A 72089-nucleotide genomic window follows, 5' to 3' on the forward strand; every position below is an offset into this window, starting at 1 on the left:
CTTTCTTTCTTTCTTTCTTTCTTTCTTTCTTTCTTTCTTTCTTTCTCTTTATGAAAAAAGAAAGCTTCATTGTTGCAGAACATTACTATTGTTATGGCTACCTGAGTCAGAATCCATTTGAGAGTAACTGCTGGCTGTGAGTCCAAGCAAAATAAAATACCTTGACCCTTTGTCTGGGAGTTCAGTTGGAAATGTTTTAATTTGCTGAAAAAAAGATGTATAATTATAAATACCAAACTAAGCACAAGTCATTTCTTCTTTGGATCCTACCAGAAGGAAATCTACTGAAGTAAACCAAAAATATTTTGGAAAAAAAAAATCAACATGTTTCTTCTAAAATGAGAGCTGAGAGATAAAAAATAAATGTTCTTTAGATTAAATCTTTAAGCTTTAGCCTTATTTTTTTATTATTATTTTATATCCACTTTATGAAGACCCTGTAGGAGTCTAAAGCCTGAATCAGCTTTTATGAAACAGAATGTATCAAACTGAGATGCTCTCAGTGGGCAGATCATTTGAAGCTGGTGCTGCCAGAGGAGACACTGGTCTTTTTAGAAACGTTTGCATTTTAGAAAACTCTGTTTTCCCACCTGACCACCAATAAATTGTGAAGTCTTCAAAACTTACATCTGACAGAGGAAAAGAAAAAGCCGTTGTGTATTTTTGAGGTCTTTCTTTTGTGTGTGGGGAGGGGAGAATGAAGAGTGTGTATGGGGGAAAAAACACTATTTGTAAAGAAAGATTTCCTGTTCTCAACCTAAATGTATAACAAACTCTCAAGAAGAATGATGCCCTATTATGGACAAATGAAGGAATTTGCCCTATGGGTTAATTTGCAAAACATATTGGTTTAAATGGATTATGCTCTGCCCAGTGCCATAGTTTAAATAACTATTTTAACAACAACAAAATAGGAGAAAATCAACAAGCACGGGCTACGAAGTCCCTGGACTGTGTTTTGTCACTTCAGGTGTGCATAAGGCAGTGGGCTGAAGCCATTAGTAGCAAACACCTTCCCGTTCATTGTTCAATGAGTGCTAACACTGTTCTAATGTGACTTAAATGTGTCGAATGCTCATCATGACCTTTGAGGCCAGTGTTTCTAATATCCCCACTTTACTGTTCAGAGAACAGAGGCACACAGAAGTTGAGGAAACAGCCCAAGTTTGCAATTAGCAAGTGGTAGAGTGTGAATTCAGAGTCCCTATCTTCTGAATTTGAGCACACCCTGAAAACCCCTCTGTGCTGTTTCTGCAACATCTACTGATGTGTTTATTCTTCTTACTGGGGCTTGCTCCTTTAAAACCTCTTAATATCCAAAAGAAAAAAAAATCCAGGAACCTTTTAAACCTCAAATTGAAATTTATTCCAGAATTTCTGCCAGTTATACTGTTTGGTACACCCATAGTTGTATAACTAAAAGGGCTCAATATCAACATCCAAAAGTTGAGTTTTTTACTTCTCAGCTATAGCATAAGAATGGTTAACCTGTCCCTTTTTTTGCAACTTTGGATATGAGAGGGCATTTGCATGTTGTTTAGTATCTACAGTATCATTCATTATGGTACGTGTAATTCATTTAGTACCACCATGTTAACTTTGCTTTGAGCTCTTGCTTGGTAGTGTGATCAAAACAGTATCAAGATGGCGGGGAGGGGGAGGAAGCAAAAGAATGCCAGGCTCCTTAAACCTCACCCCCTGGTTGGCAGAAATGTGCTTTATTCACTCCTATGTCGATAAGAGTGCCTAAAACTATAACGGTTTTCTGTCTAACTTTTAAAAATAATTAGTCCAGGGAGGATACTTAGCTACATGGTCGAATGTTGGCTGTGTTTTACAGCAGAGCATTTTACAGTTAAAGTATTATGATTGCATTAGTGTAGTTTGTGTCAAGTGACCTTGCTATTTTACATCTTGAGTAATACTAGTCGTTTGTGCCTCTTACAGATGAGCTAAATGCCATGCCCTAGAGTGTAGGAAATTGTTTGCTGTTTAAGAACACTTCTATTTGGAATGTATGTTCTCTCTCCATTTCCTTTGCTACTTTTTTTCCCCTACCCCTGAAACTTTCTTTAACATCCTATTGCCAGCCCCAACCCAACTTGTCAAAAAGGCTTTAAAGAGCAAATCTAACCACGAGAGGTCTACATCTGCCACTCAATAACAATATGATCTTGGGCAAGTTCCTTAACCTCTTGAAGCCTCAGTTTTCCTTTCTGTACAGTATGGATAATGATGTATTTCCTCAATTGTAAATTGTATTTTATGTTTTCCCTGACATTTTAACATTAGTGAAAGCGTAATCCATCTTACAACTACTGGATATTTATTGTAAACATACTTTTTTTTTGCTTCATACATCTATTTTATCATTACAACAAATTAAATTGACAAGTGTCATTAAAAAAATAAGTAATTTAAGGAGGTAGAGATGAAGTGGTGAGAGCTATTATTTTAGATAAGGTAATCTGGAAATGTCTCACTAAGCAGGTGACATTTCAGGAGAGCCCTGAAGAAAAGAGGAAAGAAATAAGAGATCTGGGGAAAGATCTCTGTCTAGACTAGAATTTTTCAACCGCACTGCTATTGATGATGGGGATGGAAAATCCTTGTTGTAAGGGACTATTCCAGGCATTTTAAGACGTTTGACAGTAATCCTGGCCTCTCCCCACTAATGCCAATAGCATCTCCCTTGTTGTGACAGCCAAAAATATCTGCAAATATTGCCAAAGTGGCAAAAATACCCCCAGTTGAAAAGCACAGGTCTAAATAGAGGAAAGAGTAAACAAAAGCCCTTGGGGGCGATAATGAGCTTGGTTTGTTCAAGAAAAGAGGCAAAGGAGGGGAGAGTAAGAACACGAAGTGGAAAGAAAATAGATGTAGGTAGAGCCACACTGGTGCCTAAAGTTTTTGTGGGCCACAATGTAGAGGTTGGATTTTATTCTGATTCAAGGGAGAATGTTGGTTTTGAGCAGAGACTATGATTTCATTTAATTTCCCCTCCATCTGTTCCTTCATCATTCTCCCTTCCTTCTTCCCTTCTCACTCGTTTCTGTCAATCTCTCTGGCCATCATCATCAAACTAATCACTCAGCTGTTCCCTAAATTAATCATTCAGTATGCCAAAATTCCAAAGGGATAAACTTGCATAATAAAAAACCAGGAAGACAAGAAAATAACTTAGATTTCTGGAGCTGTATGATGACAGATACTTCATGAAGGTGATAGGGAGTGCAAGATGGCCCAGAGAAAGGTCTGGATGGGGATGGATGGATATGGTGGTGAGACTATTCTCTGGGAAAAGGGAAAGTTTTGAGCAATGTTCTGTTGTTGTTGTTGTTGTTGTTGTTGTTGTTGTTGTTGTTTATGAGGGGGAGATTGAGGGAAAGAGTGAGTACTGGTTCTTTGTGATATGCACTATAAGCCTTTGAGGTGCCCTTTTAAGAAAACATACAGTAATGAATTATATCATTTCCTGTTTTGTATTTAGATTTTGTTTCTTTTTTTGTTTACAAAGAAGCAGACAGATATTGAGGCAGTTTACCTATACTGGGGAACTTTATCTATCTCATCCATTACTTTTCTTGATATCAACAGCACTGCAAAGAGAACCTTGTGGCTTTTAGCAAGTGAGATATGATGCTACACTTTAGTTATAACAAAAAATACATTTTACTTTGTAATATAATGACTCCAGCCTATTTTTTATGTTTGAATATATCATTTAACTTCCAATTAAATTATTTTTACCTTTATATCAAACTTTTCAATTGGAAACTATTGGTTCTAAATTTGGCTACACAATGGAATAGCCTGAAAACTTGAATAAATCATCAGTGGCTGGAGTTCTGACCTCAGAGAATTTAATGTAATTGGTGTGTGCTGTGGCCTGACCATCATATTTTTTAAGCTCTTCACATTACTGTAATGTACCACCTAGATTAAGAATCCCTGGATTAATCATTGTAAGACAGGGTCTAGAATATTATAATATTATGCTGACATCTTGTTTCTGTTTTTCCACATCTTCTTCATTAAATGAGAAAATCATACAAAAACACATCATAAATCATAAGAAAACACACAAGTGTTAATTTTTCTTCCTTATCTAATACTTTCAATAATGCACTGAACACAAAAATGCTTTTAGTTTTGGTAACATTTTTAAATGAGTCTACCTTTAATGACTACGCCACACCACCAAGCGAAATTTTATCTATACGTGGGAAAAATTTATTTCACATGGAAAATTTCATTCAGAGGGGCAAGGTAATGTTGACATACTATAAGCCTTTAAGTAGTTTCCACACTAGAACACTGCAGAATAAGGTGCTTACTGGTGTTGGCTGTTACAGTAATGACACTGGAACGTGCCATTTTATTAGAACGATTATTGTAATATGGCTATTAATAACTCTTAAAACCTGAAGTTTATAATAATATGATGAATAACATTAAAGTGATTTAGAATGGCTGGTTATTTGGAACTCTATATGGATTTCACAGGAGTAGTACCAAATTCACTAATGCAGCCAGCTAGCATTGGGATTCACAACAGCAACTGCATGTAAACTAGCCATTTGTTTCCTGGCCCATATGAGTTAGGTGTAATTCATACTAGAGTAATGACTTTCTTCACTTTATATGCTTTTCCAAGTCTCTGTTCTTGCTAAAGGACAAAATATTTCTAGAAAGCTATCCAATATATATTAGCAAATATGAAAAAAGAGCAGTGGTTGAACACATATGATATCCCACTTTAATGAATATCTAGAGAGAGATGTTGCTACATAAAATAACAGTGATTACATCTGGATTTGTGGGATTATGGTGAAATCAAGTTTATTACTTTTACTTGATTATGTAATTTTTATAAACAAGATATAATGCAACTATAAAAATAAATATAAAATCCAAATATCATAAGCTCACAGATAATGTGTTATTTTTCAAGCATAATGTACCATTCTATTCTGACAAAATGTAAAACTCAAACATAGAAAACAAAACAAAAAACCAAAAAAACTAATTCACACATTCTTAATTTAATGTTTGAAGGACGTGTTCAGCTATTGGTGCTTCAGTTACAAGTGTTGGGTGAGATATTTTAAAATTAAAAATTAAAAATTAAAAAAAAAGTCAGAGAATAAGGGGAAAGAGTCCTGTAGAAGTATCTATTTTTTAAAAATAGATTCCTAATATGTCAGTGTTAAAGGAACTGTATTGCTTGGAATTACATATATTTACCTTTCACCCCAAGGAAATAACTACATCATTAACCTGTAATGCCATTTAACACATCACGTTTCTTTCCACTTGGTTTTTAGAAATATATTTTAATGTAACTTCATGTCATTTTTAGCCTTCACTATTTCTTTAATGTATCCTCAAAAAATGTAAGATTACAGCCATGAAAGGTTTTAAAAAAATGACCCATGCTTTCGAGCTCTCCAGTTTGGTCATAATTTTGGCAACAAAAGGAAATAAAAAATGCCCATCTATAATAACATTATTATTAACATCATAGAATCTCTATTCCAGTTCTTCTCTTGGTCATGAATCTAGTTAATAACTTATTTGTATTTCTATCATTACCTTTCCTCATCACTTCTACTAATTTTGATATATATTCATTCTAAATCTCTGCTTCATATATTCATTCACTTTTTGTTCATCTTTATTGAGTACTTGTTCATATTAATATCCTACATTTTGTTTCTGTATAGCATTTGTTTCTATCATATAAGTGATATTTATCATGTATTGGAATAATTTTCAATATGGACCATATATATAAATATCATATAAGTGATATTTATCATGTATTAGAATAATTTTCAATATGGACCATATATAAAAGAATCATCTTGATTTTTTAAAAATGTTTTTATTTTCTTTTTGAGAGACAGACACACTGCAAGTAGCAGGTGGGAGGGGCAGAGAGAGAAGGAGACACAGAATCTGAAGCAGGCTCCAGGCTCTGAGCTGTCAGCACAGAGCCCAATGCGGGGCTTGAACCCATGAATTGCGAGATCATGACCTGAAGTCAGACACAACTGACTGAGCCACCCGGGCACCCCAAGAATCACTTTGATTTTGATACCAGTGGTCAGAGGAACACACTTTAAGCGACATTTACATATTTCCTTATAAAGCTAATTATAATTTTATGAGAAATTTTCTTGGCTCAACCAAACTGTCATTTTTATTATGACAAGAATTGTATCTTAGAAATCTTAGCTTCTTTTTAGTGCCTTTTCAACATCATTCACCCACTGTAGGTGTTCAATAAATATTTGATTCACTGGTAAATTATCCACTTTGTAAAGACATATCAAGAGAATAAAGTTTCTTATTATCCATCAAGAGAATGTGAGTGGGAGAGGCCTCCCCTGGAGAAAAGCGTTATGAGTCTTGTGAGAAAACAGGAAGAACACAGGCCCTGGGAGGTAGACCACAATCCAGTTATAAGGTACTAGACAGCACCCAAATCTGTAGTGCCTTAATGTGTGCACCAGATACTACCACCTGACCTGACTCAGTTCAGGAGTCTGAGCTTGAGGATAGTCTCAAGTTCCTTCCTATTCCTGGATATCAGACTCTACAGATTCCTTTTGGTAATAGGAATGCATCAGACTCCTTATGTGCAATTGGCAATTGTGCTTAATCTTTATCCTGCCCGTATGTAGTAGCGGAATATCTTCTCCCTGAAATAGGCAGTGTACCAAAAAAGCAGTCTAATAAATCTGTAGGCAAGATGCCATTGAACTAAAGATAAAGAATTCTTTAATGATCTTAATCAAGAAAGCTTATCTGTGATGCTCACTGAACTTTAATGTAAAACCCATAATTGAAAGCTGAGGATATGATGAGTGGGGAATGTTCCCATCCTGATTAAGCTTGAAGCCCATATGGCCAGTATGACAGTTTGCTAGATTTCATTTTGAACTTGTACCTCAATAGATAATTTGACCTGGTCTAGGACAAGGCCGAAAAAAAAAATGGCATAGAAATATACTCTAGATATTTGTGATACTTTATAGCAAGTGTTGATTATTTTATTATAAATTATATGAATTAATTTAAGGTGCATTGTATGCACCTGCACTGGGAATAATGTATATGTAGGATCTCTTTGAAAAACAAAGCCTTCTTGGATGTCAAATGTGTTATGTACTTAACACAACTGTGGCTCAATGAGATTAAGTATATTTTGCAAATTCCTGTAGCTTTCTGTGGAAGGGCTTGAAATCAACCCCTGGTTCCAATGATTATCTATTTACCCATGACTTAATGGCTCCATGGCTTTTTTCTCTGAATTTGTTGAGTCATTATAGTAAAATAAATAATTTCTCTTGTTTAATGTTGTATAAATTGAAATGAAGCAACTATTTTATTTGATATATAATGTTAATTCATTACAGATTTGTAGCACTTTGTTCACAATTAATTTTTTATTTTCTGTCTTATTTGATTATCATAACAATATGGAATATGTGGAGTTAGAGATTTTATTTGAAAATATAAGAAAATTCAGGCTTTGAGAACCCATGGCATTGGCTTACAGTCCTAGAGCTAGTAAGTAGTGTAAGTAGTAGGGCATTATTGCCCTAGGTTTCTATTATGTAACAAATTACCATAAATGTAATAGCTTAAAACAGCATCTATTTATTAGCTTACAATTCTGGATCTCACAAGTCTGGGTACAAAGCAACTGGGTTTAGAGTCTGAGAAGGCTAAATCAAGGTGTTAGTGGGGCTGCATTCCTCTCTGTAGGCTCTGGAGAGGAACATGCTTTGAAGTGCCCTTGACCAAATTCAGTTACTTGTGCTTGCAGAACTCAGGTCCCATTCCCTTGCTGGTTGTCATCCTATAACCTCTTCCAGCTCTTAGAAACCACCGGCATTTCTTGCCATCTGACCCTCTCTGTCTTCAAGCCAGCAACTGAGAACATTTCTCATTAAATCCTCCTTGCACTTCTAATCTCTCCCTCTATCTCTAGACCCAAGTTTTAAGGGGTTATGTGACTAGGTCGGGCTGTCTTGGATAATTTTCTGGTCTTAAAATCAACTGTGCTCTGTGATATAATTTAATTATGGGAGTAAAATAGATCATACTCACTGTCCCTGGGATTATTTATGGGGTTGGGGATGAGAGAGGGCCATTTTAGAATTCCATCTGTAATAAATACTAACACCCAGGGATCTTGTCCGTAAAACAAGCATTACAGCTGTCATTTACTAACCTCATGATAGATTTACACTTCTATAGGCTATTACCATTAGGCTTGGTCATGTCACTAATTTTGACCAAGGAACCATAACATGAAGTAACTTATTGCTACTTGATAAAAGAAGCTTTGAAAGCCCCCGTGCATTTTCTGTATTTCTTTTCCTCCTATCACAAGGCCAGTATAACCCAGCTAACGAGCTGCTTTTTCAGCATGGGTCTGGCAATAAACAGGACTCATGGCGAAGAACCATAGCAGATGTGCAGCATATATCATGGGCAAGAAATCGACCATCCTGGTTGTAGGCAACTGAAAATTCGGAGGTTTTTGCCACTTCAGCATAACCTTGCTTAAAAATAACTGATACAAAAATTGGAATCAAAAAGATTGTTATAAATAACAAAGAAAGATATAAATAAAATAAAATTTGGTATGGGCTTTACAGCCAGATGGTAGGTGGCAATGAAACTCGGTAAATATTAGAAGGTGGAAAAATAGTGACTGAGGTTATCTAATTGTAAAACCAAAAGAAAATTGAATGATATGGATAAATCATGTACATATTTTTGAGCCTCACTTTTTACATCTATAGCACCGGATACTACCTCTATTCTAACTTCACAGTTATGACTTTTTAAATTTTTATTATTTTTTACTGTTTATTTTTAAGAGAGAGCACAAGCAGGGGAGGGACAGAGAGAGAGGGAGATAGAGAATCTGAAGCAGGCTCCAGGCTCTGAACTGTCAGCACAAAGTCCTATGCGGGGCTCGAACTCACAAACCTTGAGGTCGTGACCTGAGCCGAAGTCAGACGCTTAACTGACTGAGGCACCCAGCCCCCCCCAGAGTTATGACCTTTTTTAAATGTGCAAAATAGAGCTCTGCTTTTTTTAGTTCCTGAGGTATGTTTCTCTGATTACAAGCAGGAAAACAAAACAAACAAACAAACAAAAAAAAAAAAACACAAAAAACCCAAAACAAACAAAATAAAAACATTCTATTTCCCCAAACCGTTGTCACTTTATGAACAGTAATAATAATAATACCTTATGATTCTTAGGCTCTCATTATATAATAGAAACTTTGCTAAACAATTGAGCATGTCTTCTCATATTGGATCTTCACAACTATTTTGCAAAGAAATAGATAAAGGAAAAGAAACGTGAATCGCTTCTTCATGCCCACAGATCTAGTCTGGAATTTAGCCCATAAGCTTTTACTCCCAAGTCCAATGCATAATTCAGATTTTTAATTGACATTTTCCCATACTCCTCTCTCTAATGTGGTAGATTTGGAAATAAAGATTTCTCAAAGACAGCTTAAAAACTAAAAATGAAATAATTCTAATTTTTCAAATAAGATTCTTGATTTAGAGGCATAAATGTGCTTTTTTGGGATAGGGTAACCCGTAAGATCATAGGCTTTCTGAAAACAAACAAATGTCTCCATTCTTTGCATCACTTTTTGTTAAAATCTGAGGAATCCTGGGGCGCCTGCGTAGCTCAGTCGGTTAAGTGTCTGAATTCAGCTCAGGTCATGATCTCACAGTCTGTGGGTTCGAGCCCCGCGTCGGGCTCTGTGCTGACAGCTCAGGGCCTGGAGCCTGCTTCGGATTCTCTGTCTCCCTCTCTCTCTGCCCCTCCCCTGCTCATGCTCTGTCTCTCTCTGTCTCAAAATAAATAAAAAGCATTAAAGGAAATTTTAAAAAAAATCTGAGGAATCCCTTGACATTCATTTCTAAAACTGCCTCCTGCTAAATTCTAAATCTCTTTCTCTTTCCTTTGAGTTCCCACAGCACTTGGAACTCTATTGGCACCTTGGGTCAATAGAACAGAGTAAGGACTTTGGAGTCAGACTATGGCCAGTCCCTCAAGATATTGAACTGTTTAGAGCCTCAGTTACTTGATCTGTGAAATGGAGGTAATATCATGTATCTTCCAGAATCATTCTGACAGTCAAATAATACATCTAAAGCTTCTGGTGCAATTTCTGAAATTTCCTATTCAGCAACATTAGTAAAAGTTTGTCAACAGTAGTAGTAGTATGATAATGATCAAAATCAGAAGGGTTTTGAGAAAACAGACACTGAATGTAATCACTAGTTAAGAAATCAACTCCCCACTCCTGTTACAGACAGTAACTGTGACTTTTCTCTTCTGCTACTATGACACAGCTCTACTTAGTAGGTTACCCTGAATAAACACTGATGTCATTTTGCCCTCAAGTAGCAAAGACTCCCAAAGTAGAGTTTGGGAAGTCAGAGGAAAGAGATCGAAAGGAGGTTTACAATTCACAATTCAGAATCTTGTTTTTCCTCGGAATAACTTTAATTATAATCTCTTCTGGCTTCTGCTCAACAGAGAAATTGGAGAGAAAAAGAGGAATGGGCATATTATTTAGTGAATCCCATTTGCCACTGCATTCATAGATCACCATATGTTCATCATATATGTAAAGCCTATTTTAAGCTCATTTTTGCACATGTGCCCCCAAATTATTTCCACCTTATATATCTTTATGACGACCCCAGAAATTTAGTTTTTAACAAACCCTTTTGAGAGTAGAGCTTGTAACCTTTTACTATTCTAAGTCTAGTTTGCTTATTTTGTTTTATTTTTTTACATTTCTTATTAATGGCTTTTGAAATATTATTTTCAAGCAACCTGGACTGGTTTTCCATGATTACTATTTTTATATGTCATGGTGAACACATATATAAGAATCTGCAAATAATTAACAGTTTGAAAAAAATGCAGGTAACATTCAAGAGAAATTCGAAACATTAACTGGCACTGTGACCTAAGAGTTGGCTATTTTTCAACACTATGAAATGTGGGTAAGAAAGAGCCTTTATGTGAAATCTCATCTGTCACAAAACCAAACTTAAATTTGAATTTTCCTTCATTTTCATTCATTTCAAGAACATACATATACCTCTCAAACTAATTTATCTCATGTCTTCTTCAAATATGGAGAAAAGAAAAAAAACAAAACAAAACAAACTGTGTGCTGTAGTTAGAATACATTGTTTATATTCTAGACATCTGTCACATAGATTCATCTGCGTCTTGAGCTCCAAACAATAGTTACATTGTTTTAAATCCTACTTTATTTTTAAAATATGGATTTGTCCTTTCCAGGAATTCTGGAATCATTAAGGCGTTTAACAGTCCAGTATTTAAATTATCTCCATGAAAATTGACTCAAATTCTATTTAAGAGGAAAGAGAAAATCAACAATTTTTTTTAATTATTGCTAAAATTATTAAATTTTCCCCTAATAATATATGCAGGTTTAATTTAAATCTCATAAACATGAAGGTCACTAAGTCAGGCACCCCAAATGGAAGCCCAGATCATGTTCATTTCAGTAGGTCACAAAATCTCATTTTGGTAGACACGCATCATCTGTGATAATGCCTTGATTAAAGTGACCCTAAAGGGGCAAATGTGCATTTGGGCTTTGGAAATGAGCTCATCATTACTTCTGAAGAAGTGAAGCAATCAAGAGTTTTATCACTTCTTCTCCCTCCCACGGATCTTTAGAGAGAACATTGTGGATAGTGGATATTTATATTAAAACAGAAAAGACAGAAAATAAAGACCACCAAAAGAAAGAAATACATTCTAGCTAACTTTTACTGTATCTAAATAGAAAGCCATGAAGCTTAATGCTGTAAGACAGTATTAGTATTTCAGTATTTCAAAACACATATGTATAATTACGTCATTTAACCCTGCGAGAAGGAAGAAGTCAGGTAAAAGTATGGAGAAACCAAAACACAAACAAGATTTACTTATATCCGATCACACAAGTTTCTCGGTTTCTAAGGATGACACAAGACCCTGTCAGTTCCAAATGATTTGTGCAGGATGTTAGGATCATGGGTTTCCTGTATTTGCTAACACCGTCCAGTGGCCTAATAAGTACCAGTGGACTAGGAGGCATTCACACACCTTTTGACAGTAACTGTTGGAACTACTAAGAGACACAGAATATGAACGCCCACGTTTGCAAATTCTGCTTCACTGCAATGTTCATTTAATCAGGGCAATGACTATACACTTCAGCAATGCCTGGCAGACACTGTTCACACCCAAGAAATACTTGCCAGTGCTTCAAGAAAAGCTCTTCTTTTCCACGATGCATGTACAGTCTAAAATCCCATGACCTCTGGCAGTATACACTATCCTTGATACCTGAGTTTCTTCATCCAGTAGATTTGAATGTAGCTCTGTGACTTTCCAAGACCACATGCAGAATATTACACGTTAAATCATAAAATGGAACTAAGATTAATTATGAATGAGAGTCGGTGAAGGACAATACCACAAGAAGCTGCAAACTGAGTGACATTTTAAACAGACTCCTTGATTCTAATGCTTTATGTAGAAAAGGTGGAAAGATATACTACTTCTAAGCCCTTAACACAGCAATGCTTAAATAAGCAGCTTTGAAAGACTAACAATAGATTTTAGCTCTACCCCAGCAACAGCATAACAATGTCACACACACAAAAAGCTGAAGACCCCGTTGAAACATTTGCATCTTAGATATCTTCTAAGAAGCAATGTGAGCACAAAAGATGCCACTGTTGCTCCAACACACGAGCCTTTGATGTTCCCTCATCTTTACATCATAGAAGGAGCTCAAAGGGTTAATTAAAATTTAATGATATCGGCAGTACTTTGAAAAAGTTATGAACTTGGGCGAGATCAATCACTTTCTTGGACTGCCTGACTTCAAAGCCGACATTATGCAAAAGGAGAGAGGGGAAAACTGCTCCCATTCTGAACTGAATTCATAAGCAAGGATTTTCTCATTAGTGGTCTGTACATGGAGGAGATTCCAAGTTCAAACTAAAAAGAGGTAAGATGCCAAAAAGTGGTTAATCTGAATGTTAAGCCTTTGATGCTGATCGCGTTTATGTTTGAATGAACACGTTACCCGAAGCATCAGAACTGAAAGACCCCAAATCAGGAAATTTAGGATTAGGGGGGATAAACAGCTTTTTCTTTTCTTTATTGCTGCTTTTGGAATCACAGTTCGTTTGGCTCAGTTTAGCAAAAGAAGAAAACAAAGAAAACCAACCTAATTAACTTGTTTATTCATTCTCAGTGACATTCTATAAAATGACATTTTCAATGACTAATTTAACTTCTGTCAAAATGTAAACTTTCAGCTGTCTCTTAGGTCTTTTCTTTACCTGTGTCATCCTTGCCGAAGTCCCCTAACCGTACCTCCACTCTCCCTCTGAAGTCCATTTATTTACAAGTATAAAGGGTGATGTTTTTTCAACCAAAGGAAGGTAATTTTTTTTCCCCTCAGACACAGGGTTACACTTCATTTGGGGTTATACAGTGATGTGGGTACGGTCATTTTAGAATAAGTTATAAAAATAGTAGAAATGCCTGTTTTGAAACAATTATGAATTCTCACTGAAAGCCAGGAAAAGTTCCCAGCCTGGCCCTGAAAAGACCAAATGCAATCAAATGCTGCTATCTGGTAACATCTTGTCTTAAACACGTGGGTACTGAACGTTTGTGGTGAAATAGGAAGGGGAAATTAGCAGCAGCATATAGATTTGGACGTGAGATTTAGATTGGATGCCCATTTATAAAAGATTGTGAGAACATGAAAAATTGTTGTAAATATTCTCATCTGCCACAATGTTAATAGAGAAATTGAATCATAGTGCTTAATTTGGGAAAAGTTGAAAATATGCTGGATTGCCTCCAATACATCTTTCCCTCCAAATAGCTCTTTCAAGATAGAAGAATAGGATTTCCATAAGATCCTAAACTTAAATGGTCTGCCAGATTTTGTTGGAGAATCACAACCTCATTATGAATTTGTTTGAAAGAAGGTCTGGGTACACGCTTGCTTGTATATTCTCAGGTAATTATCTTGCTTTTATAAATGTATTTAATCCATTTGTAAACTGCAGAATCTCCCCTGGATTCTTACAGATCCAATAATTAAAAACAGCCTATTGGCGCCATTTTTTACCTGATTGAGTAAAACAGAAATTAACAACATCATTCGGGATTTCGACTCCCTTTTTATTCAAAATGTCAGTCCAAAGCAAGGAAGGAATAGCCTATGGTGACTCAACAGGTAGAGGTGGGGTGACCTATTCAAAGGCACAGAGGGGTCCTGAAGGTAATAAGCATGAACAGAAGGTCAGGCAGAGGACAGTTACAAGTATGAGAAGAGCTGCGAGGTCAGCTCAAGTCTTCCACATTCTATCCATTTTAACCCACCATCGTCACCTAATGAAACAGCTGGTAGCGTGATTCAGCCAGAAGTCACTTGTTCAAAACTTCTGAACTACATTAAATTTTTGTGAATTAAACATAATGATTGTGGGAGATGCCAACGTGGATGCTCTCCAAATTTTCAGAAACTTAATAAAACACTCCCTTTTCTCATATAATGTGCATGCATGCCTATTCTCTGGTTTATTGGGAAGCAATAGCAAGTTTTCTTTTAAATATCCCTTCTTCATAATCTCAAAAAAAAATTAACTTAGCACCATACATTTTCGTTTCCTGTTTTTTTTTGTCGTTCCTTTTTTTCTATTTTATTTTTTAAATAACAAAATGAAATAAATCACTGCATCCTTTCCTCTTGTCCCTTTTTTTCACACATTGAAGAAAGCATGCTTGAATGATATTTACCTTATTCTTTCATTTCTTTCTGAACATTTTTTAACCTCTTACATAATATACAGGTAAATGATAGAGTAGGCAGAAGGTACTATGAAAAATAACACAGGGTAAAGAGAAGTCTGACATTTTCAGAGGTGGGTATACAGTTACAGTTTTTAATTGGATGAACATGGTAGAACACACTGAGAAGGTGATATTTAAGTCAAGACCTGAAAACAGTGAAGAAGTGGATAAGGATTCAAGGAGAATAGTATCCCAGATGAAAAGAGCCATGCAAAGCCCTGAGGGAGACAATGGCTGTCATAAACAAAATGAAGGAGCTGGTGTGGTATGGGAGTCAAGGAGAGGTTCTCTACATCATGACTATGGATCAAGTCCTATTTCAATGCACCTATAGCAGAGCTATTTGATAGAGTTCTATTAGCTTCCTTTATTCTTTCCCTGTCTTCTCAACCATCGAGTGTTCTCCCATTTCTTTACCTTAACCCTATTCTCTCTTTCTTATATTTTCTTCTAACACGAACCTCAACTACAGTATCAGGATTAGGTATTTTTTCTAAGTCTCTTTTTATTATTTTTGCTTCTATAAAGAAAAGTATCAACATGGAACAATGTCTAAAAACAAACAAATAAATTTAGTAGGACATTTTGCTGATGATATAGAAGATAACCAACAGCCTTCTCATCTTAACACACACTTTTGCAATCCTTGTGGTGCTGATAAATATTTATTACACATACATTGCCAAGCCATACTTGAACTCTCAGTTTGGGGTTCATTTCATAATCCTTCCTGTCGGTACTGCTTTTGTACTCAAAATTATGAAGTTGTCAAATGAGTGTGGCACCAAATTTCACTGGGGGACAGGGAAGAGGAGAGACTTTTTTATTTAATTATTCCTAAAACTTTTGGCTCATTTATATATTATAATTTCTTTCTTGGAATCACCTGCCTCCATCTTGACTGGGAGGGAAATAGACTGTAACAGTTTGACAAGTAGAGTACTTGAAAAATGATTTTACTTTACACTCAGAATAAATTAGCTGGGTGCTTTTGAAGCTACTTTGGTAATACCACTTCATACCACACATTTCATGAGAAAAAAAGACAATATATGTCAGTATTGACCAGTTATGATATTCTTCTAGTTCCACAGTATGGCATTTCTCCAGTTTGCATACAAGTCTTTCTCTGTAATTAAGAAAATACTATTTTGATTCTACTTTAAGTTTTTGACATGAAGAAGAAAACTGTACTAAGCTCATTTCACTGGGACTAATCAAAACAAGGCACTGGAGACTGGTATTTTCCATTTTACACAATTAATACTTAAAAACTATTTTTGGAACTTGGGGCTCAGTTTTCATTTCTGGCCTATACTGTCAAGGATATCCAAGAAGGTGACCAGATTTAATAATACTGATGCAGATAAAGTAAGGAATAAATTTGGAGCTTGTAAATACCGATGGCCATAAAGAGTTTCCTGTAGATGATCATCAGTGGGGAAGTCCTATGATTGAAGCTTATAGCTTAGAAAACCAAACTGAGATGATGGGTATGTAATCAGAAAAAGGAAGGAGATCAATCAAGGGAGACAGATAAGATTAGGTGCAAAAGTCATAGAAAGCAGGAGAAATAAAGGCTTTAAATTTACCAGGCTCAATGAGCAAAGAAAAATTGGGGAGGAGGGGATAAAATAGAGCAAGGGAGACAGTAAAGAAGGAAGAAGAAAGAATTTAAAGTTATGGTAAAAAAAGGCAATGGAAAGCCAGCCTAAGTCACTTTACCTAGTCACCCAAGATATATAAAAGGGTACGTTTGTTACAGCACACTTACATTAAAACAAGTAGGTAGTGTGGCATAAAAGCATACTCTGAATTCCAGTGACCTGGATTGAAGCCCTGTTTACATTTGGCAATAACTAATTTTCTTGGATTCATCCCTAACTCTGAAATCCTGTTTTCTTATCTGTAAAATATAATACAAGATCTTTAACCCACTGAGTTATTATCAGAATTAATGAAATTATGTCCATAAAATATTTATTATAGTATCCAGAATAATGCAATATAAATAAATAATATAAAATATCACTTACTATACTTATTTCAAGCTTAAAAAGTGTTTAATAAAGTTTATGCCACTTAACCCAATTCACTTTTTTCTGTAAACTACCGTATTTCATATTTAACTTCACATGATATCATTTAAGTATCAACTCCATAATTAGCAAGCTTGTTTCTCCATGTCACCCCTAAGCATAATTAACTGTAGGTAAACTCTGAGGAAAATTTGGTCATTTCACTGAAATTAATGTCTCATTTCCAAATTTTGCTACCACTTTCATTCCAATGTAACCAACGTTCTTAAACTAAGGATATAATATGGCAAAATCAATTCACACAATGCTACACCTTTATGAGGTATTTCCCCAGAGAAGACCCTATTAAATGAATGTCAGATTTATAGCCACCAGAATTTGTGTAGTATGGGATATGGAAAAGCTGGAGTTTCCTTTACTCATTGGGATCCTTTCTACATCACTAAGTTAGAGCTATAAGACATTTACCTAGTTAGCAACTTCTCTCTTCTCTGGTCTCCTCTCACCAGTTCAGGTACCACCATCCCTCAGAGGGAACTCCTATAACTTGACCCTATCAAGTCTCCGCATCTTTTAGACTCTCCTTCCTAGCATTCCTGACAGACAATTTTTTTCTAAATAGGTATGGACAACACAACTGGTCTGAAGAAAACCTGCTATTATCATTGCAATAAACATTAATTTTCTAGAATGGGCTATAGGGCTTTACCTACAACCTCAGTTTCCTTCATTCTCTGTACATTCTCTCCTCATACCCTAATCACACTGTCTTTCTTACAGTCTAACAAAGGCACCTAGCCTTTTCCTGCCCCTGAACTTAACCACAGGCTTCTATTCTCCATCTTCTTGTCCAATGGGGCTTAGGCTACTTTTCCACCCATATTCTGCCACTTTTTCAAGGTAACCCTTGCTCATTCTTCAGATCTCAATGCAGTGCCATCTCAGTAGATCTTTCCTCATCATTCCACTTCTGTTCTGTTTCTATTAATTCAAATGCCCTCCTTATCACTTTCCCAGAACTTTGTATCTTCTTTTCATAGCAGTAAAATATCAAATATATCCTGTCATAAATAATCTATAATCTTCCTCAGGACTTTTCTATAAATATCCTATGTAAATGATACCTGCCATTTTACACACACACACACACACACACACACACACACACACACCCTTTGTTATTGTTATTTAATATCTGTCTCCCTACTAGAATTTAAAACTGGGACTTTGTGTTATCTTACCATTATATCCATAGCACCTACTGCAGAGATGAGTAGCATAAATGTTTTACGTACCAATGAATTAACGTAAGTTCCTGGAAGCATATTTGGCTCATTGACTTATGTGACTTTCTGCCAACCAGGAGAAGTAGATATTGTGTTGCTATGTTCCTATTCACAATTGATGAAATCAGCTCCATGAGATTAAACATGTTGCCATAATCACACACCTAGTAGATAACCGATAAGATGAAAACTTAGCTTGAATTTAAAAATGCAAGGCTTTATTCTCAAGTTGTTTCAACCTCAGTTTCTTGACTTTTGATCCCACAAGTGCCCAAGTGAACTTACTTCCTATTACTTGCTGGACCTGGTCTCGTTGTTTTGTCAGCTATATTTCATTAACCTTAGACACCATTTAATTCATTTTTGAGTGAAAGAAAATAGGACTCCTACATTCTTGTACAATTATCCACTAATGAACTATACATTATGTGTTTCTCTCTTACCCTACCTACAAATGTTATGAGTGTTGATACTGTCAAAACCCAAACATAATGTCAGATAGAGATGCCAGCATCCTTAGATTCCATCTTTGTTGGCATTATTTATCTCCAGTTGATATTAGTGCTACGTGACAGATTCGTTTCAATAAATATATCTTCTCTCTGCTCAAATGAATGTAGTAATAAGATGTTTTGTTCATACAAATTGTACACGTGAAGGTAGTTTGAAATAACACCAGGGGAAGGGAGAGAAGGGAATTAAATGCTTTCGTTTGCTTGTTGTTTTTCCTTCGATATATATGCATCCATGTGTCTTTCCACTGGCAACTAAAATAGCCCAGATAATTGACTGTCTGAAATGTGGGAACTGTAATATGTTGTTTCTTGAACCCTTTCCTCTTCACCAACAGCATCATGTACCTCCCATAGGCATAGCAAAGCCTGGGCACTACATCCTCTTTTACCTATGTGAGGGAAAACACCGCTTCCTATATGCATAACTGAGGCAAAAACGGCTTATTTTTAGATATCAAAATGACTTTAAACGCTGATCCTTTGATGTCCTTAAGGGATACTACCAAGAAATGCCGAATATTAAGAACAAGGCATGAATATGTATGTCCAGATTATATATAAATGATATATAATCACTTGTTAACCTTTATATTCCTTTTAGAATAGGTGTTAAATGAATAAGGCTGGGAGGAATAAGCTGTCTTTTGCCCTTTCCCTTCCCCAACAGTTATATAGTTCAACATTCCCCACACCATTTTAAAAATATGGTTTTAATATTATTTTCAGAATGGGTTTTACAGTTTAGTATTAGCCCACATAATATCAAAACACATTCTACGTGCATGTTTTCATTGTGAGTGTTTAATTATTGTTGTTAGATCAGAAGTCACAGAAAGGAATAAAATCCTACTCTGCCATGTTTATCACATTTGACACTTGAGGAATAGGGGTGGACGCAAGACCATCTTAATCCATTTTCAAAGTATAGAAAATAGCATCCACAGATATTTCTATATGGTCAGAATATTTGAGAGCCAAATCACGAAGGATGTAATTATTCTGGCTTAAGGGAAGGGGACAGAGCCCTGCCCCCTCAGGAACTTGGTTTCTGTGGGACCACTGAGAAAAATCTTGGGAGCTCAGCTAGAAATTTAACAATCCCTTCCAACCTCCCTGGGTTAAACTGAAAAAACAAAGGTCCAATGTATCATTATGACTTGCCAAAGGGAATGAGGCCCTACTAGTGAAACTAAACTATAGAAGGCAGTTTGTTCTTTCACTGTCTCCTCAGGGCTCCAGGACACTGACCTCCCACTCATCAAATAGGTTAACTTATTTTCTTAAATACTCATAGATTTGAGTTTGCGACACCCACCTTGATACAAGTATTTTGATGCTGCTTTTAAGAGGACATAAAGTGTTGGGGTGCTCAGTCTGTTGAACATCCAACTTCAGATCAGGTCATGATCTTGCTGTTCAAGAGTTTGGCCCTATTTTGGGATCGCTTCTATCAGCATGAAGCTGGCTTTGGATCCTCTGTCCCCTCCTTCTCTCTGCCCCTCCCCCAGTCACACTCTCCCTTTCAAAAATGAGTAAACATAAAAAAAAGAAGACATAAAATGTCAAAAAAAAAAATGAAAACATACATTAAAAGATCACTGGGACATTAACTGAATAACTATTTATTTCTGTTATATGTTCCACGTTGTATTAGAAACACAGGACTAAATCATGATCCAAAAAAAACAAACAAACAAACAAACAACAACAGTATCTCTGCCCTTACAGAACTTAAAAGAGTCTAGGGAAGGACACTAGTATTAAGTAAACATCAAAATAAATGCAAAATGGCAACTGCCATAAGAATGAGAGTTGAGTGGCACATGGCAGTAGAAATACCTAAGCAGGGTCTTCTCTCGAGCACCAGGGAGAGTGTTAGGGATATTGTGGACTGAAGTAAATAGTTTATGAAAACAAATTTTGTTGACGTGATGCAAAACAATCGAAAAACAGTTAATTGCCTTGTTTCATTTAAAAATGATTTCATAGTTTTACATAAGTCTAAATTGAGGCTTTTGCTTCAGCTTTATGGCAAAATACACCATAAGCATAATAGCTCAATATTCATAATGGTATGCTCTTACAAAATAAAGAACCATCTATTTCCAAGATCTCACCAAAGATAGCTATACAAATACTGTATTTCCATGAACATTCTATATTCTAATGTATGATGTATGACCTATCCCAGGCATGCAAATGCTTTCTTTTTATTAGCAGTAAACTCTTTTTATTATATTGAAGAAGAATATCTTCAATAAAATCTAAACAAAAAGAATAAAACTAGTTTCTTTTGAATAAATGGCCTTGGGATAAAATTCTTTCTGCAACAGGTAATATATATGTCCAATGTTATCATTTCAGTTGCTGATAATTACACCTCACTAACAAATCATAGAAATAAACAATACATATATTTCTTCCTGACAGAGAGAAAGAGACAGGGTATGCGAAAAAGACTGAACATGTGTATTAGGAAGCCCGGATACATTGGCAGGAAAGGTACTCCATCATGGAAATGATTCTATTGCTTGAAATAATAAAGTGGATATTTCAATAAATAAAGATATGCTTTTTAAGAAATCAAAATAAGATGAACTATTTGACTTAAACTACTTTATTTTTTGAAGAGTGAAATGTGACACAATGGTTCTGTGTATTAATCATTATTAAGCAATATGGTATTTGGAAGTGGCTGTACTTGGTAAACTCCTCTAAGATTCTTAAGAGGATGAAGAAAGTCAACACAGCAGTTGATGGGTAATTGGTGTGAAACATGTCAAAATATCTATAGATTCCGTATTTTAATTTAAAAGTATATTTTAACCTTCAAATTTGTACAAAATACAAAAATCCTTGATTTCTTATATATACTGTTAACAGACTTTCTCTTCTTCCTAATTTCACCCTAGAGAAGAATTCTAACTTCTATACACAACGAGGAAGTATCCTTTGAACTGAGAAGGGACTAAAAATATGTTGCCAGTTACCTTCAAATTTCAGCTTATATAGACTGTCTCTATAAGAAATAGAATATGCACCTTATTAGAAATGCTTAAAACTTCGGGTAGAGGAGAAGGCAAACGTTAGAAAACCTTGTTTTAAAGTAAATGAGAAGTAAGCCTTAAATCGAAACTCTTCATAATCTTTCCTTTTACTGGAAGGTCTTTGGTATTGGCATTAGTCAGGCTTCGCTTAAATATGTCTTTATACTTGTCTACTCTGTTCCCACTGCACACATTATTTGTTCTTTAAGGTAATCACTTTTCATTGTTGTCTCAAATATCATTTTCTTTTAAATAATAAAGAAAAAAGACAAATTTCAAGTCAGGATATTTAAACGATGACCCTACTGTGTTCAGAGTCTGATTGCCCTGCTTATACGTATGAAGCCATATTCAAGGCTCTAGTTGGTCTGTGTTGATGTCACTTCCTGGGAGTAAGTTATCTATACAGAACTCTCCATAGTTCTCTAAGAAACTACCAATATTAATGCATCTTCCTCTGTGTCTCACATTACTGGGAAAAGATGTTTGCATTGCAGAGATCCTCACTGTGGAATAATATAAAACACTGCACGCCTATCGAGATACAAAGACACAGTGGCCAAGAGACTCACAGTTGGTCATCTGAATTCTATTTTCATTTTTTGATTCTGGCTATAAAAAAGTCAAAATAAGAAGAGCATTGCCTACTGCATCTATACGCCCTACCTGTTCATAGGCTAAGCTGTCTAGAAGTTTAAACTGTCTTTGCTACCCTGTTTCTTATTTCTATCAGTCCTATCTACCAGGAAAGGTAGATCTCATCCAGAGAGTTTCTCTACCTGGTTTGCAAACACTGGGGAGGCAGTATGTAGTATGGAGTGTGTTTATGATTTTTTTTTTTTTTTGCATTAAATAAAACTGATTCAACTACTTCATTGCTTTGGGTATTAGCAGGGGCTAAATGATAGGTTGCTGCAATGAGATTAAAAAATTCAGTGTTCCCAGTGAGATAATGGTTTATTTATATTTCATGGAGGAGACTCATGCTCCACAAAGTCATTTAGGGCTACAGTCATGTGCAATAGCTTTGACATGATCCTCCATACACAGCTTCCCTAGTTCCTTCAGACCTCAGTCTTTCCAGTAAGCAAGAAAGAAGGTGGAAAGTGAGGACATGACCCTTTAAATAAATAAAGAAAGAAAATAAACAAATAAATAAATAAATAAATAAATATTTATACTTATAGTTAATTATTAATATTCAAATTATTTTTATTTTTCATAATAATATTCAGTTATTAAATGATTTACAAAATACATCCTGAATTCATAGTTTTGTCAGCAGTGATCAGGCCCTGGTCATAGAAAAAGGTTTGGGCTTCGTTAATACAAGCAAGATTAAGCTGGTTCCCGAATGAGAGTGCAATGTTACTGACACTGTTGAGGATGGTGATTGCCTCTGTGATGGGGGTTCTCATCTCCTCTGGCTTTCTATGGTCACCTGAGGTATGATTCCTGTCTTACATCAGGTTTCCAGAGAAAGTCTCAGCGGCAGAGACAGGAGCCGGAAGAGCCCCAGGAACTGCCCATGGGATATACCCCTACTGGGGAGTGAAGGTAGTAAGATTAGATGGAAAGCTGAACACAGGAGCTGTAGCAAATTCCACAGGAAACCTTTGATCTGGTGTGGTTTTTAACAGTTAATTTAAAATGAGACAAAAGGAATAGGCTTTTGTAATTCATTTACACCAATCAGCTACTGGATACAGGATTCTTCCTGAAGGGAAGTATGCCTGGGTGAGTAAACTCCTTTTTGCCCACGGCAAATTTGGGAGAGGGAATCATTGTACTAAGGACTCTACATTCACTAATTCTCACTATCCTCACAAAAACACCTTACAAGAAATTAATATTATCACATCTGAAATCTCTGTATGATGGGCTCAGCTAGGGTTGGCTACACACACACACACACACACACACACACACACACACACATTTAAAAGGTGAAAATGGATAGGAAGCCATTTTGACACTCCAGAGTTCTGTGTGGGGTAGTAGCTTTTTAGCCCATGTACTTTGTCACTGATCAGCTGGCAAATCCAGCTGAGGCGGGTCAGTATCCACAGATGCGCAGCTAGTCCACGTCCTGCCAATCTCTTTCAGCTTCTCTGAATCCTCAGTCAGGTGTGTGCAGTGATATGCTGACAGGCACCAATTTATCCAGCAAGTCAACCACATCATCAAGGCTGGGGCTGGTGTGAGATCAACGTGGGTATCAACTGACCGTGTATATTCCAGTTTGCTCACATGGGTCCCAGTTCGTCCTCATTCTCCCCTATTTCATCTCAATTTTCAATCCTGATTGCCTGTCCAGCTGATTTCAGATCCCAAACTGGAGGTAATATTCTTATACAGACTACTCTCATAACTATAAGATCTAATTCCTATTAATTAGTTATTCTCTGAGATGTCTGCTTCACTAATCAAACTGCCACTTTAAATGACATGGATTTGGCAGAACAAACTGTGGCCCTGAGAAGTTAAGGAACATGCCCGTGCTCACTTCATAAATTTGCAAATAGCAAATAAATAAAGGTGCTAACAGCATCCTGAGGATGCTATTTGCAACTCTTACAGGATTGTCATAAGGATAGAATCATATCTGTATTTAATAAAGTGCTAAACCAGTGTTTGGCACATAGTTGGCTTTATCGAAGAATTTTCTATTTATTACTATTTCTACTGAAATCCAAAGGTTATGCTGTTAACCACCACATAAACTGCCTCCCATAGACAAAGGATACAAAACAAATGTCTCACTTTATTTCTACTCAAGCATTCTCGAAGGAATCAAAATACAACTTCTAGGATTCTTTAGAGATAATAGACAATATATATAAGCAAATTATATGAATGCTTTAGAGACTTGGAAGAAGACTGGAAGGGGACATAAATTGAACTCAAAATGGACATACGGTAGTGAAAACATGCTTTTCTAAGTTAATCAACTAATATCAGTTGATCACTTCAACTGAGAGATAGGACTTTTTAGAGGTGAAGAAAAGCTCAGGACACAGACAAGTTTATGGCTTTTGTAAACATTTTCTCTCATTCACAAATATCAGGATATTTCTGATTGTACCCAGAGCTTCATTTGGAGATAATATCAAGAATGTATTTTATTTTTTAACATGTTGATTGACATGCAACACATATAAAGTGTAAAAAGCACACTAATCTTAAATGTATATAGTCAATGAATATGTACATATTTAGTTTCTCACTTTGATCAAGATATTGACCACATTAAGCACACATTTACCATTCTAGTATATGTAGCTTTACTTTCTAATCTTTTATCTTTTACAAGTTGAAAAATTGTACTGGGAGTAGAAAAGAGCTCCTTTTCCTGAGTGCCATCATTGTTTTCTATATTATCGTCATCATCTTCATAGTAGCTACCATTTATGGACTACCTACCACATATCAGGCTGTGCTCTATTTACCCTTGTCATTTCATTTCATTGTAACTACAGTCTTATGCCAAAGGTATTGTTACCCCTTTACATAGATTAGGAATTTGAGGCTAAGAAAGATTAAATTGCCTAAAGCTAAAAATATCTAAATATCTGTTAAGTGTTGGAGCCAGAAAAAATACACATTTTATCTGGCTCCAAAATCTCTGGTTATAACTATTAAGCTACATTGATTAAAAAAAAAAAAAGAAAAAAAAAAAGAAAAAAGGTGAAGTAAAATGAGAGAAGTTAGAAATAGGAGGAGTTTGGGAATTGAAGGAAGAGGTAGCATGTCTAGAAGAGAAGGCGTGAAGGTCTTTACAGGGAAGCATTAGAAGAGAGAAAACACAGAGTATTCTCAATCCTTAGACAATCCAACATGAAGTAGCTACAAAGCATTTAAGAAAAGCCAATAGCATATCTTGGGGGACTGTTTCATTTTGGGGACCATGAAGCAATCAGGGATGTGGGAAAGTACATATAGATACCGTTTGGAAAAATTCCTTTTAAACTAGTATTATTTGCCAGTAAAGCAAACTTTCAAGTTTCAAGTATCTTGTGGAAACTTGAAGGAAGATAAATTTTAGAAGAAGCAGAGATTTACATGGACATATTTCTCATCATTTATATTTAAAATATAATAGAATTGATACTTTGTTTAATGTATTACATAATTTTATTTTCATTAAATGGAAATAAGGGATTTTTGAATCCCATTTTTCTTGATTTTTTTTTAACTCTTCAGTGATGAATGATAGCCTCTTCTCACAGGGTTTTTTGGATCTCTACTCCATGTGTTTGAAAAAAATATATATAGTATGTCATTTCTCAAAGTATATTTATAAGAAATATGGACAGCTTTGTAGTAGAGGCTAAAGTCTGGGATTGTGATGCCTCCTGCTTTGGTTTTCTTCTTCAATATTACTTTGGCTATTCGGGGTCTTTTCTGTTTCCATACAAATTTTAGGATTGTTTGTTCTAGCTTTGAGAAGAATGCTGGTGCAATTTTGATTGGGATTGCATTGAATGTGTAGACTGCTTTGGGTAGTACTGACATTTTAACAACATTTATTCTTCCAATCCATGAGCATGGAATGTTTTTCCATTTCTTTGTATCTTCTTCAATTTCCTTCATAAGCTTTCTATAGTTTTCAGCATACAGATCTTTTACATTTTTGGTTAGGTTTATTCCTAGGTATTTTATGATTCTAGGTGCAATTGTGAATGGGATCAGTTTCTTTGTCTTTCTGTTGCCTCATTATTGGTGTATAAAAATGCTACAAAGCTGTAATCATCCAGACAGTATGGTATTGGCACAAAAAAACAGACACATAGACCAATGGAATAGAATAGAGACTCCAGAATTGGACCCACAAAAGTATGGCCAACTAATCTTTGACAAAGCAGGAAAGAATATCCAATGGAAAAAAGACAGTCTCTTTAACAAATGGTGCTGGGAGAACTGGACAGTAACATGCAGAAGAATGAAACTAGACCACTTTCTCACACCATTCACAAAAAGAAACTCAAAATGGATGAAGTACCTGAATGTGACACAGGAAACCATCAAAACCCTAGAGGAGAAAGCAGGAAAAGACCTCTCTGACCTCAACTGTAGCAATCTCCTACTTGACACATCCCCAAAGGCAAGGGAATTAGAAGCAAAAATGAACCACTGGGACCTCATCAAGATAAAAACTTCTGCACTGCAAAGGAAACAATTAACAAAACTAAAAGGCGCCCGCGAAATGGGAAAAGATATCTGCAAATGACATATCGGACAAAGGGCTAGTATCCAAAAATCTGTAAAGAGTTCACCAAACTCCACACCAGAAAAACAAATAACCCAGTGAAGAAATGGGTGGAAAACATGAATAGACACTTCTCTAAAGAAGACATCCGGATGGCCAACAGGCACATGAAAAGATGCTCAACGTCACTCCTCATCAGGGAAATACAAATCAAAACCACACTCAGATACCACCTCACACCAGTCAGAGTGGCTAATGTGAACATCAGGAGACTATAGATGCTGGTGAGGATGTGGAGAAATGGGAACCCTCTTGCACTGTTGGTGGGAATGCAAACTGGTACAGCTTCTCAGGAAAACAGTGTGGAGGATCCTCGAAAAATTAAAAATAGATCTACCCTATGACCCAGCAATAGCACTGCTAGGAATTTACCCAAGGGATACAGGAGTGCTGATGCATAGGGGCACTTGTACCCCAATGTTTATCGCAGCACTTTCAACAATAGGCAAATTATGGCAAGAGCATAAATGTCCATCAACTGATAAATGGATAAAGAAGATGTGGTTTATATATACAATGGAATACTAGTTGGCAATGAGAAAGAATGAAATCTGGCCATTTTTAGCAATGTGGATGGAACTGGAGACTGTTAGGCTAAGTGAAATAAGTCAGGCAGAGAAAGACAGATACCATATGTTTACACTCATATGTGGATCCTGAGAAACTCAACAGAAGACCGGGAGCGGGGGGAGGCGAAGGGGGGAAAAAAGTTTACAGAGAGGGAAGGAAGCAAACCATAAGAGACTCTTAAATACTGAGAACAAACTGAAGGTTGATGGGGGGTAGGGGAGAGGGGAAAGTGGGTGATGGGCATTGAGGAGGACACCTGTTGGGATGAGCACTGGGTGTTGTACGGAAACCAATTTGACAATAAATTATATTTAAAAAAATAATAAAAATATGATGTGATTATAAAAAAAAAGGAATATGGACAAAGTAAAAATGGCCTTTTTTGACCCATGGTATTATTAAAGCATAGATATTTTAACTTATATATCTTATAAATTGATGGCTTACATATTTTATAAACATGTATTTGTATACTCTGTTCCTTCTGTTTGGAAAATTCTTTCTTCAAATAAGTTCTTGGCCACGTAATTTCTGCTAACTCCATCATATTTGAATATAAATTCAATCTACCGTTCTGTAATTATGATTTTGTATAATTTTTATAATTTAAAATTATTGTGCACTTAATTAATAACCGTTTGATGGTTCTCAAATTATCTACCTGATGTTCTTATGAAAAACTGTGAGTCCCACTCTATAATGTTCAGCAACCCATAGGGATGAAAAATGGAAACTGACTTCACAGCAGAATGTAAGAGGTATTTACTTAAAATAGACACGATGAGCAACATTATAGAAATGTAGGTATTCAAATTTTCCTCCAATCTATCACCAATGGAGATCCAGATGCATATCATGCCTGATAAATATCATTAGACTGACATTGGTATTTGGCTGTCATTGCACAGGGGTAAAGTTTGGTGGCAGAAATCAGATGTTGGGTGTAGGAACATATTATGTCAGTTGTTGACAGTCTGAATCAAAGGGCAGTAAGAAAGTGACAAACAGAAATGAGCATAGAAGAAAACTGAAATGAGAATTGCTATGAAACTAAATTGATTTGGGGCCCTTGTAATTAAGAATAGACATTTTATTGGCAAAGCCTCTTACGTTAACTTCTTTTGAGCTTTTTAAACTCTTCTTGAGAGAATAGACATAAACACATCTGTGTGTGAATGTATGTCACCACGTGCAAGGGCTGGGGGAGACTCTGAGAAATGAGAAAAGTAAGTTTTCTAAATGAGCACAGCTAATATCCTTTACCCTGCAACATCATGTAATTTTCCACTTGAGTTTATATACACATTTATTTCGAAGGTGAAAAACATTCCTAAATGATTACTTTTTCTCATAATTACACATGGATGATCTTCCTAAAATTTACCAGAAAAGGGTGAAATGGACAAGCAATTCTTGGCACCAATATTAACTGTTTAGAAATCCTGTACTAACCAATACCTAGCAACAGACTGCATACAAAAAATATTACTCTTTACTGAAATATGAAAAAGCAGGTGGATGGTTTCTAGAAAGGAAAGATGATCTTTCTAGGAGTATATAAAGGAGATCAAGGAAGGAATTTAAACTTGTTAGTAAATATAATTAATATCTAATGCTATAACTATTTAATAATATTTATTTTGTGGTAGGTAACTTCTGATATGGTCTGCAATAATCTTATTTCCTGGTACTCAGGTCTTGGGAAATCCCTTTTCTTGCCTGTGACCTGGGTCTATCGACTTGTTTCTAATGAATAGACTATGACAAAGTAATGGGATAAGACTTCCTGGATTAGATTACAAAAAGTATGACTCTTGTTTCCCTTTCTTCCCCATCCCCATCTGGGCCTCTTTTCACGTGCTTGCTTTGAAGAGGAAGAAACTGCTGAAGGCCCTGTGGCAAGGAAATGAGTATGGCATCTAGAAGAAATATGACCCCCAGCTCAAATATGACTGAGACACTGTACCCTGTCAACAAACTTGTGAAGGAGATGTGAATATTCTTCCTCATCTTGAGACTTCAGATGAGAATGTACCTTTGGCTGATACCTTAACTGCTGCCTTGTGATAGACCCTAGAGCAGAGGATTCATCTCTGCCAGACCCACAAATACTCAGGTAGTAAATGTCTGTTGTTTTAGGCCACTAAGTTTTATGCAGCAATAGATACAGGTTTCGATGAGAAATAATTTTTAAGCAATGCTCCCAGAAAACTTGCTAACAGTCTCAGTAAAAAGTTCACCCACCTCTGTTTTCTGATTTACATACTAAAAATTAACAAATCAGAGCTGGGGAGAGGACTAAGTATTTTTTCTGTGCTACCAGGGAGAACAATCTAAAACAATCATCTGATTTGTTATGTTTTTACAAAACATAAAACCTATCTTTCCCTAACTAGACTCTCTCCATAATTTCATTTAGTCATACAGCTTTAAATACCATCTATATGCAAACAACTTCCAAATTTTTATTTTCAACTAGACTTAATTCCAAAGGTCAAAATATATATCTTACTACTGACTTGACATTCCACTTGAATGCCTGATAGCACATCTCAATCACTAATCCCAAACTGAATTGGCCTCATCCCCACTCTTAACATGCTACACTTATAGTCTTCATAGTTTAATTACTGGCAATTCCTTTCTTCCAGTTGCTCAGAGCCAAAATCTTAGTCATTCTTGACACCTCTCTTTAATATACTACCTCCAGTTCACCAGGAAATCCTAGATGTATCATCAAAATATATTTGGAATCCACCAGTTTCACTACACATTTCCAAGCTACCATAATCTTCCACCTAATTGGCAACAGGCTCTTCATTGGTTTGACTGCGTATGCTACCTCCCATCCCCTGTCAGCTCTCAATAAAGTCAATAGGGTAATCTTTTAATACCACTCAGATCATCACCCTCCCCTACTCAAACCATGCAGTCACTCCTCTTTTCATTCAGAGCAAGAGATAAATTGCCTTCAATGGCCTATAAGGTCTATATGATCTTGATCCTGTTATCCCTTTGATATCATGTACTGATTTTCTCTCTTCTGTATTTACTCTTCTCCACAAGACTAACTTCCTCACTCTTCCATTAATATATTAGTCATGTCAGTTGCTCAGTACAATTCCTTCAAGTCTTTACTCAGACGTCATCTTCCCAATGAGACCTACTCTACCCACCCTCTTTGGAAATATAACCTCCTAGCACTTTCTGACATCCTCATGCTATTTTTTTCTTTATTCTGAAGGATTTGTCACCACCTAACATACTACATATTTTATTTATGTATTTTGTTTCTTGCTTATTGTCTGGACTTCTTTATTATAAGCCATAAGTACAGTGATCTTTATTTAGATCAATGATGCATGTTTTATTCACTTTTTAAAATAGTGTCTCATATGTGAAAACAAACAAAAAACAACCCTCAGTAAACATTACTTGAGTGAATGAATGGATGAGTGAATGAATCCCAAAGTAATGTATCCTTAACATGACTCACTGACCTCTAAACTCTCTCTCTCTCAGGGTCAATTCTCTAATGACTTTTCTTCCTTGTCTGGGACTTTTACACCTGCTGCTCTCTCTGCCTTTCACACTCTTTGTTCATCCCTATATTTCTGTAAAATAAGTCTTCTCATTTAACCACGCCTTGAGAGAGCACAGACACTGAACTCCTTTAGTTTTTCCTACTATCCTTTCAAGGGTCATGCCCCCCACCAAAGCTAGGCTTGATGCCCACCTGTAAATTCTTGAAAATTTTTCATTTACCCTTACTACTTATTCAGTTCTGACTGTTCCAGGGACTCTGTAAATGTTATATGTGTTTATTTTATTCAGTCATCATAAAATTTATGTTGAACATATGTGGAGGAAATGTCTAGTGCTTCTTCAGATCATCTTGTACCTTTTTCACAGTTTATGTACACCCCTTTTCACCACTTCAAATGTTGAATTGCCTTCAACAACCTTCACCTGTGACTTTTCTATTGCAGTCAGCCTTCAAGCTATTGGAACCACTTTGCGTTCAGGGCATAGAGTTAGAACTTCTTGGGAACCTCTTTCCTTTGGGCAAGCTGTTAGTCAATGACTGTGGCCTAGAGGATTAGAAGGACCTAACTCCCTTTATTCAGATAGAGACAACTCTTAGGTTTAATATGTATCCCAGATTTCCCTGAAGGGGGTGGCTTTCAGGCTGAAAGAACCCTCTGCTGGACTTTGTTTGAAATTTCATTCTGAAATTTCATTCACTCTTCTGTGTACCACTCATGGCTAGCATTCTACCAAGTATGGAGTAAACACCCAACAAATATGTGTTGAATTAATATGTTTTAATTGTACTAGCAGGCTTTTACTCTAGAAATTGGCTTTTCTGGTTTAAAATATTTTAATAAAGCATTAGTAATAATCAAGAGTAAAAAACACCAAGGATGACTTTAAGAATTAATATCCTTGACCAATTTCAAACATTTCATAGAATTGACCTATAAAAGAAACCATTCCTTAAAATGCAAGGCATGAAACAGTTTATTTTGTGAATAAAGAATAAAATCTCCCTACTATAAAATCCTCCTTATTTTTCCCTTCAGAGTTTTTCAGTGAAATTGAACAATCTCTTTAAGAAGTGAAATCATATAGGAAAAAAAATCGTTCTGAGACAATTTCTCTTTAGTGTCTTCTGTGTGATAACGTGGTAATCATAAAGCTAAGTGCATTACAGATACTGTCTCATTAAATCCCGATAAATATCCTCCTTATAGAAGTACTACTTACAGCTTCATTTTGCAGATAGGAAAGCAAAAGTACAAGGGGAGGAAATAATCTGGCCAAGTCACACAAATAATTGTGTAGGCAAAGCTAGAAGTAAAATGGAGTACTAAGATAGAAGTAAACTGTAAGCAGCACTTCAAGGCTGCTCCTCCCATTCTCCATTCATAGTTGATAATCTGTTTTCAATCACTTGTCTGGTTCTCCCTTTCTCTCTCTCTTTCCCTCTCCCATTCTTTTTCTCTTTCTTAATACCTCCTTCTGTCAAAGTATCAGAGACCAGCAAAGCACACAGAATAAAATTAAAGTAACTATTTCCCCCCTAAGAGAAAATCACTTTTATGTATGGCATTAAAAAAGAATACAATTACTTAAGACTTAATATGCTTAAGCACAGTTAATGTAGTTAAGTGATTTATGATTTTTAATTTTTTTAATGTTTATTTGTTTTTGAGAGAGAGAGAGAAAGAGAGAGAGAGAGAGAGTAAGTGGGGGGGGGGGGGGCAGAGAGAGAGAGACAGAATCCGAAGCAGGGTCCAGGATCCTAGCTGTCAGCACAAAGCCTGATACGGGGCTTGAATTCAGGAGCCGTGAGATCATGACCTGAGCCAAAGTCAAAAGCTCAACCAACTGAGCCACCCAGGTGTCCCAAATGATCTATTATCTTTATGGCAGGGAAAGGTTTTATTTGATGTGTACCACTTATGTGGTTAATATCAGTGATATATGCACAATATTCAACTCTTTTGTATAATTACTTTAAATCATGCAATCAACTCTAAGAATAATGTTCATAACAGACACTGCCTCATTTTAAGAGAATCTTATTTTACTTTCATTTAATGCAAACTTTCAAAATTCAAACTTTCTGTAGTCCACAAAATCACTACAAGGAATTGAGGAATGTTCTTTATATAGATATGACTTTTCAATAAATACACAAAATGTTTTAATTTCAAATGAAATATATCCATCTTAAAGACAGGTTGATCATCTATGATTCCTGTTTGAAAACAGTTCTAATAGGGTAAGTAATAAATGCTTTGGCTAAAAACCTTTCAAAGTAATGCTATTGTCCTAGACAACAATTATGTCTGTTATCAGGTGCAATTTATTCCTAAATAGTTCATTTAATGGAAATTGCTTTAATATTTGCCCAAGGAAAATGTTAAAATATTAATAAACAAGTAACCTAGTCTTTGACAGTGAATCACTTGTTTGAACTTCCAGTTCAATAACTTACAAAAAAACTCCTAAGATTTAATATAAATAAGGAAATGGAAGTAGATATGTCATGAAAGAAGAAATACCTAGACACATATTTTTCCAGTCAGCAGTGGTAAGTGGAGAAAGTTTTATTACATTTACATGTAACAAAAGTAAAGGTAATGCCTGTGAAAATTAAACAGAAAAAGTTGTCAAAAATGAGAATGTCTTCAGTTTAAAATGTTCAACAGGCTTCAAGTTGTAGTCTTCTGTATTAATCATGGATTTAAAATTAGTTCTTTTTAATCAAAAAGGATGTGAAGCATGTTTTAGAACATTTCATTACAGAAATTATATATATCATTATCTGAGAGGAACATATGTAAAACATTCAACTCCTCTGCATAACTTCTATAGATTTAGGCATTACTGAAGAGAGCATTAACAGTCTGTTAAACGTGCACAAGCGTAAAACACAAGTCCCCTTCATTTTGGCCCTTGTAATTACATAATTGATGATATGTTTCGCATAATTTATTCAACACAGTAAGTGAAATAACTTAAACAACCTGCTGATTGAAATGTAACTATTACACCTACATCTGTAATTTATCAGTTCTGAGCAATTTAGCTAACCTTCTTCTCTGTGTTTAAATAGTAGTATGTATGTTTGAGCACTTCCCACAATGCTGTATTTCCAAATAAAAGGCTGCAATTCTTTGAAAATAAACATAAACTATTTCTGACAAGAGAAGCAAAAGGAAGATTGTAAGTCTCAAGAGTTGTTATCCTTAGATACTTAAGTAACAATTGCTTTGCTCTGATTCATTTTTACTATTGTTTAATATCTAGACCTCATTTGGCATTTATTTGCACATTTTTTTGTGTGCTTTAACACCAAGATGTTAATTTGTTACAGTGATTTACTTCTTTATATATGTAATCTCTAGCATCCATACCCTTCTTATAATTTTCTTCTAGTGCCTGATTCCAGTACACACCATCTTCCTGAAACTTTTGCAAGGGTTTGATCATTATTATTCTTGTCATAACATCCTACAACTTATGACTGACATTCAAACTGCTAATCAAGTAATTGTAACCTTATTGTTCCACTGCTGGGGATTTTTCTTAGTTTTCTGCTGCTTATGCATAATTTACAGTCTCTAGCAGTGCATTCATGGTTCTTAATCTGACCTAATCTTACCCACCTAATTGATTATTTTAATGTTTTATATACATGCAGTGATTTGACAATATGATTTGTATAAGATTTAACATTAATGCTGCAATAAGTGAATACCTGAATAATTACCTGAATAAGTTGTGTTGTATTACACTTTTGAACCTGTGACAAAAATAGGCATTCTATATATACGTAAGTCTATTATTTATAGGTTGTGAGCTTTAAGCACTCTATTTTAGATGCTTAATATCAATCAAGACAAATTTTCTCAACAAAAATTTTAAGGAAGCAATATATGCCTAAATTATAGACACCATATATAATGTATAGTAAAAATGTGTACATGTATTAGCATGAGTAAAAATGGAATATAGTAAACACAAAATAAATGTTAGGCTTTGTGGTGAAGAAGATGATAATGAAGGTCAGAATGATGTGGATAGAAGTCAAAAAATAATGATAAAGAAATAATGTCAGAATAAGATTTAGCATAATGTCAGTGTTTGCAAACACACACAAACACGAACATATTATTTTGTAAAGTAAAACGTGAGTACAGATATAATTCTAGAACTATATAAACGAATATTTTAATAGTTAATCTCAGTGAAGGTGGCGGTGTACCTCTATGTATATGTGTGTGTGGTTTCACTTATGTGGATATATATCTTAGTAGGACTTTGTTTTAATAGAGATTAATATTGGGGCACCTGGGCGGCTCAGTTGGTTGAGCATCCTACTGCAGCTCAGGTCATGATCTCGCAGTTCGTGGGTTTGAGCCCCAGGTTGGCTCTGGGCTGACAGCTCGGAGCCTGGAGCTCACATTCCATGTCTCCCTCTCTCTCTCTCCCTCTCTGCCACTCACTCTCTCTCTCTCTCTCAAAAAAAAAAATAAATAAATAAAATAAATAAACATTAATTTAAAAAATAGAGATTAATGCTTTTATAGATTTTACAAAGCATATTATCCTTAAAATTAAGAGGTATAAACTTCCAGTCATAAAATAAATAAGTCATGGAGATAAAAAGTACAGCAAAAGGAATATAGTCAAGAATATTGTAATAATGTATGCTGACAGGTGACTACACTTATTGCAGTGAGCATTGAATAATGTACAGAAATTTTAAATCACTATGTTGTACACCTGAAACTAATACAACATCGTATGCCAGCTATACTTCAGTAACTATGAAAAATATGTCAATGCTTTACAAAAAATAATAAAGGCACAGTGGAGAGTTATAAGTAACATTTATGGTGATATTCCTTCCACAGATAACAAATATATACTGGACATTACATGAAACCTAACTCAAGGTACTGGAGAGTGAACAAAAGCAGACACATACTAATGGGGTATTGACACTAGGAAGAAATAAATGGCCTTATTTTAGCTTCACCTATTTTGCGGTTTGTACTCTGAGGATAGGTTCCAGTTTTGGCCATGTGGAGTGTTTCGTGTGGGGATGGAAATGCTTAAAGAAATGGAGGAGAGAATTGGGGGAAACCACACTAGTTGGAAAGTGAAAGAGGAAAACCAAGAGGGACAGTGTCACCATTCAAAAACCCATATAACGTGGAAAATTTCTGCCCAAACCACTGACTGAGCAATTAACCTGATATGCATGAGGCACAATCAAAGAAGTATAGTGCAGACTGAAGGACTGAAGAAATTTCAGTTGGTGTCTGCCTTGGTGGAGATAGTCTTTGAAGTTTGAGCTCAGCCAAGCTAATTGCATATTTTTAACATGTGTAGTTTTCAGATAAACAAAATTCAGAATCTTTACAATTCATTATGCAGTGTCCAGCATATAATCCAAAAATTAAAGAGCACCCAAAGAAATGTGCGATAAATCATCAGGAGAGGAGACCATCCCCCAAATGATATGTGAGAAATAATAAACAAAATTTTAAGGTAGGTTTTTTTTTTCAATTATGCTGAATGAAAATATGTTTGAAATGGATGACAGGGTAGAAACACCCAATCAAGAATTAGAAATGAAATAAAGAAGAAAATAGAATTTTGTAACTAAAACATGAAATATCTATCTTTTGATATAATAGATCAGATTAATATCAGATTCATGTTGAAAGAAGAATTTGTAAACTTGTTATTGATGAACATAAATAAATGATTCAATCTTTATTAAAAACACAACGAGACAGAAAAATATAAACAGCTTCATGAACTGCTGAACAATATTAAAATGTCTAACATTTGGAGTCCCAGAGAGGGGAGAGAAAACGTAGCATATAATTTATTGAAGAAGTATGGCTGAAAATTCCTCCAATGTAGATAAGTATAGAAATAGATATATATCTCCATAGATAGAGATATAAATTTACAAATTCAAAAAGTTCAGGCAACCTCAAAGAGAAAAAATACAAAAGTATTCATATTTAGGCCCACCAAAGTCAAATTAGTGAAATTAAAACAAAGAAAAAATCCTGAAATCAACTTGAAAAAAAATGAAAAATTACATAAATGAATGAATCAAATTGGCTACGAACTCATTAGAGGCTTTGAAGACAGAAGACAATGAAATAACATCTATATAATATTGGAAGGAAAAAAAATGTCAACCCAAAATTGCATATGGAGCAATAGTAATATATGAAAAAAATTAAAACAAAGCCATATTCCATTAAAATAAACTAATATAGTTTGTGCCCCAAAGACTTTCTCTGCAACAAAGCTATAGAAACTTTTTCAGACTGAAGAGGTGTATCACATGACATTTTAGAATGTAGGTAAAAAAGAGAATCAGAAATGATGGATATAGGTAAATTTTTTAAAACACTATGTCTTCATCTAAAGTTTCTATAAATTACATAAAATTATTTAAAATAACAAATTTAATATTATATTAGTTTTATAATGTCTATTGATATGATGCATATATAATTCTACATATTAGAAACAGAATAAATATTCCTACATATTTGAAACTTTTCTACATTTTATATATACTGATACATTATTAATGTTAAGTAAACTACAAAGTGTGAAGGAAATATACCGTAATCTTTAGAGAAACTAAAAATTGAATGCAACGACAAATGGACATATCAATATAAAATTCAAAAGAAAAATGTTTAGTTAATAAAAAAATAATGCAGGTAAAGGTAAACAGAGAAACAAGGATAAAGGAGAATCAAAAAATGTAAAATAAATTTTAAAATATAAAAAGTAAGAGTACAAAACAAATTAAGATTTTTTTTAAGATGTAAAATAGAAATATAAAAATCTCACCTATATAAAAATAACATATACTAATGGAAAAAGCCAAGGTCTAAGAACATGCTGTATGCCAAAGGGAAAATTGATATATATATAATTAGATATATTGAACCTTACTAGATGGGGAAAAATATATATGAAATACAGATGGTAGGCATAAGAAAGTTATAGGCCTATATAAATATTGCTATTATTTGAAGCAAACTAGTATGACCCAAGATATATATATGGACATTATAAAATGACAAATAGTCAATTATTCAGGAAGATATAACAATTTAAATTTTTATTTGACTAATAACAGACCTTCATAATATATAAAGCAAAAATTGACAAAATTAAAGAAATAGATCATTTCACAGGTTTTTACAATCCTTTCTCAAAAATTAAAAGAACAATTAAAGAAGAAGGCAGAAGATATCTAGAAGATTTGAATAATGCTATCAAACTACTAGACCTAATAAACATTGATAGAATACTTCTTACATAAATAGCAGAACACACATCCTTTTCAACTGCAACAGAAACATCAATGAAGACAGATCATATTTGGGGTGATAAAATATACTCAATAAATTTAATAGGATTGAAATCATACAATGTATGTTCTCTGTCAATAGTAAAATTCAATTAGAAATAAATAATAAGATGTCTTAGAAAATAAAACCCAAATATGTGGAAATTAAAGAACATATTTTTAAATAAGCTACTGATCAAATAATAAATCACATGGGTTAATGAGAAAATAAATCTTATTGATTATAAAAAATATATCCAATTATATGTGATGCAGCTAAAGCAGTATTTGGAGGGAAATTTATAGCATTAAGATGCTAATGTTGGAAACTAAAAGAAAGTCTAAAATCAAAATCTAAGGTTAGCTCTTGATAACATTGAAATACAAGAATAATCTAAGGCCAAAGTATGTAAAAGAGAGTAAAAAGAACACAAATCAATAAATTAAATACAGCAAGCAAATGAGAAAATTTTTACATTCGAAAGTTGGTTCACTGAAAAGACTAATGGATTTGACTAACACCTAGCAAGAATGAGAAAGTGAGAGAACACAAATTACCAGCGGTGAAAATGAAAGCGGAGCATCGTTAGAGATTGCCGACATTAAAAGGATAATAAGCAGTTTTATGCCAAGAAGTTTGGCAATTTACATAAAACATACACCTTAAAAAAACACACAACTTACTAAAACAAACAAGATATAGCAGAGAATTCTGAATGCCCTCTACCTATTAAATAAATTTAATTTTTAAAAAAAATTCCTACAAAGAAAAATCCAAGTCCAGATAATTTTAGTGTTGAATTTAACCAAATATTTAATAAAAAAAATAATTACATGTTTTATAAAAACGCTTTTGAAAACTAGAACAGGAAACATTTTTTATTCATTTTTCAAGTATATCCTAATCCAATTATCAAAACTTGATACCAATTTCTTTTAAATGAAAGAATTTAGAGACTGTCTTATAAACAAAACATCATCATATCAAATCTAGCAATATAGAATAAGTATGACACATCATTTCCAGCTGTCATTCATCCAAGGAGCGCAAAGTTAATTTAACATTTAAAAAGTCATCAGTGTAATTAACCATGTTAATAAAACAATTGAAAAAATCTGTAGATTCATTTCAATACATGCAGGGAGTTAGAAATATTCAACTGAATTCATGATTTAAAAACAAGATGCAAACTAGAAAAATAAACTCCCACAGCCTTAAGAAGAGCACCTTCATAAATCCTCTAGATTACATATTTAATGGTTAAATGTTGAATACTTTCATCCTAAGATTTAAACAAACTAGCATACCCGGTCTCATATTCTCCATTCAACTTTGTACTGGAATATCTAGCTATTATAACAATGAAAATAAGCAAACAGTATAAAGATGTAAATTTCTCTCAATACACACATAAAATGATTGTTTACATAAAAAATCTTAAGGAATCTATAACACACCTCCTAGAATAAGTGAATTTAGCAAAATCACAGTATGTTGGTTTAATATAATGATTAAAATATTTTTATATATGAACGGCATACTATTAGAAAATAAAATTCAAAAGATATTCTATTTACATTAGCATCAAGAAACAAATGAATAGGGGTAAGTTTCAAATATATATGCAAGACTGTGATAGTGAAAATTCAAAAACATCCAAGAGAGAAATTTTAAGACTTAATGAAGAGGTATACCATGCTTATAAGGAGAGTTAATAATGTTTGGATGTCAATTATCCCTAAATAATTCTATAGATTCAATTTCAATCATAACCACAATAAGCTATTTTGCAGCAATTACTATTCTGACAAGTTAGCTATTTTGACAAATTACTTATAAAATTCACATGACATTCAAAGTAGCTAGAATGTCTGAAGCAATATTAAAAGTTAAGTAGAAGTAAAAGGAATTGAACTACCTGCCTGTAAAACTTATTACAAGACATTAACAATTAAACAATTAAGAAATGATAAATAGGTCAGTGGAACAGTATAGAGCCCCTACATGTATGTTCTTATCTGATTTTTGATACTGAGGACAGAACAATCCAATCAAGAAAAGCTACAATGTAATGTTAGTGCTCAAAAATAATGAAATCTTGCCATTTACAACAGTATGGATGGAACTAGAGTGTATTATGGTCAGCGAAATAAGTCACTCAGAGAAAGAAATACCATATAATCACACTCATATGTGGAATTTAAGAAATAAAATAAATGAGGGAAGAAAAAATAAAATAAGATAGAAACAGAGAGGAAGGCAAACCATGAGAGACTCTTAACTATAGAGAACAAACTAAGGGTTACTGGAGGGGAGATGGTTGGAGGGATGGACTAAATGGGTGATGGGCATTAAGGAGAGCACTTGTGATGAGCACTGGGTATTATATGTAAGTGTTGAATCACTAAATTCTACTCTTGAAACCAATACTACACTACAAATTAACTAAATTGAATTTAAATAAAGTCTAGGAAGAAAAAATAACCCACACACAATTAAAAAAAAATGGCAAGTGCTTTTACCAAAAGTTACTGAGACATTTTGGATATTCATTTAAAAAAAAAAATCCTCAAAGCTTTCTATACACCCTTAATAAAAACTAACTCACAGTGGGTCATAAGCCTAATTTTATATAAAAGCTAAGAATAGGAGTACATACACTTAAACTTTGCTGTTAAAAAACTGCTTCCCTCTCACTCCATTTTGTCTTAGTAGGCCGACCACTTGGTCATTCATGATACCTGAGTACAATGTTTAAGAGGTGGGCACATGATCTGGACTAACCTCTCAGAACCCCATCCATCATTCCAAAGAGATGTGTTCACTGAGGAGTATGAGGCTCAAACTGACTAATGTCTCCTCTTCCTCTTCAATTTCTCTTGAGATCTTGATATTGTCTATTTGTAAATATAGTTCATCTACATATTTACTTACCTACCTTCTTACATATCATACACATCTTCCATCAGAAGCAGAAATGAGAAACTAGGAAAGGTACTGTTTGGGTCCCTGCATATAAGTCTGTCTAAAATCCTCTTTATACTTGCCTTTCCCCAAAATACTTATTTTTCTTAAATAATTCTGAGATATGTTTCTCTCCCTGGCATCTCTAAGTGTACTGGTTAATACAAATAATAAGAGAATAGTTATCAAAAGACACAACATGATCAAAAGTAAAGCAGTACAAAAGAGGATATGATGTGCAGGGTACTGTATAAATAGGTGTGCAAGGGTAGGAAGAGCAGGAGTGAAGTGGCTTAAAAATGAGCCTACATAGGAAGATTTCAGCAAATTTGTGAGGGGTTCACTGTATCATATCAGTTATCATTAATGCCATCATTGGAAGAATGATATGGCCAGACTTCTATGGTAGCAGAATAATGGATAAAGGCAGCTTGTAGAATAGATTTGAATATAGGAGAGCGTGGAAATAGAGGAGAAGGTCATCAGTAGGAAAATGCTGCCATGATTAATAGATGAGTTTCTTTAAAGTTTATTTATTTAGAGAGAGACAGAGTGTGCACACATCCTCATGGAAGTGGGGGAGGGTCAGAGAGAGAGGGAGAGAGAGAATCTGTGCTGTCAGTGCAGAGGGCCAAGGCAGAGCTTTATCTCATGGTTGGTGAGATCATGACCTGAACAGAAATCAAGAGTTAGTTGCTTAACCCACTGAGCCACCCAGGTGCCCAGAGTTACTCTACATGGTAATGAAAGTGAAGGTAGAAATGAGAACAGTGAATAAGAACAAAACAAAAACAAAACAAAACAAACAAAAACCAAAACCTCTGAAACCAAAGACACTAAATTCTGTAAAAATATGTAGTGTGTTGAGTGAAAGAAGGACCAATCATTTTGAGATTTCTAATTTGAGTAACTAAGTGGATGGCAGAATCATTTACCAGAAAAGGAAACAGATTCGTTAAGAAAACATATTAAAAAAAGCATAAATGTTCATTTTATTTCCCTTTTCCCTGTCTTCTGTCTTCTTTACCCAACCTCCACAATTACTGTTGTTATTATGATTATCATTATGATCATTATCATTTTAGAATTAGAAGCCTAAGTGGCTTTTTTGCCGAGATGTGTTTCATTATAACATATAATTTACCTTTTAAAGTTTATGTGTCAGTGGTTTTAGTATACTTATAAGACTGTGGAGCCAATCATCACTATCTACTTCACAGAATTTTCATCATTCTGTAAACGCCCCATGCCCATTAGAAGTCACTCCCCATTCCTCCCTGGCCCAGCTTCTGCGAACCACACATGCACCTATTCTGGAAATACATATAAATGGAGTCCTATAATATGTCACCAATAGTATCTGACTTCCTTTACTTAGCATATATTTCAAGGATCATCCCTGATATGGCATGGATCAACATTTCATCCTCTGTATAGCTGAATGTCTTCCATTGTATGAACATACCACATGTTGTCTACCTATTCATCAATTGATGGACATAATCAAAAAGATAAGAGAATAACAAGTATAGACAAAGATGAGGCAAAAACTATACCCTTATGTATTGTTGGTGACAATATAAAATGGTGTACCTGCTTTGATAAACAGCTTAGCAGCTTCTCAGAAAGCTAAAGAGAGTTACCATATAACTCATCAAAAGCACTCCTAGGTATTCACTTAAGATTACTGAGGACATATGTTCATACAAAAACTTGTATGTGAATGTTCAGGGTAGTATTATTCAAAATAGGCAAAAAGTGGAAATCACCCAAATGTCCATCAACTAATTGGCTTTTTAAATTTGATAATGATAAGCTTGGCAAGGCATGTCTATTAAAGAGAATTTTTAAAACAAAATGTGATGTAGATATTATAAAAATAAATTTAAATGAAATTAAGATGAGTCAAAGTAAGAGAAAAGTGACTGGGAGAATGAATGGGCCTTCAGGGTGGTAGATGGAAGAGGACAATTTTGTGAGGCTGCTGCTCATCACGTCATTTCCCTCAGCACCCTCTATTGTGACCTAATCATCAGCAGACCTTGCATTGTTTTTCAAGACCTCAGTTTCCACCTTAAAATGGAGACAACAGTTGTATATATTTCCGAGGTTTTGTCAAGATAATATATCTATAATGCTTAACACACACTGTTTTCATTGGTATTGTAGTTAAGAATTAACATTATCTTTTTCATATTATTATCATATTTACTGTGGCCATCACAACAGAGATCTTATAAAGGATCTCACTAAGGGGGAGATATAACTGCTCTGTGATAATCCTGGTATCTTCACATCTTCCGTGACCTTTCATGATTTAGAAGGTCAATCCATTTCTTGAATTTCATTGTATTTTCTGACAGACTTTTTCAGAAGAGAAGAAAAATGTAATGTTGAGACAGAGATAGAAGGAGAGGCTAAGTCCCCCTGACATAAACAAAATTAAATGTTGTCCATGTTGCCAGGTAGCCCAGCCCTACTCCATCCCAGGACATTCTAATTACTGAATGTTAAGATCTTCTTGAAGAGAAATTTCAACATCAGTGGAGATACATATGAACAAGGAGTCTTGAACATCGCTCTTAATTTGGGGAACTGATATTGGATTGGAAACTAAGAATTCGGTGAAAATGTGTATACATTAATGCCATTTACAAACTGGTATTATAGAGCTTCATGCAGAGATAGTAGAAATAGAACAAGTGAAAAATGACATTTATGAGCCTCAAAGAGGTTTCGAATGTAGTTTCATTTAGTTATAGAAAATGTTTTCTTTTTGCCTGAATTGAAAGGATTCACCTCTCTTGAGATTACATATGAGAAAATAAATTATAATGAAATTAACACTTTAATAGGTAAGTGTAAAGGGAAAGAAGGGAAGATAGAAATAGATGAATTTAGCATGAAGAAGCCTAATTAATTACAGCAACTGATATCTGTATTTTTATTACATTCTAGACCAAGCACCCGTCCAGCAAGGTGAGCACCAAATGTTTACAAATCATGTATTGCATAAATTTTGACTGCTCCTATTCCAAAGATCCATCTCATTCTTGTGTATCACAGCAAACAGCAATATTTATACTGTATCCTCTCAGTATAAATCTGGAAAAATCAATGGCTCTTGATTAGTTACCTAAATGCTAAATCTTTCATAAAATTAAATAATAGTTTGACCCTAAATTATAGCCCAAAATCCTAAAATAAGATTTTAATAGTTAAAAAATACAAACTTCAAATATTTCAGTAATGTTTACTAACATTCTATCAATTAGAAACCAATGCCTATCAAAACTAGAAAGGAAAAATAATAGATGCAAAACCTAGTTCAATTCAGTATTGCTAAGAATGAATAAAAGTAACAATTATTTTTACCTCTACTACTATTGACCCTGGGCTAACTTCTCCCTAATTGAGCGCAATAGCTTTCTAGTGGACATTCTGCATCAATTTGTGCCTCCCCTCTCCGATCCATTTTCCATACTGTATTCACAGTTTTCTGATATTGATGAAAATCTTGTAATGTCGACTCCAAATGGCTCCCCCTTTTCTTCAGAAACAACAACAACAACAACAACGACAAAACAACCTTGATGTGACCTACTCAGACCAAACATGATACCCTTTTACTCCTCACTTTCTGAGATCCAGCCATACCAAATCCCCTTAACAGTTTCTCAATTCACTCTAGTACTTTCCTGCTTCAAAGTCTTTGTCCATCTTCATCCTTAATGCCTGGGACCTTCTTCATCTCTCTCTTCCACCATCACTGGGTCACTAACAATGAGTTCATCATTCAAGTTTCAGCTTCAAGTACCACTGGGAGAAATTTTCTCTGACTTACCAGATCTGCTCCTCTTACAATATAACCTCATGACGTTCCATCCATAATTCTTCGCAGAAGCATTTCTTCTCTTCTGTTTTCTTCTATAACTATTTTCACTCTGATTTCCCATCTCTTACAGTTATAGGCATAGATTAGAGTGACCAAATGAATCTTGGGAATGTACCAAAGGAGAGGCTGTATTGAGGATATATTTAGTTTTGGTTTAGAAAAATTTATTTATTTGGTTTGTTGTCACTTCCATGATAGTGGTTATTCCTACCTGTCCCTGTGAAGAAATGGTTTCCTGTAATAACCCTGAAGAGTACTATGCCATTATGACTTGAAAGTAAAGGACTAAATGTTATATGCTGAAATGAACATGTCCTGCAAAATCTGGCACCAAAACTCTGTGGATGGTGGCAAAGGAACAAGGTTCGAAATATAAAAAGCCAGAAGCCAATCTGTGGAATTTTTTTTTCCAAATCTTGCCTCTTAAATATGAAAGGTTTTATCATATTTGATAACACTCTAAATATTTACATGGCATTGCCTACAGCAAGTTGTGATGCTGAAATTAGCTTTTTAAAAGAAAATCACCCACATTAGAATAAAATTAATTACCTGTTTGCTACTCCTATAGAAAAAAAATTACAAAAGCTTTGTTATGTGAAAAGATAATACAGTATTCAGTCAGAATATAGGAAATGGCTACATATACTTTTTTAAAAAATCATGAGTGTGTTTGATAGATTATATTGGTAAATTTTAGGAAGCTTAATACAATTTCAGTTTTTTGCTTTCTGAGTACTATATGCATTCATTATAACTGTACAGGAAGATGCTATATTACATATGAAATGACAACATGCTAAAAAATGCCAGATCCTTTTAGAAGAGAATGATTAGGATTCCACTATCAGTATCATCATCATTATTGTTTGCCATCTTCAGAGCAGGAAGTGAGAATTATTTCTTTATTTTCTACCAAAGTTCCCATTCCAAACAGGCATTCCAGAAGCATGGCGTATGGGCATTTTTAAAGTTACCTTTAGTTTTTATAGGGGCTGTAGTCTCAGTTTTTTTTTTTTTTTTTTTTTTTTCATCTACTTCACAGACAGCATTCAGAGAATACTGGTTAATAAAAAGCAAGATGGAACATCCAATATTATTGCGTTCATGGTGATCATATTTTTTTTTTTGAGAGAGAGAGAAAGAGAGAGTACAAGCAGGTGAGGGCCAGAGAGAGAGAGAGAGAGAGAGAGAGGGAGACAGAATCAAAAGCAGGCTCCAAGCTGTCACAGCAAAGAGCGTGACATGGGGCTCAAACTCACAAAAGGTGAGATCATGACCTGAGCTGAAGTCGGACACTCAACCGACTGAGCCACATGGTGATCATTCTTTTCCCTACTTTTAAAGTGATCATTTAGTAAGGAAACTGTTTATCCATTTACTATATGTTAGTCCCTATTGTTAGAGCTCTCTAGCAATTCGTCTCAAAGCTAGTTACAACTGTCATGGCAAAGGAAACAACCAATAAAGTAAAAATGAAAACTATAAAATGGGAGAAAAATATTTGCAAACCATACATCCAAAAAGGTTAATATCTAAAATATAAAAGGAACTCCTAAAACTCATTAAAAAAACCCAAATAACCTAATTTTAATACAGGCTTGAAGAGATATTTCTCCAAAAAAGACATACAAATGACATTATTGTATATGAAAAGATATGAAGACATCACTAATCATCAAAAAATGCAAAAAATAACCACAATGATATATCACCTCACACCTGTTAGGATGGCTACTATTACAGGAAAAAAAAAAAAAAAGACAACATCTATTGGTGATGATGTGGAGAAATTGAAACCCTTGTACACTCTTGTTAGAAACGAAAAATGTGTGGTAAAAAAAAAAAAGTATGGATCTCCCTCAAAAAATTAAAAACACAAATACCTTAAGATCCACCAATCTTATTTCTGGGTATATATTCAACAGAATTGATATCAGGATTTTAAAGATATAGCTACACTCCCCTGTACACTACAGCATTATCCACAGTAGGCAAGACATGAAAACAATGTAAATTTCATGGATGGGTAAAGAAAAAAAGAAAATGTACTATATACATACAATGGAATCTGATTCAACCTTAAAAATCCAAAGCAAGTTTCTGTTATATGTGACAACATAGAATCTGCAGCATATTATGTAAAGTGAAACAAGCCAGTCACAAGACAAATACTTCATGATTCCACTTACATGAGAAATAAAAAGTAATCAAACTCATAGAAAGAAAGAGTAGACACGGTGTTTGCCAGGAAATGGGAGGAGACAGGATTGAGGATGTGCTGTTCAAAGTGTATTTGCAGTTATGCATGATGAACAGAGATGTGCCATTCAGCATTGTTTTGACAGATAACAAAACCATATTGTGCACTTAAGAATTAGTTGAGGATAGGGGTGTCTGGGTGGCTCAGTCAGTTAAGCATCTGACTCCCGATTTCGGCTCAAATCATGATCTCATGGTTCCTGGGATTAAGACTCTGTGCTGACAGGTCAGAGCCTGCTTAGGATTCTCTCTCTCCCCCTCTCTCTCTCTCTGACTCATCCCCACTTGTGCATGCACACACACACACTCTCTCTAAATAAATAAATAAAGTTTAAAAAATGTGTTGATGATAGCTGTCATGTTAAATGTTTCTACCACAGAGAAGGAGAAGGAGAAAGAGAAAGAGAAGAAGAAGAGAAAGGGAGAGAGAAGGAGGAGGAAGAAGAGGAGGAGAGAGACAAGAGGGAGGAGGAGGAATAGGAGGAGAGGAAGTAGAAATCCTTAAGAGGCAGAGAGGTGCAATAGAGGAAAAAGTCATGTCCTCTCCTTCTACTCCAGATTCCTGGGAATCCTTGCTGTAGAGGGACTATGTGCACTTGTAGGTTGGTGGTTTGTTCTATGTCACTCAAGTATCAGAGGCTTTGTGGGAAACATTGAGGAAGAGTGATCTTGCATCCAAACAGAAGGGAGAAAAAAAAAACTAATGTAGCTCTTGAACTTGGAGGATCTGACTCAACACTAACATATATACAAATAAGACTAGCTGAATGAGCCAAGCACTATTTTTTTTTTAACTGTGAGCATTTCCATCATTATATTCAGCAAATTGTTGGGTAAACTGTATTACATCTTTAGCTTTCTGTAATTATAGTATTACTCTTATGTACTTCTGAATTCCATAGCAATTTATTTCTAGAAATGCTTTGTAAATTAATGTGATGCTAAGTAGGATGTAAGTTCAGAAAAGACTCCTTAGATTTCTAAAATGAAAATTCAACTCTTCTGAAACCAAAGCCTGTCTTTTAAGCAAACAAAGCAAGTAGACACCAACCTGGGTAAATATGAGGGCTAACAGATGGCTCCTGTTCTATATGAAATATTTTCCTCACAGAAATCTGCATTTTTAATATGAGATCCTCCTTGCCAAACCTGGAGGATCAAGTGGAGGGAGAAGACAACTGAGGTTTATCTCTAGAAATCCATTTAACATATTGTGACCCAGGACCTGGAACAACATGGGTGGGAGACAGGGGGATTTATTTCAGTAATACTTCTATATATTTTTTGTTGTCAGATTAGCTAGTGATAATACTGGAAAAGAGAGAACAGTGAGAGATAAAGGGTTGGCAAATTTTTGTTGTTTCCATCCTGAAGGTTAGAAGGAAGGAGAAAGGAAAGGAAGACAGGAGAAAGGAAAGGAAGACAAGAGAAAGGAAATGTCTGATCATACTGTCTAGAAGAGAAGAACTATCATAAATGAATTGTACCTGTATCAAAACTACACTTTAATCACCACCTAGGGCAAGGTGATGAAGGTAGCAGATATATTTTTAAAAGCACAAAATATTCCTAAAGCAACCCAAAGAGCAAGACGAATAAACAGTATATTATTTGACTTCGAGAAGTTGTTCATGCATATTTATGCTCCTTTAAGTCTTCCAAATGAGTAAATAACAGGCAGTTTTATAGTAATTATTGCATTCCAATATTTATAGAAAACTGATCACCATGAATACATAATTATTCTATTATGTCCACTCTAATAAATAGAAAGACTATTTATTCATTTACCACGACACAAAAAAATTTGTTTTCTTCCTTGCCGTACAGAAGTCAACCAAAACACTTGGTGACGAAACATGTGGGTTGAATTTCTATCTTAGCAAAATTATATCTGTATAAGATGAATATAGTTAATTTTGATTAAAGTATACAGAAATGCATAATCTGCTTCCTTAACAACTAAACCATGTTTGGCTTAAAATGGAAGGATTTAATAAAGTAACTTTATGGACATAAATACACTTATTATTCTCACAGACTTCACTCAGAGAATCTGAGTATTTGCAACAATATTTACCCAGGTCTTTATAAGAGTAATTGCATATTTGATTGGGTCATTTATTCTTGATGGAGTAATGGGAATATTGTGATTACTATCTTGAGTAGTAATTGGAAAACTTTAACAAAACATGTAGTAAGAATTATTCTTCTTAGATTATTTTATCAAAATGAGATAAAGTAATGGAGTCATTTTTATACATTACTTCAAAACTAAAATTGATGCGTATGTATTTGTTAAAAATAAACAAAACAGAACATGATTCATAATTTTTGGGGGAAAGAATGTTCTAGTTATTTATGTCACATATAGTAAAATTGGTAAATGGGAATTTTAGAAAAGCTGAATAAAACAATTCACACATTTTTTCTTAGTATGTCAACAACTAACTACTGACACTCACACATCACTTGCTGTGTGCCACTGTTCTTAGTGCCTTACATACATTAATTCACTTAATGCTAGGATGCAGACTTCAGGATTACATTTATGTTTAGGTAAAGACACTGAGTCACAGGGTAACTACCCTACGCCACATGGCTGAACTAAAATTCAGGCCTCTGCAGACTAGTCTAGAGTCTGAGTGCTTAACCGCTATGCTATAGCACTTTTCACAGCACAGTTTCAGTTGATCAAAGATTAAGCAGAAGGCAGAAATGGAACCACAAGTGGCCCATAAGATAGAACAACTCCACACTAGTTCCAAATGGGAAAACAGAGGTTTATGACAACCCTCAAACATACACATTTCTGTCAAAATTCCTTGACACGGTATTCTTCTTCCACTGTAATCTTTAGTATAAAATAAGCTTCTAAATACTATTATTAGCTCTATTTTACATATAAAGAAAGTAAGCTTCAAGATGGTTAGTCCACTTGCCCAAGATTACGCAGTAAGTGCCGGAGCTCAGGTTTAAAACATGACAACAGATCAGTGAATACTCTTAACCATGATAATACACACTTTTTTTGCAAATAATTTCATCTTTCTGATCCTTGGTTTCTCCTCAGTGTGTGGAAAATACTAATTTAGAGTATCTCAATATTTCAGGATGACATTTCCATGGTTACAAATGTCATGTATTTAATGGCCACATGGAGCAGTTAGTTTTGTGGGGATCTTGCAAAGGCATGTCCTCAGTTACAAGGGAGGAGTGTACAAATGGACTTACTAATAAAAGTCATTTTTACCAGATTACCCATTTGAAATGCACCCTTCCCAATAAGAATGGTACATAAAAATTAAGAGCCCAAAGAACTGAGCCATGACATAGTTTTTAAATCTCATATTTATCCAAATAGAAAATATTGATCTTTTGAAAATATAATTTCCTTAAATACATTTAAAATGTAATTAACATTATATCTTATTAGAGATAGCTGTGATCTAGAAGATCAGCATTCTACCAAGGTTTAGATGCTTATTTGGTGATTGTAGAGCTTAAAGATTTTGATCTAAAGAATTAACCTTCGTATTAGATGCACGAAGCATCTTTTTTTTCTCTCTGTCCTACCTTAAACCTCTTACAATCTTTTATATGCTTTTGAAAGAAAAAAAATCATTGAAAATAATGAAATATTCCTGGAGTAGTATGGTGAGTCAAGAATGAGGACTTGTTTTTCTTTTTTTCCAAGTCAATGCGAAATGTGCTGAACTCCTTAGAGAAAACAACTGCCTAAAAGCAAGGGCTATTATATCTTTAAGCATATCATTTACTTTATAAATATATGCAATGCATATTCACCATCCTATGGGAATGAAACTAAACACATACACTAGGGAATTTTGTTTCATTTCAGCAGAAACGTGGAATATTGATATGTATTCAAATTATTCGTTACAAAAAGGTCTCCAAATAAGACTAGAAACACATATAATTCTTACAGTCAACAGTGATGAAAGCATTCCAATGCACATTCTTTGATAAATGGTGCCAAAAGTTTCAGTTATTTGTCTCACATAGAGTAAACTTGGCAAGTAGAGATTTTAGAAAAGCTGAATAAAACAATTCACACATTGTCTTAAATACCTTTGCACTTGTGCAGTTTGCTTATTCATCTGATATATTTCTCTACTTATACATGCATATGGACAATCTCCACCCCTTTCTTTTTTAATATTACACCTTTTCATTTAAATATACAGAGCTATAGAGTCATCCTCCCTATTACTAGAGGATCAGTTATAATCACAGACTCAAATATTGCTAAGTTTCATGAAACAAGGAGAATCACGAGGCCTTGTTGTTTAACCATACTGAACCGGTGAAATCCTGCTGAGGAAAGTCAATATGACGTCACATTCAGTAATGTTCTAAAAATGTGATTAACATATTGGTAAAACCCGTAATTCACTACTTATGTTGGCCACAGAAAAAGAATTACCCTTGAGAAAGAAAGAAAAAAAAAGATATGTGAGATGCAAAGTGTTTAGTCCTGTCTTCTTTAGTAAGTCTACGAATTTAAAAGAGATAAAAATTATATTATCATTGGTAATAAGACTAAAATTTAAGGGCTTATGATATATCAGGGCTTGTGTTAAGACCTTTAAATGTATAATATAGTTACATTCAATCCTTACAATGACCCAGTGAGGTATCTGCTCTTATTGAGAGAAACATTTATAAAAAATAAAACAAAAACTGAAGTAAATTGGGCAATTTGTCTATGGTCTCATGATTTTCATCAAAAGAGTTGTGATTAAAATTCAAATCTATCTGGCTCTAAAATCTAAGCTCTCATTCTAACTTTGTTTTAGTTCATAACCATGTAGGTAAATTAAATTAAGTCTTTATGACTAATCAGTGTTTCATAAGATATAGTGAGCTATCACAAATAGAAAGGAGTGACAGGTTCAAGTTATTGTCCTTTAATCAAATGTAGTTATTTGAAAAGAATTTAATGATACAAGGCAGTATATGATTAAGCATAAAACTGAGTGATAAAATAAGCAGTATGGACTTAAAAAATAGTATATGGAGCATACTGACTTATTTAGTTGAGAGGGGATAGTGTTATTATTCTAATATATAAGTTATAACTCACATATCCATAGAGAAATCTCATATTTAAAAATGGATTAATAGTACATTGGAAGGGGCAGAAAATTTTTAAACTGTCCTTCCACTGCATTTCAGTGCTGATACTCATCATAACATAGAATGTTTTTAAATAACTAATAATATGCCTAGTCAGTTAAAAAATTTAGAATTTCTTTATTTAAAAAAAGAAAACATTATTTTGATCCTGAAACATTAGGATATCTCACCTATCATATACTCCCTGTCCCCAAGCAAGGCTATATATCATAAAAGGTAACGTATGTGTTATTTGACTGGGCCTTACTGACGGGTGACTTGAACAATAGGACCAAGGACTGAAGGAAGCAGAGTGTTACTTAAAAAGTGAATCACATGGCTAAAAACAGGTACATTTCAAAAAGCTTAGAAGGAAGATGGGGACTGAGGCATCTCTAAAAACTGAATGAATGAATGAATGAATGAATGGGAAAGAAAAAGAAAAGAAAAGAAAGGAAAGGAAAGGAAAGGAAAGGAAAGGAAAGGAAAGGAAAGGAAAGGAAAGGAAAGAGAGAAAGAAAGGGGACCTTACACAAAACAGTGAACAAATGCATGCAAAGAACTCAATACCTCAATTCTCTGCACCTGAAATCCCATCATTTCCCTGTCCCACCCACAAGGAGACTAATGATGGTGATTGTCTTCATTCCAACAGGATTAACAGATTTAATAAATAAAACTTCAGGATGCTAAACTTTTCATTTCAGGTAAGTAACAAATACAAGATTGTGTAAAATTATCATAAGTGTGTCCCATGCCTTACATTTTTGTTGTAAATGGAAATGAAACAACAACATTAAAATAATAAAATAGAAATTACTCATTTGTTTATCTGAAATTCTCATTTAACTGTGTGTCCTATATTTTATCATTCAAGCCTGTAGTCCAATGCCTTGCCCATTTCACCCCTTGGTTTTGCTAAATGTCTCCAATGCCCTTTGCCACTCTTTCTTCTATGTTATACTGAAAACATGCTGGCAATGAAAGAAGAAAACTTTGAGAAACTATTTTTGAGTTTAGGATAGTTTTATAAAACCTCATTGTGAGTTAGGCTTGACATATAATTACTTGTGGATAAAAATGAATACAAATTTAAAAACATAATAATAAAGAGCAGACCTGAATTGAATGATAGAGTATAGAAGGCTGTAAAAGCTCTAAGATGCAAGTTTATTTAGACAGATTTTCATGTAGAGGGTACACAATGTTATCACAAATTCCCTTCTCGACTGAAGAAAAATGAAAGGAAGGAAGCAAAGAAGGTAGGCAGCAGGGAAGAAAGTAAAGAAGGAAAGAATGACAGAAGGAAAGAAGGAGAGAAGAAACAAATGAATTGAGAATAAATGTTGGATTTGGAAAGGTATCTACTGATAATCTTACAGAGCAGCATTCTCCAATAAAAATATAACGCAAGTCACAACTGTAAGTTTCAATTTTATATTCATCACATGAATAAAAATAAAAAGAAATAGGTAAAATTGTTTTTATTAGTATCTTATTTAGCTTAATATATCCAAAATATTATTATTTTAATATGTCATCAATATAAAAATTATTAATAAACGTTTTACCTTTTTTGGTACAAACTGTTAAAAAATGCAATATGTTTTTTATACTAACTTTATATGTAAGTTTAAACTAAGCTTCATTTAAAGTGGTTAGATAGCCATGGGAGGCTAGTGGTTACCCTATCAGACAGTGTAGCTCTAGAGAAACATTATTGTAACTGGAGATAAAATTGATACATAGGAGACTAAAAGTGGTGGGGAATGAAAGACAGTGGTTTTTTTAAAAAGTAGAGAATCTAATAAGAGCTTTTAACAAATAGACATCAATGAGATTTATAATTCTGATATTTCAGAAGCAACTTTTTGCCATAAGGAATAACACCAAAAATGAACAACTATGTACAGTGACTAGAAGGACATAAATGTCCTGAGAAGAACATTTGCCATTTGTTTTTTACTTATTAGATTGGCAAAAAATAAGAAATATGACTGGTTAGGCTGTGGGTCAACCTGAGCTCATATACATATTGTAAATGAGAATGAAAACTGATGCCATCACTTTGAAAAATAATTGGATATGATTTTAAAAATTTAAAGATACTCATACTATAAGGCCCAGTAATCTCATCATTAAAATAGGTCACTGCACCTTTTACAGATTGCTCCTTGTACAATTTATTTTGCTAGATCAGCTCTCTCTTTTCCTTCAAAAACTTTAAGCACAAATGCCTTCTCTCTACCTCTGTTCATGTTGTTCCTTATCATTTCTTTGCTTTTTTTTTCCTTTTATTCCCTTTCTCTATGTTCAAATCCTATGCATACATAAGTCAATTTAGTCCATAAAAGAAGTATTCATTCATTCAAAACTATGTAATGCTTAGCCACTATGTGTGTCACATGTTTGCAGCAAAACAGTAGACTGAATAAACATGTCTCCTACCCCTGTGCCTTTTGCTTTCTCTCTCTCTCTCTCTCTCTCTCTCTCTCTCTCTCTCTCACACACACACACACACACACACACACACACACACCCCTCTCCTATTCTACATTCTTGGTTTCCATACATATGGCCTATGTTTGACTTATTGCTTAATGATACTCTGTTGGTAGCCAAGCACCTCACTATGCTATTAATAGGGCATGAATAAATGCTACCAGCTGACAGACATACACAGTCATCAGCTGCTAAATGCCTTTCTCCTGTATTGCTAAGGTTGTAATGCCCCAAGGTGATTTTGAGCTGGAACTCCTCTGCCATCTACACCACCCTCTTCCCTGCACAAAAGCCTGATTGCTCCCCCGTCTTTCTCTATATTGACTAATTTGGAGGACGTGGGCATTTTTCATAAGAAATCACTGTGACACTTACATAGACCTTGTGAATCTGAAGGCAGATTATAAATCAAGGGTGGGGACAAGCCACTTCCAGTCAGTGTAAATATGGAGAGAAAACATATTGTTTATGCTACTTGATTAACAGCAACATTTTAAAAATGCAGAGGGTAAAAATAATTGAAGTTTTTCTTGGTTACAGCAGTACTTTCTTCTATGCAAGTCTCTGAATTTCTAATCATTTATACAGGATTTTTTTTAACTAGTAGTGTTTTTTTTTTTTTCTAGAAGATTGTCAAGCTCTCATTCCATGGTAATAAAACCTGTTTTTCAGAAAGTTGATGCTAATTTACACATACACACTGGTTGTCTGTGAGACTGCTTATGTCTCCCAAAACACACAGAGATAATTTTCATCTTTTTAGAATGTTGGTTATGTTAGACAGCAAAAAGCAAAAAAAGAAAAAGAAACCATACCAAAAATAAGGGCTCTTTTATGTTTTTTTAAAAAATTTATTCCCTTATAACTGAAGTTCAACTATTTTCATATGCTTATTTTTCTTTTGTAGTTCTTACACTTTGAAATTTCCTTACCACTATTGACCATTAAAAAAAAAAGACCTGAGTGTTTTAAAAATTTTTTAACTTCTGTACCTTTGAAAAGTACTTCCCCAGTTTTTTTATTTATTATTTTTATTTTACTAATAATGACTTTTTCATGTATAAACGTTTGTAAATCTTAATTCAAGTATATTGATGTTTCCCTTGGTGATTGTCTCTGTTGCTTTCATACTTTAAAAGTTTGTTTATGCTTAGAAGTCCACAGATCACAAAAAGTAATTATCCAAATTGTCATTACGTTATAAGGTTTTAGCTTTAAATTTACCCTACATTGACTTTCCATTAATCTATGATTTTAGCTTCTATGTTTCCCTCTTGAATTTATTTTGGTGTATGACGTGAAATAAGGATATAAATTATTGTCCCCTCCTAAAAATACTCGATATGTTCAACTCTATTAAGTAATCCTTCTTTTGCGGAGGATTGTGGTATTTTCTTAATTCTATGCATTGAATTTATATGCATGCAATTACACATATGTTTCTGATAGTTCTCTTCATTCTTATTTATCTGTCTGGATATTTTTGTGAATACGGTTGTTTAATGTATTGTGTCCTTCTAATATGTTCCAAAATTTATGAAATGTTTCAATGTATTTTAAATGCATTTAAAAATACATTTTAAAGCATGTTTAGAGTCACCTAAGTTCTATTCATCTTTTATGCCATGTTGACATGTTTTAGTGTCTGATTTTGAAGAGCATCAGCATTTTAGATAGTTTTCTCTTTTTTTGTAATTTTCTCCTCAACTGAGTCATCTACATATTTAATTAACACAAAGGATCATAAACAATTTTTAAAGCTTCTTTAGGCAATTTAAAACAATAATGATTCATGTCATTATAAAATAGCATACAGCCCTAAAAATAAACCTTTCTTCAACAAAGAATCACTACATTAAACTTTCCTATCCATTAACCTAAAACAACTTAAAGTTTGACTTATGGATTTAAAATAGGACCATAAATAGGTCACTTGAAACCCATGGTGAGCCTAGTAGCACTCTGGCATTCATGCAACAATGTTTTTAAAAACACTAACATGTAATTCTCCAATATTTTTCCAATACAATGATTACTTATAGGTGTTAAGGAGTGAATGAACAGAGAGCCCAGTGCCAATGCTACTTAAAAGACATGGGACCCCCTATGATGGGAAAAGAGTCATTGCTTTATATTTAGACCATTCCTAGGAGCAGAGGAGAATCAAGAGGGGAAAGGTAAGGGTGGGGCACAAAACTAAGGAAAGGGGTCTAGAAGAGATGGGAAAATGACAGGTGAGCAGGAGTGAACTGTAGAGGTGGACGTTTGAAAGGAACTGAAGACATATCATCCCCAACACTTTTTGTGTCTTTCACAACTTGAGACATCTATGCCTGTCCAGGGAAGGGAGAAGAATTAAAAAAAACAGGCATAGTATCATGTTATGTAGATGTTTTATTCTAACAAGGAGTGCTTCATTTAAATATAATGCTGTTTGCTTTGTGCAAAACTGAAACTGAAACATTTGTAAAGGTTTCTTTGTACTGTTTCTAATCTATAATTTAACAGATTTGTTCCACCAGAATAAACATTTGCTGAATGTCATGGAAATGGTTTTGAAAAGTATAATGTCAGCAAGATCGCCGCTGAACACAACAGTTGAACAAGGCAGCACCTGTACACTGAAATACACAGACGTACCCACAAAACGGGCAATGTTTCAGATACAGTCAGTGTCACAGCCATAGTTGTATTCTTTCAAACACTTTTATTTTTTTTCAGTCCTTAAGACATGCCCTCACACTTTCACTCATATTCTGTGCAAGCACGGGGCATTAATCACACAAGTCTGCATGCCCATTTGTCCCGAATTGTTGCCTATGATCCATCCTTTGAATAACTTATACTCCTGACCTTTCTGATCAATAAGATGAACGATAAAGGCAAAGGCTTGTGGTTTACATCTTCGTAGAAGTTGCCATCTCCTCTGAGTAGTTAAAATAAATAATTCCTTTAGTGTTATTCACTGCCTCCTGCAAGCAATATTTGTGTGTGTGTGGGCGCGAGATGTACTGCATCTTCTTACCTTTGATGTTTGGTCTTGTTTTGGGGCTGCTCTTTTGACAAGCTTTCAAAAGCCCCCTACTATGAATGTCGAATTAAGTACCCTTATGAATATGCATGAATATAAGCTTCATATACTCATTTTGGTGGCTACTCACTGTGCTGGGTTGCCCTGGAAGCCATTCCAAATGGTTTTGATTTTGCGTTTGAGATTCTTAATGGTGGTAATTATCTGTTGCAGCCATGCAGTACCAAATATGATGCGTGTTAGAGATACTTTAAAAAATAATAATAAAAACGACTAAAGATGCTAATTCCCACATTTTACTTCCTACAGGGCAATTAGCCCCTAGTAATGATGTTTATATTTATATGCAAATGTTTCAGGAAAAATGATTCTTAACAGAGACTTCATTTCATATCAATACGATTGGGGGATGAGAGCATTCCATCTGTCTGTAGAAAATGCCTGCCATTAGCTCTACATGTAGCCTATTTCTGTAATAGAAACTATTTAATCTTAAGTAATTCATTCTTCATTTTGTGTTATTTTCCCTTCCTTCTGTTCTTTTATTAAGACTCTTAACTAATGTACAGTATATGCAGCTCTTCAGGGCCCACACATAGGTGACTTGCCACAGTTCCTTTCGAGCATAATCTGTTCTTTGAGTTATTACCTAATAGCCTCACCATTCCTCATTTTGGGATAATAATTGAGTAACCAGAGCAGGCTTCTCAGGGGACACTCAGTTGTTAATATCCTCTATCTTAGGGATTGCTACAACACGCAAGACGGAAATAGGATGAAGAAGCAAAGTTCTTCATTGTAGCTGTAGCTTTTGATTAGCTTCTGATCTGCAGAAGCTAAAACTTACAGCTGTTGCATGAACTCCCTGTTCAGAGTTAGGGAACAGGCTCAGTCTAGAGTCAACCTCCTATTGCAATGCCCCTTCTACTCTACAACAATATCTTAGTGCAGAGGCTCCCTTAATAACAACTACTTTTCTTTTCTGCAAGCATGTTAAACTATCAATTGATAATTCAGCTATTTAATGTCATTTGATATACTGCTTGCTTATCTTAGATGTTCTTTTGCAGAGAAATAAAGTGCACATCCATGATCTCATTTAAGAGTTGTTATTTGATACATATTTTAAAGACAGAAAATATAAGTTTCTTTTTAGCTATCAGAAATGGAGAATCTCTGAATCCATGATGACGTCAAACAAATTGTTAAGTGAATACACAACTCTAAAGGTCTACCCATTACTGCAAAAGCACCGGAGATTTAGTTGAGGATAATGAAAAAAAGGGGGGAAAAACCCACAAAGAGCAGTATAGTAAGAAAATTCTGTCATATTGACACCACCTCTATAATAGAAATTCCTTAAGTATGGTAATGGGTAAAGGCAAGGGTAGAATTTGGTGAATCCATTCTTCTTTATCAAATTTGGGTATATAGTAGTCACCCACAACTTTCCATAGGGAAAGATGAACTCACTCGACATCTGCATATACATTCTCCCCCTTTAACCTAGAGCAAATAAGTGATGAAGCCAACTCAATTTCTAAGTGAGAATCAAATGACACAAATAACAACCTATTTCAAACCACAGATGCTCACTGTCACTCACAGTCAAAATCTGGAATGAAGGAATCTGGGAAAGGGGGAAATTCAGAATCCTGCCAGGGGAAAATCTCATTAGAATCTCTTGAGATTTATCTGTCACTCTGACAGGATAATTTGATTTTAAATTCCATCACTGCTAGCCCTAATTTTTAAAATTAAATTGGAAAAAAAGTGACTTCTCTTTCTCCCATATAATGAATAATAGGGTAATATAAATCAAAATCAAGGGTGCTATTAATCAAAAATTATAAGAAAAAGATCTGAAAATGTTTAAGGTTTGAAAGAAGTAGAAAAGTTCCCCTGCCTCATTCCTACCCACCCATCGTGGAACCAGAAGGAAGATCAGTTAAAAGAGGCTCTTTATGAGGCTCAGTTTAGAGAGACAAAAGTTTTCTTATCAATGCAGTGTAATACTTTCTCAAAAAGTCTGGTCTCTTTCAACAGAGCAGCACTTATTCAACCCGACACAGAGCCCATTGAGTGCATAATTATAATTCATTCTTGAATAAGAGTTTTTCAGAGTGTAGACAAAACAGAGTAAAATGTCATAAACATGCCCTTACTTTTAGATGTAATAGTTAGCATTTATAATCATAGAAGTTTTACAAACGTCTAATTCCTTCACATCCTCCGTTTCAATAAAAGACGAATAAACAAGTTAATGCCAGTGATGAGTGAAAATAATGCCACTTTCAGAAGCTGATCTACTTGAAGATCATCGCTTGCTTTTTCATATTTCTGTATAGCACCTCAGAATTCAGGTATTCTCTCAGTTCCATAGTGATAATCAAACTACTCATTAAAAAGAACAGAATTATATCCTGACCAAAATGGAATAGAGTGCCATATCTTGACAATTGCTTTTTATATTTTCAGGTGACATACTCTATATACTCTCCAAATATTAAAATTTCTAAAGAATGAAGGACTTAATGTCAACGTGCTTGTTAGGGAATCAGGTTCGTAAAAGGTGAGGAGAATTTTTTAATATGAAGTCGAGAAGTCAGAAGCGCCTCTCTTTTAGCCTCTTCATTTAGCACATCCAGCTCTGATTGGCTCACCTTCCAATAGCGTTCTCTCTTGTAACATTTACTTTCTCTTTAGGAAGCTTTGCTTCTCATGCCCGGTACCTGTCACACTTTTAGTCCTACTTCTAAGTTTCTCCCTGCCACATTTCTTCTTCTAGGTAAATGAATGAAAAGACACACTGTATCCCATTACTTATTAAAACATCATTGTGGCTTCCTAGGAAATAGGCCAAGGCCAAAAGAGTCTCTCTTTTAATTAAAAGAATCAAATGCCTCACACAATTTCCTATTTGTATATGGTGGAATATCATGATTCTATTTGGGACATCAAGATGTTGAAACATTAAGCATATTCATATCATTCAAAAATGATCACATTTTCTACTTGTTAGCCTAGTAGTCATTTGATAAAGCTTTTCTATATTTAATATGTGTGTATATTCACACATTACATAACATGTATTATATATGTATATATGTGTGTATGCATGTGTGTGTTTTATATAAAATCTCATAAAAGTGGTAATGGCCCCATCACCAAAATATGAATTAAGGACATTTGAGAGAGAAATGTGAATTAACTTTACTCCAACTTATCAAGAAAATATCAACTGTAATTATTTTAAATGATGGCTTCTTACATTGTCTAGATTTTAAAAGCCTAAGACACCTACCTTACCAAGTTACTGAGATTCCTCTCTAATTGACGTGATTCCTCAGGACACGTGCCTGATTCCTCATCAACAGTGCAGCTTTAGAAGCAACTTCCCACCTGTTGCAAATTTAAAATTGAGATCTTTTTGATACAGAAACAAAAAGTTTTCAAGTTTTCTATTCATTTACTTGATAAACTTCCAAAAATATAAGTACACACACACACACACACACACACACACACAAGATTTGGAGTATTAACATATCCTTTGCAAACTTTTTAATCTTTTTTTCTAAATAATTGCCATATGTAATGAAACTCAAATGATGGAAAAGTACTATGAAAAAAATTCCATAAAGATATACACTCTTAATATGACTTCATCAGAAATGTTCGGCTCTTGTTTTCAGGAACAAACTCCTCAAAGATTTCACCTTCACCCTGAATATAGCTGTGACAAGCCAGTCAAGGTCCACCGAATCCAATTAGAGAAGTTTTCTGGGAAAAAAAAGTGTGATTCTTGACAATATTAGGGCAAAATATTGGAAGCTGTTTTAACTTTAAGGAGGGCAGTGATAGCTACAGTCATCTTTAGTGTATGGCTTAAAACTGTGTCATCAAGCCATGAGAGGCCCAGAATATTCAGCAAGCTCTACTGGAAGCAGCCACTGGTTGTTCTACAAAATGATCCATATTCTATTGCATAGTATCAGGGAAATGTTTAGCGGTTAGAAAAATTCAGAGCAGGGGACAGAAAAGTCACTGTCATCTGACATAACGTAAGAAGGGATGATGTTTTGTGAAACGTAGGAAAAAGAATTTAGAAGATTTACTAATTTGAAGGTATATGAGTTACTTCTTCATTCTATCAGTTCACTAAACACTGACAAATCTATCTCCTGAACATCTCTTTGTTTGTGTCTCTTATTACAGGTTTTCTGCCATTTCCTCCATTACCTAAAGTAACAGTGCAGTGAAATTCCCCCTAATAGTCACCCCTACATAGGCCTCTCTGCAGTCCACTCTGTATTCTGCTGGAAGCACCTTTCCAAACATAAATATGATCATGCAAGGGTACCCGGGCGGCTCAATCGGTCAAGCATGTAACTCTTGATTTCGGCTCAGGTCATGATCCCATGGTCATGGGATCTCATGAGCACTATGCTGGGTGTGGAGCCTGCTTAAGATTCTCTCTCTCCCTCTGCCCCTCCTCCACACATGCAGGAGCACTCACACTCTCCTCCCGACAAAAAATAAAATAAATAAAATTTTTAAAAACATCCAACTTTTGACTAATTTCACACCAATAGTGTTTATACCCTGAGAGCCTTAAGGAAAGATGAAATCTTCATTATCTGGCTTTTGATTCTTTTGCAGACTCATCTTTTGAGTGTCCATACCTTCTTCCAGTTTATTTTGAGCCCCAGCACTATGAAACTTCATTTAATCTACAGTCACACTTTGTATATATGGTTCATTCTGCCTTTTAATCCACCTAGAAAAATTCTATTCTTCTAAGTCCTGCTGAAAGCTGTTACCTTCTCAGAGGCCTTCCCTATTTTACTTCATGAAGGAATTAATCATTCTCACCTCAAAGACGCATCTATACCTGGGTGTTAGTCACTGATCTATTTACCTATCATCCCTCCTGGAACGTGTCTTTCAGTAGAAATCCCATATATCATTTGATCCTTAAACACCTAGCACAGTACCTGATTTATACAGTAAATGCATGCTGGGCTGAGCATACAGATTTTTTTTACTTTCTTTCTCATGTACTACTGGAAATAAGAATTTCTTAATACTGGCAGTCACCAATCCTTGAAGATCTTTTGCACCTAAATTCAAAGTTGAGGCGGTTGTTGGCTCATGAGGCCCTAGTACTTTGATTCTGCAATTTCACACAGTAAGTCTCTAAGTGACTGACTATATTAACTCACCTTTATCATACCATAGCCTGCCCGCCTCCCCCCCCACCCGGGTAAAATGCTCAAAATTATCTCAAAACGGCATTCTGAGTTCTTTAAAGTACTTTACAAGAGTTACCAGATTCTAGTCCTCATTTTTAACTGAATTCTTGCCATTCAATAAATAATTTGTCAAGTATGCATGTGGCTTACTAGACCATAATTAATTGGCTAGCATAGATGTTGTTTTTAGCAGTTCATGTGGCATTGAGAAAGAGAAAGAAAAAAAAGGAAAAGGAAAGGGAAGGGAAAAAGAAGGAAAGGAAGGAAGGAAGGAAGGAAGGAAGGAAGGAAGGAAGGAAGGAAGGGGAAAGGTAAGAAGAAAGAAAGAAGGAAAGAGAAGGAAAGAAGGAAAGAAAGAAAAAGAAGAGAAAAGAAAAGAAGAGACGAGAAAAGAAAAGAAAAGAAAAGAAAAGAAAAAAGAAAAGAAAAGAAAAAAGAAGGAAGCAAAGAAGGTGCTTTATTCCTGAATGTCCAATAGCCACCCAACTATACATAGATAAGTTCAATATATAAATTTCTTCCTCCCTGGATTTAATCTCCATAGGTACTACTAGATAGATATTTGTTCCCATAAGGTTAATATTTTCACAGCTAATATTTGGTAAATAAAATCAATGAAACATCTGTGCTGGGTTTTGTTTGTCAATGTTAAAGGAGACCGGACGGAGTGAATTGCATAATTATACCAATCCCTTTACTTGCTATCACATGCTGGACATGAAGCTGCAATATCAATATAAACTGCATTTGATCAACATGCAGGAGGAATGCAAAGGCACTCTCAGGTTTTTCTAATGCTCTTTTCTACCTTTCAAAATTGAGTGGCTTTATATAATCCTCCTGAAACTTCACACCTCACACCCCTTCAAAGCCCAATGCTCGCACATGGTAGCATTAGAGAAAGGATTATTAAAGACCCCCATTGGAACTGTGGCCTATTCATTTTCTGTGTAAACCATGGGGTTCCTGTGCAGACAGTGATGTGCCAACACGAACCCAAACAGCTGCTGTACTAAAGCTGCTCTGAGTGCAGGTGGGGAAACAGCTTGTGATATTAACAAGACTAGATCCTTCTTGTGGCTTTCTATAGCCTTTATTTAAAATACAGGAAAATGCTTTCAAAGACTTATTTATAACTGTATCAAGCACAGATTGCACCAACATTATGCTGCAATGAGCACATGTGTTATTCATACTGATATTAAGTATTTTTTTTCATTTTTGAAATAGCCAAAAAGAAAAATATATATATATTTCCTGAGGATGATTTCAGATAGGAACTACTAAAACCATATCAGCAAAGCAAACTTGGGTGAAAATAGCTTTTCTGAAATTAAAAAAAATCATGAAAAGAAACAAACAAAAAGACTGAGTGTAAACAGATAAATTGAGACATAAGAAAACATTTTTTAAACAAAGTTTTTATGGCTATCACAGCTGTCACATGCATTTTTTCTTCCTTCATATAAAGATCATAATTAAATTAGATTCAAATGTTCCACATCACCATGGGCTTGTATTCTAATTTTTCTTTTTAACTCTGCAATAAAACTTACCAGAGTTCTTAATATTGAAGGCTTATTCATTATTTTCCCTGAGCTTTTATTAAGCTCCTACTGTGTGTTGCTGCTCTGTTAAGTGTTATGACCAATGTAAAAATATCCATGTGGTTGGTTTTAAGGAAAGTACACCTCTTTGGTAAGGCAAAATGTTCGTTAAGTGTCAATGAAGATGAAAAGTGGTAATAATAACTAGTTACAAGCCAAACAACACAGGCTTACCCAAGTAATAGATATGCAACCTTCAGAAATTTACTTAGTCTCTGGCCTCAATCCACCCATCTTTAAAATGAAGATCAAAATATTACCTATCTTCTAGACTTTTCCTGAGAAATTAAGCAGATATCACAAGCACAACACTTAAACACAATCAGCCACACAGTAAACACTCAAAAAATAAGAGTTGTTATCATAACGTGGTAATTCATAGGAAGCAGGTTATTTGGAGATGGCATTGACTAAAGACCTTCACAGAAAAAAATGATCTTTTGCATTCAGAGCACTGGAAATATTTTATTTAATAATTGAAGAGGAGAGAGGATGTATCGGGTCTGGGGAAAATAGAGTGAAATTATAAAACTGTGAATGAACAAAGTAATTTAGAATGTGATAGAGTCATGGCAGATATATTTGAAAGGGAGGAATGAATGTGTACTAAATCTTGATGTTAGCTTGGTAAATAGATATCAAAGACGGACATCCATGAATAGAGGGAAGGTCAACATTCCAATGATTTCCTACCTAGTAGCATTTTAACTCAACCATTTTCACGTATGATGAAATAAATTATTTTTACTAAAGTTATCAATTTTATTTGGCATTCAAATTATATTCACTCCCCGTTCAAAACTCTGAGTTGTCTACTTCTATGTTCCACTGTATCCACATATTCACATTGCTTTAATTCTATTGAATCTCCATAACATTCCATTTTTCTACAACTCTACCTTTATCCCCTTCTCTTTAAAGAAATGCATTTTTATATTTGGTCATTCCAAGTATTCCAAATGTCTATCTTAGCTTAAACACACACACACACAATTTCTCATGATTCAACAATTAGGAAAACTCTGGTTTTCCATTGGGGATTGGCTTTGAAATCTTGGGCAGTCATTTATTCTCTTTGAGTATCAGTTTTCTCAATTTTAGAAAAATTAAAAATAATGCCTCCTTTATTTGCAAATAGCAGTGAAGATAACAGGCAATAAATAGATCAAACCCATAAAATTACTAAAAAATATGAAACAAAATTATTACTATTTTAATATTCTTAATGTTATTGCTTTGTAAATACTCTTTAGGAAAAATCTTTCAATTTGTGTATCAGTCAAAAAATGTTGAAATATTTTTTAAATGGATAGCTAAGCCAACCAAAATCATATCCTTATAGAAAGCTCATCTTATTAGGTAATACTGACACACTGTTCTTCTTACAAATAAAGGAGAAACAATTGCCTCAATATTTTTGTTTATTTCAATGCTTAAACCAAATATTTTCAAGGTGGAAAAAATAAAAAGTAGAATGTGATCACATTAAGTACATCTAAAAACTCGTTTAAAGTAATTGTGAAAATAATAATTTTGAATATTATTGACTGGAAAGTTTTAAATATCTAGATACAGTTATCAAAACTTTATATTTTCCTTTGTTAATCTGCTTTATTAAATTATCTTACTATCAAAATTGATTGCCATTATCAGATTCCAAAATTAAGATTTTTAGTTTAAATTTTAGATACCATATGGTATTGCATCACTTATGCAAAACTATATTATATTTTGTGGTGTGAGATCTGTCACATCTTATGTAGATTAGGATAAACTTAGAGATAATTCTGCTATTTTCTAGGCATGAAATATTGAGAAGTAGAAAGCTTGCATAGAGAACAAGTACAATGCCCTCTGAATAACAAAACTAAAAGAATACTTCAAAAGTAGCACTTAGGTCTTCAATTTTTTTTTTACAAACAAGGTAGCCAGAAAAAAAAAAAAAAAGAACCAAGTTTGTTCTTTAGTGGTTATTTTCTACTCAGAGAAATTGTGTTGTTTATTTTTCACATATTTATATAATTTCACTTAAAATATTTAATGAAAATATGCTTAGCTTGAAACATAAAAGTAAACTGGAATGCTACAAAATCAAGATAACATTTAAAATATTTGCTAAATTTTAGTTATTTATAAATCAACATAAACCTCTAGAAAGATATAGGAGGAAAGGCTATAGTAGTTAGATTAGAGTTGATTAGGCACCAAATTTTATATTTGTATCTATTATACAAACTTATATGCATTATAATCAACAGTAAAATCATTTTACTATGTGTCATTGCATAGTAATGGGCACTGTACAAGTGTCAGAGATTTCAGAGATTCCTAGTATCGCATGCCATTTGTACAGAATAGGGGAAATGGGCACTTTTATATAGTGTAGATGAAGTCCAAATTGATATGGTCTTTAAAATGCATATATATTATAAAACCAGCATTCTTTTTTTTTAAATGTTTATTTATTTTTGAGAGAGGGAGAGTACAAGCAGGGGAGGGGCAGAGAGAGAGAGAGAGAGAGAGAGAGAGAGAGAGAGAGAGAGAGACAGAATCTGAAGTAGGCTCCAGGCTCTGAGCTGTCAGCACAGATCCTGGTGCAGAGCTCGAACTCACGAGCCGTCAGATTATGACCTGAGCCCAAGTCAGACACGTAATCAACTGAGCCACCCAGGTGCCCCTATAAAACTAGGATTATAAGTCTATGAATTTCACCAAGGAAATGCTCAAAAATATAGACATACACATAGATGTTCTAGAATATATGGAGCAGTACTGTTTAAAATAATCAATTTAGAAAATATTCCAATGTCAGCCAGGTGAAAATGTGTTAAAAATTTCCCCATACATACAATGAAATGCCATACAGCCAGGTAAATGATTGCATAGTCAATATGTATTAAGAAAAAGAAAATTATACAGAGGCATATTATTAATTAAATAATAATTAAATGTGCAAATATGTTAATATAAATATAGGGCTTTATTTTGTAGATTATACAATTTGTCTTACTGATTCCCTTCTATAGGAAAAAATGAAAATAAACACAAGCTCCTCAAAATAATTTTAACAGATACATTTATAATTACTCCAACATCCTATATTTTGCTTCATTCACTTCAGACAATCCTTAGAGTATTTGGGGGAAATGATTGTGTTTATAGATATCATTTCACTTTTGTTCAGAGAGCTAAGAGGAAAGTACATAACCAATGTTTAATGTTTTGCTTATAACTTTTGGCCTATCAGTGATAAAGAAGGAAGAGTGAAAGTAATGAAAAAATATTTTCTAGGAGGGTGTTATACTCGATATCTTAGAAAAAGAACAAATAGTTAATTGTAAAACAGTAACAGACCCTCTCCGCCATCATCCAAGATTTGCCTTTCTTTTCCAGCATACAAGTAACCTAATATAAAATGTAAGAATTGTATTACATATCAAATTAATTCAGAACATGACAGGAAGGGCAGACAAGTGGCGGTTTTAGAAATGAATAGAGTTCATGAAGTATTTAATAAGTATTGATCCTGATTTCACCAGAGGGTAAGCTACTCCTTGCTACCAAGTTAAACACTTTTGAAAGCTCCATCAACTGCGGGGTCAGCAGTTCAACTAAGATCCAGTCATGAGCTATTGGCTCAACACACTTCATGAAATGGAGGCAGGTCTTTTCCCAAACCCTCCTCCATTGGTTACCAACCCCATTTGGGAATTAGAAAGAACATATATTTAAATATAGGGCAAAGAGTGGAGGTCATCATTGACAAGCACTGAATAATGGTATAGAAATGAGCCTGTAATTTGCAACTGCTATCAATAGGCAAAAAGAAGGACATTTTCTGCAGATGTTTTAACGCCCTCAGAAAGCCACTGAAGTTACTTAGCGAAACTTGATTCCAGCCTGGTTTTCTTTTTTGTCTCTTTTGTTTTTTGTTTTCTTTCAGTTTTTATTACAATATTATAGAAACTAGCTACAGTCTCAGAATAACTCCAAGAAAGATCTTAAGGTATACTTCTTTTTCTAAATTTTTAAACTGTGCTTATATGTCAGTCTCTTTGGACTTTGCTTTTCCATCTGGGCTTTGATGCTTATCAGACTCAAAAGCTAACTGAACAGGAAAAGGTGATTTAATATCCTATGCTTCAAAATGTTCCATAAAAGAATTAGCTAATGTATTACCAACTTTAGAGTTGAACTCTTCTTTCCCTTTCTCTTTCATTCTAGGTTTCCAGATTGGCACATCTAACAGGAAACTTGAAATCCATTTTTAAGCGGAAGAGAGTAAAGATATCTTGAAAAGTTGTTGTTGCTTTAATTTAAAGTGTGTCTTATGCTATGGACAATGTAACTGCTGCCTAGAAACAATTCTTATGCTTTAAAAAGACCTTAGTTTCATCAATGTGCATCCCAGAAGGTAAGAATAATCACTTACCCCTATGGTTTCATGTATTTTGCAGCTCTGTGAGATATTTTCCTAAAACCTAATACTTAATTAAGCCAGCTGGATGGCACAGATTTTTTTTTTTTTAAGTAAAACCTATGCTAGTATGGGAGAATATAAATACAATGATAGGATGAGCCATTTTGCTACCATTACTTCAGTTGATAGAGTTCAAATTCAGGTTAATTTGCCCAATACCTCAAATGCAGATTGGTCACAGTTGTAATCATCATCTCCATTCCTTACGTGGTCAAGATGAGGACTAGAAATAACCTACATTTTCCAGCCAGCTAGAGAAGAGCTCCCTTTTTCTTATTATTCTCTACCCTGTGCTTTCTCTGCCTGAGATAAGTATCAAGCCCCAAATTATTTTGCTTAATTTGAAGTTCACTATAAAGCTAATAATATTTACTCAAGAGGAATCTTAAGTTCTGAAACGTCCTTAAGCAATGGTATCCTCCTTCATTAAGTCACTTTGGGTTTTTTGTTTGTGATTTCCTTTGAAAGCAATCCCCCAGGTATGGCTTAGCAGTTAAAATGGCATAGCTCTCAGAGGGAAAACATGCATTTCACTTGTGAATGCTGTTTCTTTGTAAATTAGCAGTTTCCTTAGTGATTCCAATAAAAAAAAAATTTGAACTATAAATAAAAGTGGGCACCATATTATATATCTTCCTTCTTGTTCTGGTTAACAGAATTCTCCAAATTCACTCAGGCACAGGTAGTCTCTTTGATGAGTCTGATGAAGATTCTTATAAATTTTCAAAATTATATAGTGGTGATAAACATTGAAAATAAGTCAGAAATTTAATCCACCTAGAGCAAGGCAGGCATTGTGTATAAAGCAAATGAAATATTCTCCTCAAAAACAGGTAACATGTTCCAGCCAAAGACCCCAAAAGGTATTTTATAGCAAGGTAACAAACATATTTTAAGATGCCCCTTCAATAATAACAAGACAAGGTTATCAAAAATTTTAATGTAGAAGAGTATTGAAAACCCACTTTGTCATCTAATAATCAAAGCTATGAAGGACTAGCACAGATATTGACACTTCTATCTGCAAAGTCGAATAAGAATTCAGAATTTTATCTCTAGTAGAAGTTTTAAAATATAGAAATAATCAGAAAGGAGAAGAAACAAGGATTATACACAACTGGTTTGGGAGAATTTATTCATTGTTGGAGGAATTAAATCTGTATCTCATACCAAATAATAAAATTAATTTTAGGTGGATTTAAAACTATTCATGGTAATTATTAGGTCATTAAAAATGAATAGGTGCTAAAGAAGAAACAATAGAGAAGGTGACGTAGGAAACAAAACAGCCAAGTTTTCACTATAACATCAGGAAAGAGCCAAGAATCTGAAGGAGCTCTTTGGGTCTCTATCTTTGAATCTCTTGGAGAAACAGGAACTGTGGCATGGGTGTAAGGGTGGATTTGAGTTGAGATAACAAGTCCAGCTATGTATGAACATCTAACAGGCACTTATCATAGGCTGATTTGAAGTGACTTATCATAGAATATACAAAGCCTTCTGTAATGGAGAAAAGTCAAACTACCCCGAACAGAGGGTACTTTAAATAAATTTACACCAAGTACTTTCCATCTCGTTAAGACACAGGCGAGTTAAGCAAATATTCCAGGACATATTGTAAAGTGGTTACCCCAAAACTGTCCCTGAAATTAGAATCATCTAGTGTTTTTCCAAAATGCCATGTATTATAGAGCATAATCACAATTATTATATTTTGAACAAAACACATTTCCCAGCTAATACATTTGGCCTAAAATAAAGTCAATAAGTGAAAACTTTTGATACATTTTTATGTCACCTGATATAATTAAAAGAAAGAACCAAATATATGTAGAGTTGGCAATTTTTTATAGGGAAGTGACCACAATTAGACGTCTAGATACTGTCATTAATCCTTTTAGAGGCTTGATATAACTACTTAAGGATCATGGAAATAAACTTACAGGACAAGAGAAGCAAGCACAGAAACAAGTAAATGAACTAACACCAATCCATACATTTTTTAAATGGATATTTATGCATCATAATAAAGCGCTAGGAACAGCAGCATGTGCAAATTAAAAAGGAGATCTATCTTAAAGAACTTGGGCAGCAGTGTAAATGAGGTGTTCAGGAAATGACTCAGAGGGCAGAAATTAGTGACAATAAAAGACAGTGGTAGAAAAGACACAAGTAGGGGCGCCTGGGTGGCTCAGTAGGTTGAGCTTCTGACTCTTGATTTAGCCTCCGGTCACGATCTCAGGATCGAGGGATTGAGCTCCATGTTGGGCTTCACACAGAGCGTGGAGCCTGTTTAAGAGTCTCTTCTCTACTTCTGACCTTCACCCTACTTGTACTCTCTCCCCCCCACC

The sequence above is a fragment of the Panthera tigris genome, chromosome A1 (genome assembly GCF_018350195.1).
Source record: "Panthera tigris isolate Pti1 chromosome A1, P.tigris_Pti1_mat1.1, whole genome shotgun sequence".
NCBI classification, from domain to species: domain Eukaryota; kingdom Metazoa; phylum Chordata; class Mammalia; order Carnivora; family Felidae; genus Panthera; species Panthera tigris.